Raw genomic sequence first — 72,089 nt, forward strand, 5'->3', positions numbered from 1 at the left:
TGGTTGTAAATATTTACTAGATTTTTAATTAGAATAAGAAGATGAACATAAAAGCTCAAGGAAGAATTCAGCTTCAGCATCTGTAAGTATAATGAAAGGATATTAATAAGATATCCTGAATAATCTTTTCTGCACACAAAACTACCCTCAATTGTACCAAAATGCTCAAATTTATCAGCAGTTGTTTACTTTGTGGTTTCCAGAACTCCATTTTCTTACTTTGTTCCTTTCACTGCCCTTTTTCCCACTCACACCTTCAGTTGCAGCATGTATTTTAATGAAATTACTATTAGGAAAAAAAAGAGATTTCATGTGGGATCCTGACAAATTCTGGGTGTGCCTGGGAGGGGGTGTGCTGCAGTATTCATGCTCTTTCCCTGCCATTTGGTGGGCTTTCCTTTGTTAATAATTGTTCTTCTGGAAAGCTGGAATGCAGCCCAGGCGAATTAATTTACAAGATTACAAGTTATGCACATCTTTTCTGGAGCAATTACTCTTCCATTATGCAAACTATTTCCTAAAATTTATCATTTTACAGCAAGAAATGTACCTCGTATGATAAAGAACAGTGTGCTCCAGCTTGTGTCAGGCTAATGAGATATGAATTAAAGGATAATATTTATTCACCTGAATTAATTGGATAACTATGTTGCTCCATTGCGGGGGGGAGGTGTTCTTAAATAGTCATGAAAATTACATTATAATCTATATCTTGAATTTCTGTTTTTGGTGCATTTTAAAGCAAAGCCACTGTTTGTGATGAATCATTCATTTTGTATACTTCTGGTTTCATAGCCTTTTTTGGGTCAAATTTCAGAGCTTTTAGGACCTGCCTTTAGGAATGGGAACAGATCCCTAGAGTTCTTTGTTTATACATATTTATTTCTCCCCAAATATATTAAGCAAGAAAAGAATTGTGAAAATCTAAAAAGATGGGCTTAAATATTGCTTGAAGATTTATAAATTTAATTTTTATGTTCACTCTATCCTCTCATATTTTGTACTCATTCCTTATACAATTCATCAGTTCATGATTTTTGACATGTTATAGATTTTACTACTTTTTTAGTTTGGTTGTGTGTGTGGTGGGGCGTTTTCCCTAACAGTAACACGTGTATTTTGCTAATATTTGTTGGGGAAGTTGTGGAGGTGGCAAGAAATGGAGAAATTGCTACCTTAATGCATGCCAGGGAAATAAAATTCAGGAGAACTGTATGTATAGTAATCCTCCAATACTGTCAAGAAATTGTGAGAGCGTTTTTTGAGAAAAAAAAAAGTTTGATAAAACTGAGTGCTCTTTGTAATTAAAGGCAAAGTGTTGGCCTTTTATAAGTTTTGATCTAGGCTTCTTCAGGAGGAGTTCCTGGCACCATCACCATTTTCACCTGGTGAAAGGGCATCTCTCCTACTCAGAGCCCTCCTAGTTCTGTCCCTGCTCCAGCCTCCCCCTCTCCCAGCTCACCAAGAGTTGTTCTCTCATGCTTCTATGGAAACTTGTGCCTGTATCTGTTAGGACACATCACAATATGTCAATATTGAAATATTATTTATATTTCTTCTTCATTAGACTGGAGGATCCCTAAAGACAAGATCTGTTTAAACATATAATAAAAACATTATCAACAAATGAAGCCTGCTGTGATGGGCTCTGTGCGCAATGGAGGAGAAGGCAATCAGGATGCCAGGATGGCAGGGACAGGGCAGCAGGAATTGGGAGGGAGTTCTACTGGGGCAAAGTGTGAGACAGTCCCAGAAGCTTTAGGGTGCCTGAATATAGCAAAGGACCAAGAAGTTAATGAAAATTGCCCTGGATTAGTGAAGAATTTTTGTGAGCAATGGAAAAAAAAGATCACAATTTCTATTGATTTAAATACAACACAAACCCAAGACTGGATCACCAAGGAATTATATCTTTGTATGCTTCAGAGAGAGATCTTTGTCCCTGTTGTGTGAGTTCTCAGAGCCTGGTACAATGCTTGGCTTACATAGCAGGTGTTCAATTAATGTTATTGATTGAATGTTGAATTGAACAGCTTTATCTATGCCATTCTCTTCTTCACATGGGCTTATTTTTGGTCCTTGGAATAGATGTTTATAAATGATCACTTCTTAATATTCTGTATATTCTGGTTCCATAATAAATACGGAGTGATGATCAACTATTATTAACCATCTGTTCAAGAAATTTGTACAAAAAATACTAAATTCTCTTAATAAATTTTTCACTTGATATCGAGGCACTTAAAGTTGATATCTGTGGGAAAAGAGGGGGTGGTGACAAGGGCACTACAAATGGAAATGACATAAAGGGAAGAGATTGCAGTGGGGGAGGGTGGCATTGACTGGGTTAGATGGGCTGGGAGGAGAAAGATGGAGAATAAACATGGCCGTCTAAGCCCTCAGCTCTATACTTACAAGAATGAGCCTCAGTGCAAATGGTCAACTCTCTATTTACCCACTAATGGCATTCTGCAATGACCTCAAAGCCTCACCTTCACACTCTCAAGCTATTCCCAGGCTACTGAGATTAGAATAGAGTCAGACTGATTATAGAGAATTTGTGTCAGAGGGTATCCCAAAGTCAAATGTGAGTGATTTTTTTTTTTTTTTTTTTTTTGCTTTGTTGAATTTGCCTCCTTTCCTTCTTTAGGTGTGGTTAATTAAATATTGGCTCCATATCCCTAAAGTAATATGTATATAATAATAGATACATATAAGTAAATGTTAGATAATGTGTTTATAATAGTGTCCTTACTATTCTGGTTTTGAATTCTCTAATTTACAAGTTCCCTAATACTTAAAGCTAATTCTTGCAAAAAGTTTCAAAAGACTTCTGGCTTATTTTCTTTCCCCAGCAACATCTGGAATAATTGCATTTGGTAGTCTATCTTGGACTTTCAAAGAATATTATATCATTAAAAAAATCTATTATGAGCTAGGTTTAGCATCTCTGACATTCACAATCTTGGATATCATGATGTTTTAATTTTTATTACAAGCTCTTTCACTAGACCTTACTTTAGACTCACCCTAAATTCTTTGGGGTTTGAAGCTGGCAGTAGGTTGTTAGTTTGGGGGATGAGTATATGAGCTCTTTAGAAAGTCATGTGAAATGTTGCAATGTATTTATGACACACACTATATCTGAACTGATAAACGGTCAATCAGTTAGGATCTTAGGTTCATTTAGATCTGGTTATTTTACAATGTGATCTGTAAAGCCAGGTGTCCAAGGAGACCTTGGTGAAGGGGGTGAGGGCAGAGTAAGGGAAGGACATTGGGCAGGGTTTGATGCCTGCCAACCAAGCCCACTCATACTATAACTCCTATTTTTATCTGTTTTCATATATTAGGCTTTCATATAAATTTCTTTTGAATAAAGTGCCTCATGGCTTAGAGAGTTGAAAGCCCCTAACATAAATGACTGGCGTTGCTTGAATAACAATGTATTGAATCTGTGTGTTTGAGGCATTCAATAATCTGTTGTCATGCTCAGGCATTCTAACAGCTAAAGTAATAAAATTGGATACACTTTGCTTTATGGGTTAGATTTTATTCTAAATGCCTGGGGACTGTGCTTTCTTTTACAAATGTTCATATAATTCAGGCATATAGGTTTACAATACATCACTTCAAAGAGCTTTTCTTCCTAGATCCTTTTGGCAATGATTTGAACCTACTACAAAAAGGTCATTATAAACATTTTAATAATTATATCTGTTGTGATGTTTTCAATCACCATGATAAAAAAAATTTTGAACCGTGACTGGTCTAAGGGATTTACTGATTCACATTCCTAAAGACAACAGAGGTAAAGCTGGTTTAGGTATAAGTTAGGGCCTCAAATGGATGTCAGTGTTTCATCTCTCAAGTCAGTTGGCCCTATTCTCAGGCAGGTTCATCTCTGACATTTGGAAGGTGGTTTTTAGAGATTCAGATCTCCATCCAGCCTTCCCAATAACTCTGGAAGAAAACAAAATTCCCCACCAGTTAGGAGAAAAGTCTCAATTCTGATTCTCATTGGCCCAGAACATGAATATTCTTGAAGCAGGAAGATTGACTATATCAAAAAAGATGAATTAATACCTTTTGCAACAATCTGGATGGAACTGAAGACCATTTCCTAAGTGAAGCATTGCAAGAATGGAAAAACAAACACCATATGAACTCATATTAAATTGGAACTAACTGATGAGCTCACAAGTGCACAGAGGAGAGTAAAACTCAGTGGAAAGCAACAGGGTGGGTGTGGGGGATGAAGGGAGGGGAACAAACCAACCTAATGGGTACTAGGAACACTGTTTGGGTGATGGTCACACCTATAGCCAGGACTTAAGCATTACAAAAATGATCCATGTAACCTAAAACATTTGTATCCTCTTAATATTTCAAAATACAAATTAGTTAATTTTTTTAGAAAAGATTGACTGTATCGAATTATGTGCCCAATCCCAGGAGCCTGGGATGTGGTGAGCCTCATCTAAACCACAGAGGCTGAGGGTGGATAAAGGGTGGTTTACTCAAGGGAACATTAGAACATTGTTGACAAAAGAGGAAAATAGATGCAAAATGGCAAATATAACAAATGTCCATTTCAGTTATGCATGACTTTTTGTTCCAAATAGTCATGTTTTCAATCAATATTAAAAGTCTAAGATATTACTAGTAATCTGTTTTGCTGTTCAAAGGTCTTAAAAAAACAAAGTAAAAATAAAATGCTACGTTGAAAGAGCTAAATCAAAACATTGAAAATTGAAGTAAGCTTTAAAGGAAATCAATTATAATTTGATATTCTTTCTCTCCCTCCCTCCCTCTCTCTCTCTCTCTCTCTCTCTCTCTCTCTCTCCCTTTCATTTTTCTTTCTGGTAAAACCTGAAAGGCACATATCTGATGGTTTGAGTGAGAAAGGCTGATTGGGGAATGAAGCATTCATGTCACATATGCCACAGAAACACCTTCTTTTCTCAGTCCTCTTGCTTGTTGAGACAAAGAAAGAGCATAGGAATCAACTTCAGTAGTGATAGTGCAAGCATTTCTTCCTCGGTGCTGACCTTCTGTCTCCCATTTCAGCTTCCTCTTTGCTGCCTCTATCGATCCTACCGAAGGCCTTGTCCAGGTTACCAGTGGGATAAAAAAATGGGGAAATCTTGCGCAGAGGTGATAAATGGCAAACGGGCGTCATAGGCTGAGGACAATCTACATCAATGTAGAGTGAAGGTGTTTTATGCCTGTTTGGGAAGAAATAAAAATCCCTCAAGAACAACAGAGAAATACTGCAATCTCATGATAGCCTGCTTGGGCTTTCCCATTATGTGTAATATAAATATTCATATAAATCCGACATTGGTATTTTTCAGCTATCTGCCATTGTTTCTTGATTTCATGCCCATGCTTGAGTGGCATCTTATTCTGAGTTTTTAATTTCAAGACTATATCTTTGTATTTGGGGATCTTTCCCCCAAATTATGAATGACTTTTTTCTTTGGGCCTGACCCAGAGTTGATTCTGTTAAGTGTCATGAGATGAAAATTTCTGGGTACTAAGAAAGAGAAATAAGTCAAATGGTTACACATTAAATTCCCTATTAATTCCCTATTAAAAATAATTCCTATATTATTATTATCTCTTTTCTGTCTGAAGATGGGAAACTAAAGTGTTGAAGCCGTACTGGGCTCTGAGCTGCTGTTTTGGTTCATGTTAGAGCACATGAACGAAAGGGCTGCCATAGCTTTCAGTTTAGTCTCTACAAGGAATTTCTGGTACATCTGCTTTAGTCACTGGAAGGGGGTCTTTTCCCTTTTCACACTCTATGCCAGAGCCCGGAGAACAAATGTTGTGGCTGATGAGGAAAACTACTAGGGCCTCTACAGGGATAATTTCATTAGCCCATTTATAGACAAGGGCATAGTTTTAGACACTTGAAAAAAGGGATATGCTTTTCTTTAAATAGCTTGGAAAGATATGGTTCTACAGGTAATGATAGAATCTCTAAAGAAAGGTACAGAATGTTCATATGTTACAAAACGGTGCTGTCCTGTAGACATATAATGTATAAAATTTAAAACCTTTTTAAAAAGTGAAAAGAAGCAGGAGAATTATGTTATTAATATATTTTAACTAATATGTAAAAATACATAATTTCAGCACGTAATCAATATAAAACTTATTAACGAGTTTTTTTCCCACTGAACTAAATCTTCAAAATCTGGTATGTATTTTGTACTTACAACCAGTCTCAATTTGGACTAGCCAACCTTGAAGGGCTCGATAGTCACATGTTAATAGTAGCAACAATTACAGTGGCTGGTATTGGACAGCAGAGTTATAGAGTCTGCTGAGAGCAAATACACAGATATTCTTACATCTCAAGATGTAGTAATCTGTAGCATGCTTTGCTTAGGAACAATGGTCAAAAATTATTAATCTGCTGTCAGAAAAAGTCATTCAATGTCAGATTGATAAAATGTTCAGGTTTCAGAGTTGGGTGGAGGGGTGTAGATTTTCCCGTAGATCTCCCATAACATCTCTCTAGACTTTGTCCGTACAGTTTTTGTTTTTGTTTTGTTTTATTTGGAGCTTTTAATGAGTTACCAATTTTCTTTCTTAAAACAAGACAGCCTGGCATAATTGATTTCAACTAATTTTTAAATACGGACTGTGTCTCTTTTAGACTTATGCTCTTGTTTTCTTAGGTATCATTAAAGAAACTATTATGGGAGACAAGAAGGAGCATAACTATTTCTATTCCAGAATAATTTTACTTTATAACCTCATGGTTGATAAGGTTATGATAATTAGTCAGAATGTGAGCTGTATAAAACCATATAATTACCTGTTCTTCAATCAGAAAATTGATTAGTTTTCTATCAGTCTGTTCATTTTTCTACTTCTTCTTACAACTTTCCTTCCTGGTAAATCTTTTTATTGTAGGTATTATAAAAATCAAACTTTAATTTTTATTGTAATAAGTTTATATATACATATATATATTTAGATAATGTATTATAGTACAAAAACTTGTTAAATAACTGTTTTTATTTCTAAATCTCAATTTATACCAAAGAGTATCCATTTAAACACCTAACACAGAAGTTCATAATAATTTTAAATGAAAATATAAATTACCTTTACTACAATTATTTTGCCTTTTGGAAATGCTCAAGATTATTAACAATTTACCATCCAACATTGACATATGATACCTCTGGGAGATACCAGTAGTTGGTAGCTGCCTGTGTTTTTTATATTTTGGCATAACAAATTACCACAAGCCTACTAGCTTAAAAGTAAGCTTATTATCTCACAGTTCTGTCGGTCGGAAGTCTAGGCAGGACATAACTGGGTTCTCTGTACAGGTCTTGCAAGGCTAAAATTAAGGTGTCAGCTGAGGCTGGAGTCTCATCTAGGGCTTAGGATCCTCTTCCAAGCTCATGTGGTCATTGACAGAATTCCTTGCCCTGTAGCTGTCAAACTCAAGGAGCTTGCGTTTTTAAGACCACCCTTTTGATTTAATAAACCTTTGAGTTAATACTCACAGTAAACTATTTTAGGGCCCTTAGTTACATTTTAAAAATCCCTTTTGGCATATAATTAATCATGGGTAAACCATGCTTACCAGGGAGTAGAGATCCTGGGGGCCATCTTAGAATTTTACCTACCAAATTTCCCACGTGCTCTGAACACCCTCTCTTCATCTGCTAGTTCTCCACGTTGCGAGCTCCATCTTCCAGGGGTAGTTTGCAAAGAAAACTGGATTCTCAGACTTCCTTGTGGCTAAACTGCGGGCATATAACTTTGGTTTGGTGAATCAGAGGCAGTAGTGGGACTTAACTTTGGGAATGTACTGTAGGAAAAAACAGATTAGGGATGGCTCATTCCTTTTGCTGAAGTGGGGGTGATAGTGGCCATGGTAACTTCCTGTTTGGGCCAGGTCTTTGGTGTGGTTCTAGGAATTATTCTTGGAGGGTTATCTTGATCCTGTTTCTCAGCCCACCTGGCAATTCTCTGAACTATATAATATCTTTCAATAAGTTCATTTTCTACCTAAACAAACTGCAGTAGACTGTGGTGCTTACAGAATAGCTCCAACTGATACAACTCCTAAAATTCCCTGTGTATACTTTATTACTCTGGATGAAATAATGTCTTTCTAATAAGATGACATTCAATTAAAGTTTTTTTCCTGCTGAGAAAAAATTGTGGTTTGCAGAGAAGCATTTGATGTCTATTATTTCTTTACTATTGAATTTTCTGGAACACGATTTGTTATAATGTACCTATAAGTTTATATAAAACCAACATAAAAATAATTATGCCTGAACTACATGCATGCCTTAAATATCATCTAAATATCCCCTCATTTCATATCACCATCCTTCCCTCAATCACACCACTACTGCTAAGAGATATATATATCATTCTGACATGATTTTTGTGGTATGTGCTATTGCTATTAGGCTTGAGATATTAAAAACATCATAGCTGACTATGTTTGCCTGAAGTGTTCCTCCCATTAAAGTATTTTCCTTTTTTACTTAGTGTTGACTGATGATAAGCTAGTTGTCTTTATTGAATTCTTTTCTATTCTTTTTTTATTTTGTACTAGCCACATTTCAATGTGCTGAATTCTTGAGTAAAACTCCTTTCTTTATAATTTTCAAAATTCTAGGCAAGTTACATTTTTACTACTATTGTTATTTTTTCCTTCAGGTTTATGTTATATGATTAATTACATTCTAAATTCCAGGAGAAAAGGTGTGAATAGCTGTAGGGCATCTTGTAAACAAACTTTGATTATACAATAATGTTATATTTTCTTTCATATGCTTTTTAAAGCATATGAAAAAGCTAATTGGATTTTACTGCTTTTATATCAACCATAGTAATATTTTTAATTGGTATCATATGCCCAAATTTCATTTTTATGGAAAATAACCTACCCCTAATGATAAGTAATCTTGTTTTTAGGTACACACTCACAAATACACACAATACACATTCATTATTAAATATTTTTCACCTGAAATAACTTCAGTTTGTGTCTCAATGCTTACTCAAATCATTTAATAAATGATACACATTTTTGTAGATTAGCCTGAATATAAGGCAAACAGTAATTTTCAGTAATCTTTTTGTTCGGCTAAGAGTCACTCTCTTCATAGCCCAAAACTCACACTTCTGTTCATACCTAGATTTGCATCCGAGTGCGGCTGCTAACTCTGTGAATGGTGGTGTCCACAGTGGTTACCGTTTTGGCTTTCAGTTTTCTCATCTCTAAAATGAGGCAGACAAATTCTATGATTCTAAAATGTATCTTTAAGTGGCCATTATTTATCTAAAGTAACAGTAGTAGTATTATTAAAGACATCATTCTTGTCATGATATCATGAAAGAGGATAGATCTGAAAGAAGAAAGTCCAGTTGGGAGGTTGCCACAGGACCTGGGGGAAATGATGATAGAATCTGGCGAAGCGCAGTGGCAGTGAGTGTGGAGAGTGGATGGGTTTCAGAAATTACACAGAGTCGAGTCTGCAGACTTGATCAGATGCCTCTGGCTTGGGCACCAATGTGAATGAATGGTGATGCCAATCATCAAGCTAGGAATATATGAAGAGAAGGAGGTAGGTGTAAGGAGAGAGAAGTGAGGAAATGATGTGTTTGTGGTTTTACTTCTTCATTATCATCATTGTCATCATCAATAACACAACAGCATGGTATCAGTTGAAATTACGTTATCATGTGTGTATCTGTTTATGTGATCACTATCAACAAACTTCACAGGGAGAAAGGGCATCATCTTATTTACCAGACATTGGGGAACCCTACACTCAGGTTCCTTAATGCAACAACTTTAAAAGTTGTCTTTTACACCCAAGCACAACCGAGACCTCTCTGAGAATTGCCTCATGGTTAGCTGGGGCAGGGAGACCCCATGACGCTCAGGAGGGGAAAGAAGACCTTCTGACACTCAGCAGGAAGAGGAAGGTCATGCTATGGTCACAACTTAGTAAACTTCAAAGACACCATTTGAAAAGGGTACTGATAGAATACATTTTTGAAGGATTACTGTATGTGTCCAGTAAAATGTGAAGGAGATGTTTTGTTGATTTCAACTTTTTTTTCTCAAACTGCTGAAAAGCAGCACTGTCTCATATGGAGAGGCTGAATTTTCTTATCAATCTCCAGTGCCTAGAACAATGCCGGGAACATGGTTGGTGCTCAAGTAATATTTGTTTACTTTTATATGTGCTGGACACTGTTCTAAGGACAAATTCTGACAACTTTGTTCAGAGATTTCAATTATCCTGATTTTAAGAATGAGAAAACAGGCTGAGATATCCCAATATTCAAACTCAGATGTGTCTGCCAGCAAAGCCCATTGTTTTAACCATTCCATTACTGTACTTATGGAGCAGCCAAATGATAATATCCAGTAAATAATTGAAAATCCAGGTCTAAAGTACCAAGAGGGAAATCTTGCCTATGGATGCACATTTCACCATCATTGGCATTTCAGTGGCGATCGACCTTAAGGAGGAAGAATGTTGTCACCTGGGCAGTGATCTTCAAACCTTTTGACTACAGTTAGGAATAGACTATTTTTACAGTGACTCACTACACACACACACATGTTGGTCTCCTGTAATAATACCCTTATTAAATGTGATATATTCTGTTGTTTTCAATTTTATTTTCTTCTATGCAATTCTATTTCATTTAACAATGTTACTTGCACCTCATTAGACTGATTACATGATCCAGCAATGAGTTGAAGTTTGAAAATCACTATCTTTAGTAATCTGTAGTGAAAAAGCTGCCAACTGGTGACCTACTGATCATTTCTGGCATGGAGATGTATTCTTTTTGGCAGGCTATTTGTGGCATGCAGACGTGTTATTCTTAAGCAAAATTTTCAATATCAGAGGTTTCAAATAATAGTCTGAAATTCCAGATTCTCTTGAGACATGGAAAAGTTTTGCTAATACTCATATTACCTACTGACTGACAGGAGCTGAGAAGCAGCTTCCCCATGGACTCAGATACTCCTTATCTCCTTGACACTGAGTATCAGCTGCCTTTTAAGATTGTCCATGTTTGTTTTTGTTGTTGTTTCTTTATAAGAGAAAAGATTTCTTTACTGTATTAAGGATGGAAAAACTGAAGAATAGAACCACATTGTTTTTCTCTCCCACCACCTGCTCCATTTATTTATGTTGTCTACAGATCCCTGAAATGGCTTGGGTTTGTGATCAACAGTACAGAGAGTTAGAAACAGACAGCCAAGGATGGAAGCCTGGCAATACCCACAATAAGAGAAAGAGGGAAAGGGGCCCTGGAAAGATACTGGAAAGGAATTACGAGAGGGTTTAGGAGCAAACCCATAAAAATAGGATGTTAAGGATTCAGGGTCAAGAGCATCCAATGTAGGCTACATGGTATTTTTAAAATCAAAGACATTCTTAGATCTAATTGGCAAAAACTGCCAAAGAAAATTCTGTTTAGGTGACTCATATCAGTGTCAAGAAGAAACATAAATAAAGGCTTTCAGAGATGGGGACCTGTAATAACATACAAGGATTTGGAGGATGAGGATACTGGATGCAATAGTCAAAGATTATTTTTGTGGTGGTGTTTTGGGGATTGAATGAGAAAGTGTCTCCTGTACATACACTGCAATTTGGAGCAGGGTTCCTGAGACAGAGGTGGTAATGGAAACCCCTATTTCAGTGCGGATTGGAACTGAACACTCTAGCATAACTTTAATCATCCACTGGAGTGTCTCAAATCAGCTCCCACTGGCAGGGCCAAGAGCCTGGCACTGTGACTGAGGTTAGAAGTGTGGCATGATAATACTCTTGGGATTGTGTCCATGGCACATCACTGAGGTGGTATGTCTTAGGTCTCTTTGAGCTTCTATAACAAAATAGCATAGATTAGGTGGTTTATAAACAATAGAACTTTATTTCTTGCCGTTCTTGGAAATCCAAGATGAAGAGGAAGGCATGGGCAGATTCAGTGCCTGGTGAGGAGCTGCTTTCTGGTTTATAGAAAGCATCTTCTCACTGTGTCTTCACACGATGGAAGGGACCAGGGGGTCTCTCTTGGGCCTCTTTTTTAAGAGTACCAATCCTATTCATGGGGGGGCCACTCTCATAATGTAATCACCCCCAAAGTCCCCAGCTTCTGATTCTATCCTCTTGTGAGTTAGAATTTCAACATATGAATTTTGGGGTATCTTAGTCCATTTTTGTGTTCCTATTAAGGAATACCTGAAGCTGGGCAATTTATTTAGAACAGAGGTTTATTTGGCTCACAGTTCTGCAGGCTGTACAAGAAGCATGGTGCCAACGTCTGCTTCTGGCAAGGGACTCAGCCTGTTTCCACTCATGGCAGAAGCAGAAGGGGAGCCAGGGTGTGCAAAGATCACAGTAAGAGGCAGGAAGCAAGAGAGAAAGTGGTGGTGTCAACTAGTTCTAGTGAAAACTTAGAGTGAGAATTCTCTCACTCTTCAAGAATGACACTAAGCCATTCATGAAGGATCCACCCCCATGACCCAAACACCTCCCACCAGACCCCACCTCAACACTGGGAGTCAAACTTCAACATGAGATTTGGTAGGGTCCAACAAACCATATCAAAACTATAGCATGGGGGCAGACACATTCAGACCATAGCAGTATATAAAATAAGTCGAAGTCCTAGCAATAAGGCTTTGAGAGAAGGATTTAGTTTGCGCAGGGAAGTCATTTACAATCAACATTAACTGAAAGTATTCCTTATCGTGCCTGGAATACTAAAACATTTAAGTAAATTGTTGGTCTTAAATTTTGATTACACCACAAAAAATCAAAAGTTGCTCAAGAATTAACAATTGAATATTGCATTAGATAATTTGAAGGAGGGAAACAAAATAAGTTCTGCTGTAATTTAAAAAAAATACTAAACTTTTAACACAAACTAAAAATGATTTTAAAAAGGATTTGCACCTTACCATTACTCTTCTTTGTTTAATAATCAAGGAGGAAGAGAAGGAATGAAAAGATAAGACAGACTATTCTTGCCTAAATGTCATTCTTGGAGGCAGAGCAGTGTTTACTTTTCTTTTGTTCTTTCAAATCCCAGGGAAGCAATACAAGCTGGAGCTTCTCTGCCTTTTCATCTGCCAGGAAATAGCACACAAAGGCAAAGCTCCTCTTAGCAGGGCAGAGACATTGTGTTTTCTTTTTTTTTATTCCCTGTTGAGCTGAGCCTTTAAAAAAAAAAAAAACTGCCCACTGTGCTTCTCTTGTATTGTAAGCACCATGACTTGTGTTTATTCTTTACATAACATGTTTTCCATATTTTACCGTGTTAAGTTAGAATGATGCATATTTGGAAGTGTTCACAAATGAAAAATTCTATAATTCTTTGATTACGAATAAAGGTTGAGCTGCTAAGCTATCACAAGTGCAAATTTGCCTAGAATTGATAGATGTAAAATACTCCATGTGTTAAATAGCCAGCCGTAGCATGAACTAATCAAACCTCCAAGACGGAAGATTTTGCAATGATTAAGATGACGCACATAGATAATATATGTTATAATGAGAATTTAATTTCTCTACAGAGGTTTGGTCAAGGAATAGGACAAAAAGGCCAACGTGATAGATAGGGCAAAAATGACGTTAGTACTTATTAGACTGAAGAGGGTCACTTTGCTACCCCAAACTCATCAATCAGATTAATCCCTCCACCCCTGTGAAGAAAGAACTGCTGGTTTAGCCAAAAATCTCTCCACACGAAGCATGAAGCCAAGAGGGAAGGAGAAAGCCCTTGAGAGGACCCAGAATATGAGAGATGCTTGTACTTAAGCACGTTGACAGGGGAAGACAGAGCGGGAGTGTGAGGGGCCGCGCATGTTTAGAGCACAGGACAAGAGAGAAACGAGAGCAGCTGCGGTTTGAATGCAGCGCCTCCGAAATTCAGGTGTTGAAACTTAATGGCCAATGTGATGGGCTTAAGAGGTGGGGGCCTTTAAGAGGTGATTATGTCATGAGGGCTCCACCCCTTGTGAATTAAGGCCCTTATAAAAGAGGCTTCACACAGCCTTTGGCACCCTTGGCCTTCTGCCATGTGAGTGTTTTTTCCCTTTTAAATATGCCACAACAAGGTGCCATTTTGGAAGCAAAGAGACCACCTCACCAAACAACCAAACTTGCCAGTACCTTGGTCTTGGACTTCCAAGCCACCAGAACTGTGAGGAAATAAATTTCTTTCTTTTTTTCTTTTTTTTTTGAGACAGGGTTTCACTCTGTCTCCCAGGCTGGAATGCAGGGTCATGATCATACAGCAGTCTCAAACTCCTGGATTCAAGTATCTTCCTGCTTCAACCTCCCAATAGATGGAACTATGGGCAAGCGCTGCTGCAGCTAGCTAATTTTTTTTTTTTTAGTTATAGACAGATTCTCTCTATGTTGCCCAGGCTGGTCTCGAACTCCTGGCCTCAAGCAATTCTCCAGCTTCAGCCTCCCAAAGTGCTGGAATTACAAATTTTTGTTCTTTAAAAACCACGTAGTCTCAGGTACTTTTGTTATAGCAACACAAAACTGACAAAGACAGTAGTAGCTCTTGCGATTAGAATAGATAAGTTCCAATAAGTAGTCTTGCTACTTATATAACAATAATATTGATACTTTACATACATTTTGTACACATGTATTATCCTATATGAACTTCAAAAAAACTTGGCGAGGAAGTAATAAAAAAGCTTTTATAATTTTATTATTCTCATTTTATAGGTAAAGAAACCAATGGAGACCTGCCAATAGTCACTCAGGGAGTGCAACACCTGGGTTGAGAGTCCAAATCTCTCTCTGCTGTGAATGTGTGCTCACAAAGGAGATCACATAATCATGACCTCTTGGCCTTGCAGTGGAGGTAAGTCTTTTCATCATCCTTGCAAAGCTACATAGAGATACCTGATATCGTTAGGATTTTACAGGACTCTTCATATTTTATGGGGCTAACTGTAGCCAATGTTGAGACTGTAGTCAAGTTTCTATAATCATTGACTCAGCAAATATTTATCATAGAGGAAATTAGAAGATATTCAATATTCAGTATGTGATCATTGAATAAATGAAAAGGTCTGTCATGAACTCAGCAAGATCAATGTATTTCTAGGCCATGGTTAATAATAAAATATAAAAAGCAATGATTTGCTTTTTACATTTTATAATTTTATGCTGACAAAACTCATTTTCTACTACAAAGTCTCACAGGCCTATTTTTTCATAACTTACCCTCAACTAGGGTTGTAGACATGTAGCCAAAATTGTTGCTGTAAGGAAACTTAAGCATGGAGAAAAGAAAATAAAGAAACGGGGACAGTGAGAGTTCACTGTGGTAGTGGGAACACCTGCAAACAGCATCCAGCAGAAGCTATGGTGGTGACAACAGTAGTAGGATGTCCGGTGGCCATGACTAGCAGGGCTAAAGGACCACCATTCTGGCCAGACTATTCCTTAGCCTCGTTTTAGTTGTGATTCTGGCCATTTTCCAAGCCTCTTTCTCCAACTATTCTGGCTATTCTATGAGCCACTTAATATCCTTCTGTTTTCATTAGAGTTCTCCAGAGAAACAACCAGTAAGATATGCATATATAAAGAGATTTATTATAGGGAAGTGGCTCACACAACTATGCAGGCTGACAAGTCCCAAGATCTGCAGGGTAGGTGGGCAAGATTGAGGAGATCCCATGGTGTATTTCTACTCTGAAGCCTGGCATGGTCAAGACCCGGGGGAAGCCAGTGTTTCAGTTCAAGTCTCAGAGAAGGAAAAAAACAACTCAATTCAAAGGCAGCCAGGCAGGAAGAATTTTCTCTTACTGGGGGTGGGGTCAGCCTTTTTGTGCTATTCACACCTTCAACTGATTAGGCGGGGCCCACCTACACTGGGGCGGGCAAACGGTTTCACTCAGTCTGTCCATTTGAATGTTAACCTCACCCAAAAACACTCTTAAAGAAACACCCAGAATAATGTTCAGCCACATATCTGGACAACCTGTGACCCAGTCAAGTTGACACATAAAATTAACCATCATATTTTTCAATAAATACTTTTGTGCTTCAATTAGCAGGAGTTTGTTTCTGTTGCTTGGAAATAAAAAATTGTGATTAGCACAGATGAATCCATTTGTTCATGTAAAAATACTTATCAACTGAATACTATGCGTTAGTCACTGTCCTTGAGGTTAAGGATACAGAGGTGAATATGATTGACAAGATATTTGTCTTTATGGAAATGAACTTTTAGTGAGGAGTAGAAAGACAATAAACAATAAAATAAACACATGAATAAAGGAGTATCAGCTAATAAGTGGCATGGAAACAATGACAGGCCTGTTCTACCTTAGATTAGAAAGTTAGAAGAAGGTCTCTCTGAGAAGATGATAGTTGAGCAGAGACCTGAATGCAAAAAAGGCGGCAGCTGTGGGAAAGTCTAGGGACAAGATGTTCCTGGTAGACAGAATACAGCAGGAGCCAGGGTCCTCTCATGGTAATGAAGTTGGTGTGTTTGAATAGTAGTAAAACAATGTAGTTAGAGGCCATGAGGAAAGGGATAGTAGTGTGAGAAGTCAGACCAGGCCCAATCTCACAGGGTCTTGTAGGTCATGGAAAGGGTTCAGATTTTATTCTAAGCACACCTGGCCACCATTTGAGGACTTTAGCTAAGGAAGGGAGAGGAATTGATTTGCATTTTAAAAAGTTGGCTCTGGTGCTTGTGGAGATGGAGCATAAAACAACAAGGGTGGAAGCTAATGGACCTGTTGGTGCCTGTTGCAGGAGTCCAGGTGAGATAGGACAGACACAAAGGGTTTTTCCTTCAGGACCTCTAAGTGGTGCTAGTTGGAGAAATTTAGCAGAAATGAAGTGGAGGAGAAAGCACATGCCTTGGGCTGCTTATCTTACACCTCTGGAAAAACAATTTATATGAATCAAGGGCACCGTGAGCCAGGGCCACCATATAAATGCCTGAATAAACACTTCCATTTCCAAGCAATTGAGAAGGTCCCGGCAGTGTCTTTGTTCAATTTTGTATAATTTTCCATTCCATTCAGCTGAGAAGAACAAGCAGGGAAACATCATTGCTCAATTTTTCAGCTTTGTGATAGAAATAAAATATAATGCCCCAAAAAGAAAAATTCGTTTTCCTCACACTGAGATATTTTCTTGGTTAATTCAAGGTTTCAGGACAAAGAATGTTTGCTTGAGACGATAAAAATATAGGCCAGTATAAAGTCATTGTATAAACAGTTGTGTTAATCTAGAATATCTATGTACAAATGTATAGTACTGTTTTGTGTATATTTAAACAAGACAGATATTTTGGAAACATAGTGCCTGGTGTTTTCAAGTTCTTTGTAATCAACTCAGCAAAATCAACAAAAAATTATCAACAGCAAATATTGGTGACATATCACTATTTATTGATTCTATTAATACCTCTGGAACTATTTCTAATCTTAAATAAAATAACATGTCAGAGAAATTTAAAAATAGTTCAGTGAGAAAAGTTCTTATTTTGCCCTTCACAACAATATGGAATTTTCTGTCCTTTTAAAAATTCCTGATAGAGAAGAAAATGGATAATTAGGGTATTATCTCATTAATAAATTGACTCACTTTAATGATCTCCATGTACAACTGGTTTGACATCTAAATGAAATGATTCATGAGATCAAATAATTGTAAATTCAGTTAACATTTTTTCAGTCCTCTTTGAATTATTTCCTCCTTTTATTAATTATGCTTGAAGGAGATACACTTTCATATTCAGCTGTGTCAAATGTCATTTTAAATTCACCTTACATGGATAGGGCCTTATGGAATCAGTGAAAGACAGGAATTGATAGTAGGAGAATGTACTTTGTTGTTTTTATGAATACATTCTTTTTGATTCTAACTAATGTCATTTGTTTCTGTAACCGTGCTTGCTTTTAGTTGTTAGTCAAATATAGTTAATCAGAATGAAAAACAGAGAAGGAGTAACTCCATGACAGGCTGAACTTCCTAGAGTAGGCCTAAGTTTCAGTCCCCCCCTCCCAAACCGAAACTCGGACCAAAACTGGTGCCGGCGCAAAAATTGAAAATCCCGAGGCTTGGGGCCAACCAATCAAGAGTCAAAACAATCAGCCACTTTCAAAGGAACCAATGGACTAAGGGGGAAGGAGGGATGGTGTGCCCAGCGTGTCGTGTAAAACCTGCGTGTCGTGTGCCACCGGTGTGTCGTGTTCAAAAGAAAGTATAAAAGCTTCACTTTTACCCCAGGGCGGAGTCCTGGTTCATAGGGAGGCCACTGCGTTGGTGCTCTGGGACTTGGACCCTAGCTCGAGCTAGCCAATAAACTCCTTTGCCATTTGCAGCCTCGGTGACTCTGCCTCTCTGTTCCTGGGGCCGAGGGGAACTGGCTCTAACATCAGGTTTTAATTGGCCATAGTGGAAATACTGGCAGCATCAACTTGATCTTAGGCAAAAGCTCAAAACTGAGAGATCAAATGATAAGATTCAGGTATTAAAAAGGGGACAGGATCTAACTTTTATGGAAAGCCTACTCTCCATCAGACACAGTGAAAGGCCAATTAATTATGTAAGCTCATCAATTTCAGACAGGAGTCTTGCAAGGAAGGACCTTTAGCCTATAGATAAGGAAGCTCCAAATATGACATACCTAATAAGTGGCTGAACCAAGATTAAAATCTATGTCTATTCCAAATAGTTTGTGCTTTCTATAATACATATTCTTTTTAATTCTCCTTCAGTGTTTCCTAAAACAACAAGTCAAAGTTTTTCCATCAATTCTACTATACCCCAATCTAATTATAATCCTTCACCCATAGAAAAGTTCATCTGATCACTTAAAAATACTATTTACATTGTTTTTTTTCTAGTTATAAAGTGATGTATACTTGCAGAAAACTTGGGAAAAACAAAGGAATAAAAAAATAAATATCACAAATGTTCTTAGAAACATAAAAATAACCTCTATAAATGTTTTGATAATATCTTACTCTTCAGTGTTTTTTGTACAAAGTCAGGCTATGTTCCATCTCTAGTTTTGTATTCTCCTGTGTATTTATAATATTGTGTCATTATCTTTTTTGTATGTCACTAAATATTTTTCAAATTATTTTCATCCTCTGCATTATTTATATGGTGCAGACCACTTTTTTGAGTGTATAAGAATATATTTAATCACTTTCCCATATAAAAATATTATAATTTTAATCAACTATTCTTATTCTTATATTAAGTATTCCTGTTTTCCCACATTTCTGATTATTTGCTAAAAATACATTCCTATAAATAGAAGAACTATATTCAAAATATACATTTTTTATGGCTTTTGATATATCTTGCCAATTTCTCTAGTTGTTCTCCATAAAAGTTGTACAATCTGTTCTCTTACCAGTCTTCAATGCCCTACACCCACAAAATAACTGTAAACTTAAGAAGCAAAAATGACATCTAATTATGGTTTTAATTTGAGCTTTTAGCTACTAGTGCAGTTGGATCTTTTTTAATATGTTCATTTGTATTTTGCATTTCTTCTATAGTTTGGCCCACATGTCCTTTGTTTTTTTCCTGTGAGTTTGAGTTTTTGAGTTTGAGTGTGGACAGTGTGATTTTGAGTGTGATTTTTGTTTCCTCTTTATTCAGTTTTTTGAAGGGTTTTAATAAAATTGGGATAATCTGGTGTTTGAATGTTAGGTAGAACTCACCTATAAATCCATTTCAGCTCATATATTCTCTTTGTCGATTTTAAAATGCATATTAAACTTGCTCAACAGTTATAATACAAGGTATTTTTTGATGAGTCAGTTTTGGTAGTTTATATTTTTCTAAGAATATATCAATTTCACCTAAGGTTTACATTTTATTGACATCAAGTTGAGTTTTAAGATTTCTTTAAAGATTTAAATAATTTTCCTATGTGGCTTTTAGTTTTGCTTAGAATTTTTTACAATGGATTTTTTTTTGTGTGTGGTTGCTTTGTTTTAAGTAGTTAGGCTTATCAATCTTGTTTTTTATTGTGCTTGTTGTTTGGTTTTTCAATTACCTGAAAAAAAAAGAATGTTCTAATCAAGTTTATCTTTTTTTTTTTTTTCCATAATATCACACAGTTTACACATACCATGGTATTTGAGGGAAGAGCTTGTCCCGTATTTTGCTAAAGGGTACACGGAGGTGGATAGCTCCCCATCTTTGAGGGAGCTGATTCTAGAACTAATGGATTATTATCCTGAAACTCTCCCACAAAAAGCTGAGGAATCCTCCAAGAGAGATTAGAAACTTGGGCCTTAAAAGTAAATGCAAAAAAGCACGTTTTCAACATTATTACTTATATTAATCAAAGCCTCTATCTCATTTATTTTTACCACTCCATCTAAAATGGACTGATAATGGAATGATGTATTTTACTACAATTATCTGCCAATTTCTGTATGAATTTCTAAAAATCCTCATTATTTCTAATAGTATGATTTTATATTAATAGGTTCATAAAAGTGTGTAATGGGGGCCTAATTTCAGTTTAGATGTAACAGAAATGTGTTGGAAGTTCAAGAACTTACCATTAGTCCAATAATGATACAATTAAAAGAAATTCCCTCTGAACTTTGATTCATGATCTCCATTATCTTTACTTTTCACTGCCCTTGTCAGCTTTTAAACTTTTGTTGTACTTTTTTCCATAGGAATGTTAACAGGTAGCTTGTAGGCATTGTCAGACATGCCTGCTCTACTTCTTTGTTTAGCCACAAATCCCCTTTATCTGATACCTACAAAGTAAGTGATAGATGCCATCTGAAAATACACTGATGACTTTTTCTACCTTGCCACCTCCATCTCTGTATCACCTGTAAAGTTTTTATTTTTATTTTAACTATTCTCCGCCTTTTCCCCTGACTCAGAGGGTTATTAAGACTAAACCCTCCACCTACATTCTTTTTGCCTTTCTGGCCCTGCTCCCAGGGCACTAGTCTCCAATGTAGGGTTTAGGCTCCCTAAGAGGCGCTAGTAAACATTCTTTTGAGGAGCAGGGGAAAAAAGCTGGAACTACTAGTTATGTTTATTTTTTTTATCTCACCTTAAACTGTTTTTTGTTTATACTCTATAGTGTTTATAATATAATTACAGTAGTACAGGTATAATTTACCAATAAATAAGCACATGAGTTTATTGAGTGAGCTGAATTCACTGGGGCATGCCACAGATCCAGTGATTTGCATGCAGGAAGTTTATTGCGCAATGCTCTCAGGAGCAACACCTGGGGGAGTGAAGGGGCCAGGATTGAATCATGGTTCTCACCTGGGGAGGATTTTACACACCAGAATATATTTAGTAATATCTGGAGACATACAGGCAGCTGGTGAGTAGAGGCCAAGGACGCTGCTAAATACCCTGTAATACACAGGGTGGCTACCACAACAAAGAATTATCCAGCTCAAAATATCAATAGTGCTGAGTTTAAGAAACCCTGGGGTAAAAGGAGAAGCTGAGTGGCAAACATAGCCAAGGCCTCTCGTCATCTATGGGGAGCTATGGAGTTGGGAGGGCCCTGAACGATATCCTACATGGACCAGTCATTGGATTCAGGCTGCCTTCAGGGAGGAGGCATGACCTCAGAAGGGTGGCTATCTTTGGCAGAAGGCAATCCTAAGAAAGCTAAGAGCAATCAGCTGCAAACACCTGACAAATGGGCAAATGAGGGCTTCAGCATCACTATGGGGGAAATCACTAACTAGCTTTATTTCTCTATCATCATTGTCTTTAGGGTTTTTTAAACATTTTATTTCTAATTGATAAATAATAATTGTATATGTTTATGGGGTACAATGTAATTTTTGCTGTATGTTTACATTGTGGATTGATCGAATCAATCTAATTAACATCCATATTTACCATTTTTTGGTGGTGAAAACATTTAAAATCTACCTTGTAGCAAATTTTGAAATATGTAATGCATTATTATTTATTATAGTCACCATTCTGTACAAGAAATCACCAAAGCTTATTCCCCTTGTCTAATTGCCTTTAAGTTTTATTGAGTCTTTACCTCAATGGATCTCTTTGCTTCTGAGGGCAATTTTAGGTATAAACAAAACATTCCATTTTCAAGCCTTCAAAACTTTGGTATGATTTATTTCAGATGTTAATCCCTCATTCAGTGTAAAACTATTCCTCTTTCTCTTCACTCTGGGCTAGTCTTGGCTGGGAAAACCTTGACGGAAAATAGAGAATGTGAGATGTGTTTGTTCTTCCTCCTCTTATTTCTACGTCCTTCCCCACATGCTTTGCTAAATGCTGGGCAAAGGACAGGAAGAGATGTAAAAAGGTGAAAAAGGTTGGAGGCCACAATATAGAAGGTGTTGATCCAATAATTATCACCCTTCCAGTCATACTTTTTACGGTTTCCCTTATCTATGTATCATTTCCCTTTGTCCACAAATATATTCTCAAATCCTCTCACTCCAGACACTTACCAAGAAATAAAATTAAAAAAAAAAAATACCATCATCGTGCCTTTTTCTTTCTTTCCCTCCAAAGAGGAATAGGTGGGACTTATTGCCTCTGCTTCCTGTTATCTGCTTATTTTTAACTCTTGACTCCTGGCTGTTTGACTTCTTGTGCCTCTTACTTCCCTGAAACTGTTCTTCCAAAGACCACATATGACCTGCAACTATTAAATGTTAAAGCTTTTCCTCCTTCATTCCATTTGATCTTTTTGTAGCACTTTAACGTGAATTGACAGACTCACTCAACTTCTTTTCCTTTTTAAACCTTTTTTCCATTGTGAAATGACACAGAGGGAAAGTGGACAAAATAAAAAATACAGCTCAATGATTACAAAGAAAACTCATGTAATCATAGCTTAGGGTAAGAATGTGTGCATTTCCTATACCCTAGGAGCCCCCTCCTGCAGCTTTCCAATCACTACCAGCTCAAAAATAGTCACTGTGCTAACTACTATGCTAATTATTCCTTTGATTTTCTTTATAATTGTGTATAAGAATACATTTCTAAACACTGTAGTTTGATTATGTCTATTTTTAAAAGCTATATATGTCTACAGTATATATTCTTCTGTACGTAGCTTCTTTTGCTCAACATTATGTTTGTGAGATTTGTTACTGTTGCGTGTAGCTGGATTGATTCCTTTTTACTGCTGTATACTATTCCATGACATGAATCTATCACATTTATTCCTTCCATTGTAGATGAACATTTGAGGTGTTTCTAATTTTTGCCTATGACAAGTAATATTGCTGTGAATTTTCTTGTATACATCTTTGTCTGCATATGTATATATATTTATATTGGGTATATAGGAGTAGGAGTAGTTAGTTATTTGTTTTGCATATTTTCAAATTTAGTGGATAATGGCAAACAGTCTTCCAAAGTGGTTGTACCAATTTCCACTCTTACCAGCAGTGTATTGGAGTTCCCATTGTTCTATGTCCTTGAAAACACCTGGTATTATCAATTTCTTAATATTCCCATTTGGGTGGGTTCATAATGGTATCACAATGTGATATTAATTGCATTTCCCTTATTACTAATGAGGTTGAACCCTTCTTTCTATGTTTATGGGCCATTTGGATATCATATTTTACGAAATGCCTATTTAAGTCTCTTGCCCACTTTTCTATTGTGTTGACTGTTCTTTTTCTCATTGATTTCAAAAGTTTTTTCAAAATATATATTGGAGTCAACATTTTTATTAGTTCTGTGTTTTGCAAATATCTCCAATTTTCAAATTCTTAGTGTCTTTTGATGAAAAGAAGTTCTCAGTGTATTTTGATTTGCTAATATTTTTCTTAAGGAATTAAAGGCTATATTTATTAGAGATATGCATAATTTTAAAAATAAAATCTTTGTCAGGTTATGGATTAGAATTATGCTGTTTCATAAAGTGAATTGAAAGGGTTCCCTGCTTTGTATTTTCTGAAATAATGTGTTTAAGAATGTTATTTCTCTCTTAAATATTTCATAGAATTCATCAGTGAAAACATGTGGGCCTAGAATATTCTCTAAAGAAAGATTTTGGTAATGATTTTAATTTTCTTAATAGGTATGAGACTTTTCAGATTTTTATTTTGTGTCAGTTTTAATAAGTTATATTGTTCAAGAAATTTGTCCATTTCATCTAAATTGGTCAATTTTTTGGCATAAAGTTGTTAATAGTATTCTCTTATTATACTGTTAATGTGTGTACTATCTTAGTGGTAACCACTCTTTTATTCTCAATAGTAATAATTTGTTATCTCAACTTTTTCTTAATTTAGTCTAGCTAGTGTTTATAAATCTTTTTGAACTTTTCAAAGAACTGACTTTTGACTTCTTCTATTTTTCTGTTTTCTCTTTCATTGATTTCTGCTATTAACTTTATTATTTCCTTTCTTCTGTATACCTTGCTTATGCTTTGTTCTTTTTAAAGTTTCTCAAGGGAGATCTTCAGTCATCGATTTTAGATGTTTCTTTTATTATAATAGAAGCACTTAAAGCCATAAATTTACCTCTAAGCACTGTTTTAATTGTACTGTACAGCTTTTGATATTTTGTATTTTTAGTTGTTATTCAATTAAAAGTATTTTCAAATTCTTCTTGTCTTTTGGCTTATATAGCATCATTTGTTTAATTTGCATATTTTAAGGAGGTTTCTAGATACATTATTTTGTAATTCATTTTCCACTATGGTCAGAGAACATCCTCTGTATAATTTTAATCCTTTTGAAGTTTACTAGATTTGTTTTATAGCCCAGAATATAGTTCCTTTATTCTATAAATGGCAATTAGGATAAGATAGTCCTGGCACAGTGGCTGACGCCTGTAATCCTAGCACTTTGGGAGGCTGAGGCAGCAGGATTGTTTGAGGCCAGGAGTTCGAGACCAGCCTGAGCAAGATCAGGACCCCATCTCTACAAAAAATAGAAAAATTAGCTGGGTATGGTGGCACATGCCTATAGTTCCAACTATTTGGGAGGCTGAGGATTGTTTGAGCCCGGGAATTTGAGGTTATAATGAGCTATGATGATGCCATTGTACTCTAGCCTGGGTGATAGAACAAGACCTTGTCTCAAAAAAATAAAAAAAGATAATAATTTTGTTCATCTCTCCTATATGTTTGCTGGTTGTCTGTCTAGTTGTTCTATTACTTGCTGAGAGCAGGATTTGATGTCTCCAACTATGTTTGTGGAGTTATTTCTCCTTTAAATTTTGCCAATGTTTGTTTCATGTATTTTGTTACCCTGTTATTAAACACACAAACATTTATGATCGTTATATCTTCCCAGTGTATTGACTGGGAAGATATAAATAGGAAAATTCCTTATTTATCTCTATGATAACACTTTTTGTCTTGAAGATATTAAACAGCCACTTCACCCTTTCTGTTTGCATGCCATCTCATTTTCCATCTATTTAATTTTAACCTACCTACATCTTCATATTTAAATTGCATCTCATATGTATAGAAGATAATTGGGTCTTTGTTTTTAATCTTGTAATCTCTGTCTTTTAATTGGAGGGTATGGATTTTTAACATTTAATGTAATTATTGATAGGGTTAGATTAGGTCTATCATTTTATTCTTTGTTTTCTGTGTGTCTTCTCTGTTTTTCTTTCCTCTATTCCTTCTTTCCTTTTTTCTTTTAGCGTATTTGAATACTTTTTAGAATTATATTTTAATTTACCCATTGACTTTTTAGCTGTACCTCCCTGCCTTAAATTTTAGTGGTTGCTGTAGGAATTAAAATATATATCCTTAACTTTTCACAGCATGAAGTAAATATTTTACTACTTCACAGTAATGTAACAATGGAGGAGATTTTCATTTATCCTTATCCCACTCCATCCTTTATGCTGTAATTTTCATATGTATTACATATATCTGTATCTATGTAACTATAGTAAACCCCATAAGACAGTGTTTTAATTTTTGCTTTAAACATTTGTATGTATTTTTTAAAAATTAAAGGAAAAACTGGCTTTTAAATTTATTTACATATTTGCCTATACGAACAGTGAGTTGCTAAGTTCTTTTAAGTCTTCCTTTTAAAATGTATTTTGTGCCATTATTTTTCTCTTTATTCCTGTTCTCTTGTTTGTCTCTATAATAACCTCACGACTAGACCATGCTTCTTAACTAAGAACTTTTCCTTCGGACTTTCTGTTATCAAATCCTCTCTCCCAGACATTGTGATGAGTGAAGGGCAGGGGAAAGGACGTGCAGTGAGGAGTCCCTGAGTTCTTCTTCAAGACAGAGATTGAGTCAACACATATAACTTATCTCAGTAAATTGCCAGAAAATAGAGCTTATCTTAGACAGTTTTATATTCTATGCATTGTCCTGCACTGGGCCTTTCGCAAAGAAGGCACTCAATGAATATTTATTAGATTGTTGGATGAACAAAGAGACATTTTTTTTCTTACTCCCAATGAGGGAGAACCTGCATTGCTGAGACAAAGTTATCCCTCAAAACTGATAATGACAACTAACAAGGGATGCAGTTAATGACGCATTATTGCTTGTCAGTGAAAACAAACAAACAGACAAACAAATCTCTTTCACTTCGTGCATAAAATAAAGAATGATTATAGCCAGTTAAGAGAATCCTATTAGAAAGGGGATGAAAAATTATGAATCTTCCAGAAATGTGTTTATCATATCATGCCATACCAATCACAAGGCAGTTTAATTTCAGAATGAAGAGAACTAAAAATTAATCTATATTTAGGATGTTAAATTCCTAGTATTATTGCCTCAAGCATGGTGTCAACCTATGAATGTCTCCAAGTACTAGTTTGACTTTCTAGCAGATGTAAACCGAGATGCTACCTTGTATTTCTTTTCTTTTCTTTTGCTTTTTCCTTTCGTGCTTTTTGTTTCCTTTTTGAGGAAGCAAGTATATTTTATGTTCATTTAGCTAAATTGCTGAACTTGTAAACTGACAGGAAATTCCTTAAAATGACAGATAGGAAGGGGTCTCAGATTAAATTAACAGCTAGATTTCTACAATAAGTATGACCTGCTGGGGAAAATAAGCTATGTGACACTAAAGAGAAAAGGAGCACAGTTTAATTAAAACTGGCTCAGGATGGAAACCTTAATGAATTGCAGTCCCAGAGCAGAGCAGATCTCAAGACCCAAAATTCCTAAGGGAACTGTCAATAATAAAGATGCAATTATCCGAACCGATTGCTCATGAGAGCAAACTTGTTTTCGATGATGCCTTGTGCTGTTTCCCAGGGCATAATGATTTGGCAGAGAAATAACCTGGTAGAGTATGCTGAAAATAGCTGCCTTATAATTACCTTGCTACTTTCTATAAATTTGATAATGCGGTAATATCTGATCTGCAAAAATTAATTATGCATTCAGAAAGCTCTATATCAAATGTCAGTGGAATGAAATTTCCACTCAGTAGATACAAAAACCAGTCACAACAACCTCTGGATAGCTGAGTTCAAAAGCTAATTTTGGATGAAAGAAACTAGATTTGCCCTTAAGTCTACATTGCTATTCTCATTAAATTAGAAAGGAAAATTTTAATCTGCTGAAAGGGCATGGCTCCATGCTGCCCCTGCAGTGTTCTAAACAGATCTGAGAGGTGACTAGAGGTTGTGTGATTCTTTGGGAACTCTTGCAGGAATCCAATTGTGTTTATACTGTTGTTAATTGGAGCCCCTATGTTAGTTTCCTACTGCTGCTGTAACAAATTACCACACACTTAGTCGTATAACAATACAAGTTTATTATTTTATAATTATGAAGGTCAGAAGTCTACAATAGCTCCACAGGGCTGTATTTTTTTTCTGGAAGTGCTAGAGAAAAATCCATTTTCTTACCTTTTCCAGTTTTTAGAGGCTGCTTACATTCCTTGGCTCATGGCCTCTTCTTCCATTTTCCAAGTCAGCAATGTAGCATCCTCTTTCCTCTCTGAACTCGGCTTCCATCTTCATATCTCTTATCCATGTCTCTGACCCTTCTGCCTCGCTCTTATAAGGACCCTGTGATGACTGACATTGGGCCCACCTGGGTAATCCAGGATTCTCTCCCCATCTCAGATCCTTAACCACATCTGCAAGGCCCTCTTAACCATGTGAGGCAACATAATCACAGGTTCTGGGGATTCGAATGTTGACATCTTTGGCAGGGCTACTAGCCTACCATACCTCCCAAACAGAGTCCTCTAGAGGATGAGAATTTTATATGTATACATTTCGTATATATACAGAGAGAGAGAGACAGAGAAATTTATTATAAGGATTTGGTTCATGTGATTATGGAGGCTGAGAAGTCCCCAGATCCGCAGTCAGTAAGCTGGGGACCCAGGAGAGTTGATAGTGTAGTTCTAGTTGGAGTCCAGAGGTCTGAAAACCAGGAGAACCAATGGTGTAAGTTACAGTCTTAAAGCTGGCAGGATTGAGACCCAGAAGTCAATTTTTTCTTTCAAATCCAAAGGCAGGAAAAGACCAATGTCTAAACTCATGTAGTCAGGCAGGTGGAGTTCCCTCTTATTCAGCCTTTTTTGTTTTATTCAGGTCTTTGATTGGATGAGGGAAAGCAATTTTCTGTCCTGAGTCTATGGATTCACATGTTCACCTCATCCAGAAACACCCTCCCAGATAAAGGAAACCAAAATAATTTCTCCCCAAAATATTGAGGATTGTTAAATTAAAGACATTGAAAACGCAGGTGAACACTCTGCCTCAGGCTCTGTCTGCCTGAAGGCAGGACATAAATCCTTCCTGACTGGAGACAGCACTTGTTTATATGCCCAGCGAAGGCACCAGCAGACACCAGAAGAATCTGGGAACAGATTTTACTATCTTCCTACATTTTCCTGCCTTTTAAAAGATTGGACCTACTCTCTCCTTTGTCTTGTCACTAAATGGGATTTATGGCTCTCTGCTGAAATGCCGTTTAAGCAGGGCCCCATAGCCACTGCCTTGAAAGAGAAATACTTTTACACTGAATTCCTTCTGAGTGATAAGGTGTAGCACACGTTAATAAACTTCTGCTTGTTTTTCTTTTGTTAATTTGACTTTTGTTTTCAGGAGCGTCTCAACGAAGAACCTAAAAGAGGGAAAGAAAATAAATTATGTTTCTCCCCTATGCAGATACACTCAGAATTATGTTTGATCAAATGCCTGGGCATCCTTGTGGCCACTCAAGTTGACACATAAAATTAACAAACACAAAGGCAAAAAGATTTGCACTGAAAATTGCCTACCTTTAGGTTCCGTAATATTTGCCACTTTCCTGATGTTGGAATAAGTATTAATATATCCAGTGGGTTGTGTTCAGCCATGTCTCATAAAAACCCTACAGAGTGGCTTCTATGAGTTAAGGAATTTATCTGCTTCATACAAGAGGAATCCAAGCACAAGCAGCCCACAGTTTCTTGTTTTCTACTCTTTTCCTGCTCTGCCATCCTTAAGGGTGGCTGATGCATGTCAGGTGTCCCGGGATTTCAGGCAGGAAGAAGAGCAGAAGAGGCACCAGAACTGAGTAATGGGGCCACATGGGGTTTCCAGGGAGGCAGGGAAGATGAGTTTTCACTTACTGGTTTCTGCAGTGGAGGGGTTGAGTCAGGAACTCAAGGATCTTCTACAACAACCAAGAAGAATTCTAAGCCTTAAACTTCCCCCCTTATCAGCAATGATTAAATAACACCAGCTGTCTTGTGTTTTTAAAAATGTGTCCCCACACTCACCCAATTTTCCACCAGACTTTCCAACAGGAAACTAAACTTTTAAACAGACTCAAATAATAGCTACGGTTGTAGTTTTCTTCTAAGCAAATTTTGTTTTTTTAATTTAAAGTGACCGAATTCTCTCATGACTCTGTAGGACAGCCTCTGGGAGCACGCACGCCACTTTCCCATCATAATGGCCAGAGATTCAGAGCAGTCATTTTATCTCCTATGTCCACAGCTCCTGTCCACAGTTGAGAGATTAGGTCAAAAATCCCGGTCTCCTCTCTGGACCCACTCTTTGGACAGAGTTGATTCATCTAAGAATGGAGAGCTGATGAAAAACTATGCCAATCTTTTGCCTAGGAATTTTAAAATTAGAACTGAGAGTTTTTTAGTTTCTTCCTCAATGGCCAAATTCTAACACATAGAACCAGGAAGCTCTCGATCTCCATGTTTTATACATTGACTTGGAGCAGAGAAAGCTAGTCCTCAAAGAAAGAAAACAATAAAGCAGAAGGGCAGAAAGGAGCACAGACACTGCCTGGATCATTCTAGATCATTCTTGGAGCCCAGCCACATTCCTGTGCTTGGTTTGGTTGCTGACCTTTAGTTATTATGAGAATACTGGGGTTAGTGCAATATGTTCTGTTATTTATAACCAGATATAACTCTATAAAATGTAGGATTATTACCTATGCATAAAAATTATGTCTATAAAAGGATTACTTTGGTTATAAAAGAGGAAATTACTTTGATTAATCCAAAGACATAATTATAACTTCTAGGCTGTAATTAATCAAACCGTAGTCATATTTCTTCACTAATGTCTAATGCATCATACAGTATAGCAAAATATGATAAAGTGTTTGAAATAGCAATGACAAAATTCAGGATGGAGATATCTATCTATCTGGGGGAGTGCCATACATTAAGAAAGGAATTTGAATTATTTTACAGAAATGAAATGAAATTTTAGGCTTTATTTCAAACCTATGGGATAGAGAGGACTTCAGTATGATACAGAGAGATTTATTACTGTAAAAAGGTTTGGTTTGAGATTTGCTAAATTTGAAAAGATAGTGCCATATTTCCACTTCTTATAGGAAACCATCTTTTAATATTGATGTAAAAAAAATATTTTAATAGTTAATTTCAAGATGCTGAAAACTGATAATTCTGACCCCAACTGCATCTCATTTGAAACATAGCTATTCTATAAATCCTAGGCGTGCGGTGGTGAGATATTGTCCTATATAACATATTCCACTGCTAATTCACAAAGGTTCTTCACAAAACTGAAAACAGGGCCATCTCAAACATCTTGTTGATGATCCTTATTCTGCCTCCTCTGGGAATGCAGATGGGGTTTGCTGCTAGCCCTTCTGGAGGCAAATAAGGCAACAGAACTGACTAGGTTATAAATCCAGATGAAACACTAGTGTGAAAAGATTGTCATTGTGCCATCTGTTCAGGCTGCGCTAGAGATGAAATATAAGATGTCACTGGCACGATCTCTAGAGGATTGTCACCAAATGATCCTCTTTCGAATTTGCCTTCAACTTATCACAAGCTGATTTAATTCCTTTCTGGTGTTCACCATAATGTCATCGGCCTTTGATTTCCCCTTGGTCTTTAAACAAATCACTGACATGGCTGACCAGCCCTTTCCTTGAAATGTGCTCTGTGCCATGGAACTCTGTTGACACATTTTCAGAACTTTGTGTCTTTTCAGATGCCTGTTTTCTCTCCCCTACCTGCTAGATGGGAAAATTTTTGAAACTTTTATCCTTGACCATCTACAGAAGCTTAATCTCTGTATTTTCTCCCTTGAAGAACACATCAACTCCTTTGATTTCCAATGATATCTCTGTGAAAATTCCCTAATCTTCTTTCGAGTTTTCTTTCTTTTCTTCCACAAACCACTGGACACTTCCAACTTACCTGGCCCTTCAAATTCAATAAACCGCAAACCTCACACATCTTTGCAGCCCAAAATGTTTATCCTTCTGACTTTCCTTGCTATTAATGGCAATGCTGTATTCACAGTCTCGTAGGTTTCAAAAGGAAATGATTTTGGATTTTCCCTTCTCTTTCTCTTCTCCTTTTGAAAATGGACAAGTTCTAGCTAGTCTTTGCAATGTTGCCCCCATTTATTTCTTCCTTTTCATTCTGGTTTTCACCGCCGTCATTTTGGCCTTCGTTACCTTACACTTGGACGGTGGTGATGCTACTGTGTTCCATGATCCTGTTCACTGCTGCCGCTGAGGCTGAGGCTTGTTGTACCTTGGTTGCCACGGCACTCTGCTCCACAACCCAGCCACTGAAGATGCACTACAAGGTTTTTCAAGTCCAAAAAATGAATCCCAGGAGCTTTCATCTTGACAAAAACCCCATGCTTGCTTTTCCATAACACTTCAGAGGCCAGATTCAAATGGGAGAAAAATAACAGAGAGGACTTCTTGGTGTTGCTAGGCTTTGCAAGGCAGAGGATCTGGTGCCTTCTTGTAACTTGGCCATGAATCAGGATAAATGTTTTTCAATGTATAGGGGGTGCTTCTAATGAAATGAAGACACAAGTTACTTAATCGTCTTCAGAGATGTTCCATTACTTTGAGCTTTCCTGTCTACCTAGTCTTCAAATAACACTTACCAGAGAGCTTTGGTGGGTAGATAATGATTATTCATAAGATGAATGGCCCAGAATAAGGAAACTTGTACACTTCTTTTTGCTTCAGTTTTTTTTTTTTTTGGAGACAGGTCTAGCTATGCTGCTCAGGCTGGTCTTGAACTCCTGGCCTCAAGTACTCAAGTAATCCTTCTGCTTTGGCCTCCTAAAGTACTAGGATTACAGATTTGATTCATCTCATCTGGCCTGCTTCTATTCTTTGTACTCTCTGAATAGAATAATTCATCAGATAGTTCTTAACCTACCAAATAAAATAGGTATTAGCACATCTCATGGATAGAAACAGCCTATTTTGGAATAGATTCTAAACACACCCTTCTAAAATCAAACAGAGCTAAACAATTTCTGATATTAACTTTGTTTACTGACTTAATCCTATAGCTTTCTGTCTGATAAACCTGCTTCTGTATCTTCTAACTAATTCTATGGTTTGTCTGGGAAAAGGAAGTTAAGCCTTAATTATAGAATTAGCTTATACTTTTTTTATTTAGGAAAAAAGCACATTTACTAAAAGATGCTAATTATTTATGTATACTAGCATGTGTGATATAAATAGAAGTTCCATTAACTTGGAAATTTTACTATTCCTTTCATGTAATAGTAAAATTTATTGTTTTTTTAAAAATTTCATGTAAGACACAATTCCCCATTCAAATGAATCTGACTAATCATTGTAATATTATTGAAAAGTATGTTACATTGCTACTGATTTGCAATGTAAAACTTGGGCTTAAAATCTTATTTCTAAGAATCGCTTTTTTTCATTGTAAAGTACCTTTTGTTGTTTTGAAAATCTTGATATATTTTATAATCAATGTCAAATGAAATTTGCCAGCCACGAAGGAGAAAGTAAAGTTGATAAATAGTTGTCAGTGACTAAACACACACAAATTTAACATGTGTAAAAACTATTGATCCAATTGTCACCTCAATTAGGAGCTTTGCATTAGTAACATCACACTCTGATAAATTTTTAAACACATATCCTTGTCACTTAAAATTTCTTCTAAAATTGCTATTATGATACAGTTTTAAAATCAAGTTCTTTCATATCCAAATTATCTGTTTTACCTCAGGTAATATATTGAAAGACAGTAGAAAGCGTCAAATTTGGAAGAATTGGTAGAGAATCTCCTAAGATAGCAGAGGCTGGTATAGCCAATATGAGCATCATGAAAGTCTAGCACCACATCTGTTGAAAGGTCCCAGCTGGATTAAAAGACAAGCTATTCAACTCCCAGTGGTGCATCGTTTAATTACCAGAAGCAAAACTACAAATTTAGCTAAATAGAGTATAAATGAATCCTTGGTACTCTTTAGAATATCTTGAGATCATGATCAAGCCTAAGAATAGCAGTGTGTAATGATTCTTGATGGTGTCGAAGGACCAGCAATGATTTAGAAAAATCTTTCAATCCTAAATGTGGAGAAGGCTTAGACCAATCTTTTTCAATGTATGTTGGTGGACTAGTTGCATCGGAATAACTGAGATGCTTGTCTAGAATTGAGTGCATCCCTGGGGGCCACTGCTAACCCTCAAAGTCATAATAAAGAGCGTAGGGCCAGAATTAAGCATTTTAATAAGCTCCCAAGATGGTTCTGATGTACCTTCAAATTTGAAGATCATCCATAGACTCAATTTGTGAGTAATTCTTAGGAATAAAGTGGAATGCAAATATATTTACCATTTGTGGTTTATTAAGCTAAAAAGAATACCTGTGAACATTTAATATAATGTTTTTAAGTTTAAAAAAAATCCATTGTGGGCCGGGTGTGGTGGCTCATGCCTGTAAGCCTAGCACTCTGGGAGGCCGAGGCGGGCGGATTGTTTGAGCTCAGGAGTTCGAAACCAGCCTGAGCAAGAGCAAGACCCCGTCTCTACTAAAATTAGAAAGAAATTAATTGGACAACTAAAAATATATAGAAAAAATTAGCCAGGCATGGTGGCACATGCCTGTAGTCCCAGCTACTTGGGAGGCTGAGGCAGAAGGATTGCTTGAGCCCAGGAATTTGAGGTTGCTGTGAGCTAGGCTGATGCCACGGCACTCTAGCCGGGGCAAAAGAGTGAGACTCTGTCTCAAAAAAAAAAAAAAAAAAATCCATTGTGAATCCTACAATCCATGATATTTTACAATTAAAGAGCTACGATATTTTAACAATAGTGAGCTTACAAGTCATGTATGAAAAGCATACATTTAAGTTGCTTTATGAGTACTAGTGAATAGAACTATATGGCTGTGGCCCATATACATGCTTTAGGTTAAGTCCCCCTAGTCAACAATATCATGAGGTCCAAGATGCAGCCTATGGGTTAGGAACTAGAAAAACTTTGTTCGTTTGTTCTAGGAAGTGATCAGAGTCACCTAAGTTGGGGCAAAATATTTAAATACTGTTTAGAAAAAAAGCCTCATAGCACAGAGGAGGATAGAAGGAAATCATCTAGCTAAGTGCCTGGAAGAGTAAACTTGGGTAAAATGCTGTCAACTAGGATGATTGTAACTCCCGGGAGACATTTTTGGTTGTCACATCAGTGTGGGGCCCTGGGAAGACACTGGCAGCCATCAATGCTGCTGAACATCTTCCAGTGCATAGATAGCCCCAACAAAAATTTACCTAGCCCAAGATGGCAATAGTGCTGAGGTTGAAAAATTGTTCTAGAGAATAACAGTCTGTAACCTCCAGTTTTTAGGCTGATTCTGGACTTAGAAATAGAAAAGAAAACCAGTAATACATCTATTTTCCTTCAATAGCAAAACAAAACCATCAATTAAAAATAATGGCAGAGATGAGCCAAAATCCTGAAAATTATGCCTGAAACATTCTTTTGCTTTATGAACTGAAAGAAATTCTCAGATTGGCCGGTGGTATTTATGAAAGGCCAACATGTAAGCCTGAAAATTAAGATTCATTAAAGAAATGTGGCAAGAAACAGAAAAGGAAATAAAGAAAAAAAATGATGAAATGTCAAGAAGGGAGAATAAAAACCCATGATGGAAATAGCAGCAATTAGAATTAGAAAAAAGGCATAAATAACTACTACACTTATCAGGAGAACTTGTACCCTAAGAGTTCAAACTAGAAGTGAAACAACATAAGTAACAGCTACTTCATATTCTATATTATCTAATTAAATCCTGACAATTACACTATGAGATGGATACCAATGTGCCCATTTTCAAGATGTGAAAACTAAGGTGTAGGCATGTGACTTAGACTTGGCCAAGTGGAATCCTTGGTTTCTGCCAAGGAATCTGAATCTGGAGGGAGGGTTATAAAGACAAAAGGATATTGAGAGATTATTCTTGGAAGCAGTGATGGTGGAGTGAGTCAGGAATTCAGCGTCTTGGCAGCCGGTGGCCACAACGGCAGTGTCAGTAGTGTGTATCAGTAGCAGTAGTGCCCCGCTCTGTGTCCTATGCACGTATTCCTGTCGGGGCCATAGCTATGTTCTCCGCTGGCTAGGCCACCAATTTCCTTTTAGTTTTGTAAGCTTGATTCTCCAGCATTTTCCTCCCGTCAATTAAAAAATTCACCTATTTTTCAAATAATTTATCTTCATCTTAAATTAGAGTCAGTTTCAGTGGTTTGCAAGCAAGAAGGCTGACTGCTTCAGGGCTAGAAAGGGAAACTAGGAGAATGTGTCTGAGTTATTTAAATAGGAAATGGGGAATGGAATTGGAAATAAAAAGAACTCTATCTCATCGCCCGCATTTCAGGGACTTGCTGCTCTGACCATGAGGTGTAACTTTCAAGCTGGACGAGCAGTGATTCCATGGGGGGGGAAGGGAGGGCATGGGAGGGGGAAACCGTGGAAACCTACATTATACTTATTTATCACTGCATTCAATGGATTTCCATTTCCTTAAAGTAAAATATTTGAATTTTGTCTTTTAAAACTTTATATTATGTGACCCCCATGTATTCTTCCCCAAATTCTTTTCATGCCTGCTTCCTTCTTGTCATCTTTGTCTCAGCTGAAACGCACCTTCCTCAAAGATGCTCACTCTGACCACCTAAAGTAGGTTCTCTCATGTTTCTGTCTCTTACAACAATCCTCATCTTTTCTTTTCTTTTTTTGAAACAGTCTCTCTCTCTGTCGCCTCTGCTAGAGTGCAGTGGCATCATCACAGCTCTCTACAACCTCAGACTCCTGGACTCAAACAATCCTCCTGCCTCAGCCTCCTGAGTACCTGGGACTAAAGGCGCATGCCACCATGCCTAGCTAGTTTTTCTATTTTTAGTAGAGGCGAGGTTTTGCTCTTGTTCAGGCTGGTCTTGAACTCCTAGCCTCAAACGATCCTCCCACCTCGGCCTCACAAATTAGCAGGATTATAGGTGTGAGCAGCGACGCCTGGTAGCACAATCCCCACTTTATTTTCTCAGTAGCACTTATCACCCCCAGATCTTTTTGATAATTTGTTTACATACTTATCTCCCCCTGCCTCGTATTCTATCTTGTTTCCAACTGTATCCCCCAATGCCCAGAAAAGTCCTGGCATGAAGTTAATATATTTTGGATGCACAGATCAGTGGATGAAATCCAAACTCCTTAGCCTTTCGTATACTCTCTGTACTTTCAAAATAACTCATGTGTTTTTATATTCTTGCCCATATGGAGATTAATGGGGGCAGGGGAGTGTGGATTATTTATTTAGCTGGGCAATAATCCCAAAAAGTTCTAAAAGCAGAATTTTAAAAATTAAAAGGATAGATAATCTTACTATCTACAATTTAGTGCCTTTTTATTAAAATCAAGGCACTATCAAGACACTTTTGAAAGAAGTTGAACTGAACAAAAAATTTAGTATATGATACAGGTCCCTCTTTTTCACAAACATAGTTTAAGTTTATGTAAAAAAAAATCTTCATGTAAGCAACACAAAACTTGTTTACTGAGCACATGCTAGGTTTCATGCCCTATGTTAGTTGCTGGAGAATTAGTTGTGAGCAAGGTAAACACAGCCTTTGCCCTTGGGAGGCCTAAGATTTTGTAGGGGATCCAGATAATGAAACTGTTCAAAACACATTTGGACAGTGATGGGTGATATGACAGATCACTCCAGAGTGCCACGGGAATACATAGGAGTGGCACTTACCCCAGGCTGGAATGGAAGCTGGGTGGTGGGCAGTGAGGCCTAAGCTGAGCTCTTTGGGTGAGTTTGCTGAGAAAAACAGGAGGGGTAGGAGGGAGCATGCGAGGGAATCAGCAGGTATCAAAAGGAGTCCCACGAAGAAGTCGGCATGTGCTGACCACATCACACAGGACCAAGCCTCGTTCATGGGTTCTGGGCCGTGGTATCAGAAGCAGCCTGTTTCTTCTAGCTTAATTCCTTCTACTGTCATTCCAATCCTTATGTGTGTAAATTTTTTCAACCAATGCAGAGCCTAGACAGTTCTTCCAGGAAACATTTCCTGATCTTCCAGATGGAAGAAACTTCTCTCTCCTTTGAACTCCTATTGTTCATCACTTTATTTAGAGGGTGTCCCAGATGGCCAAGCGGGTTGTGCACTGCACAACCTTCCCAAGCATATGTGGCATCTAGCTCTATTTATATACAGGTACTTATGAACATACCTTATCTTTCTCCCTAGTCTTTAATCAACTTGAGGGCACACAGTTCCCATTGGCATTTCTGTATTTCTTTTTGTGCCAAAAACATTTCACTGAATTAGAAATCCAGTTGTCTGTGTCAGTATGAATTTGAAATGTCAATGATATATTAGTTCAGTGAGAAACATTAAGAAAACCTATATATATTTTACAAAATGAGTGTGAACTTGTTAAAGGCGTGTTCTTACTAGTATTTGGACATGGTGGGAGTGAGAGGCTGACCTTGCCCTGCCATGAAGTTCAGTTCATTCAACTGTTCTTTTTTTAAATTTTGAAATTCACTTTATGTTGTCTCATGACTATTTCATGACTACAAAGGATTCACAAGAACTCAGTCTGTTATTTTGGGTAATTCCTCAACTGTACTGTGTCTTCCTGTTAAGAAGTTGTGCCAGTAATGCATATTTTTGAAACATTAAATTATATCAGTACTACTTTCATTGAGAGATCCTATGTCACAGGACCTATCAGTGTTTTTTCTTTTTTCTTTTCTCTTCTTTTCTTTTTTCTCACAGCATAACAGTCATTCGAACTGTACATCTGTTAACCAGAAGGCCAACCTGACTTCAGCTCTTAACTGCTTTCCTGATGGCCGTATTGAAAAACTCCCGCATCTCACTGCCATCTGGTACCATTAACCTCTGAAATCGTTTCAGGCAATTTGTGCTATAGGTTGTGTGCGTGTGTATGTGTGTGTTGAAAGACATATTCAAGGGAATTTTTTTTTTTAAATTGCTTTTAGTAACTGAGAAAAAGTTTAATTTGTATCCTTATCCTTATTCTATTAAATTTCAGTTAGAGCGTCAAGGTTATGAACTGTTTTGGACAGTGTCCATACTCCATAGAATTCTCTTTTTCTCCTGTGGCTTTTTCACACACATACAGTTTGTCCTTTCAAAAATAAAACCTCTTCCAACTCCCTCCACCTATCTTGGTGGATCTGAGAGTCTCCAGCATATGCCCCCATCCCAAGTGATACCATTTTAGAGCTGGGAATTCCCACTTCTAGTTAATCTTTGAGGTTACAACCCTGAAGGCAACTGTGAAAACACAAATGTAATCTAGGACAGCATCAAGTTAAACCCTGAGAGCTTCAATTACTTCATTAAGGGGGCACATGACTGAGGAAATGGAAAACAGCACAATTTATTACTGATGGAAAGGAGGCAAAGGAAGAGAGTGTCGCCAGATGGTCTCAGTGAAGGCTCTGGACATACAATAAAAATGTGTAGAAAATATATACACAACCTTGGAACCTTGATAATAATCTACATTATATTTTATGGGTTGCTATAGGTTATATAACATTTATCAACCTAAAACGTTTCTCTTTTTTTCCAAGTAGGCAAATTCTTAAAAATCATCAAAGTTTCTTTCTTATTGACTCAAAACTAAATCTGCTACATTCATAGAGAGATGGTCTACTCAGGACACGATAAATCTTTTCTACTTTAGCACTGTCCCAAAATGGAAACAGAAAATATAATCAATTTTACCAAATTTGGAGAGGTAATATCTATGCTAGGGGAAAAACTTATGATAAATGAGATATTATCAAGATGTGCTCTTATCTTAAGGGTAGGGAATATCTTATCCAAGGAAACAAATGTCTAACAAAGGAAAAAATCACTCTGATTTGGATTTGGATTCCTTGAGAGTTTATTCATATACACAAATATAGAGACTCTGCTTGACTACATTTGAAGTAAGATTTCATGGTGAGAAGAGCTGTTGTATTCTCTGTGTCTTGCCAAGAGTAGTGATTCATTGGATTTCTCAGAACTATCCCAAATCTGAGCATTCCAAGTGAATTTTCAACAGGAGAATAGTCTGGATATTTGCAGGCTCTATGCATACTTTCAGCATTTCAGAGTAAATGTTTCATTTGTTAAACTGTTAAGTAGTCCTTCCATGATGAAGAAATAATTTTTATAGTGACAACCTTACTATCAATTCCTTTTCTCAAAATATTTTGAAAAGAAATTATTAATATTTATTCAACAAATCTTTTTTTAAGTGCCTATACACTATAATGTGCCAGACACTGTTCTAGGTGCTAGATAAGCCACCTGAATATAGCATATATATATATATATATATATATATATATATGTAGTCAGAAAGATTATGCAAATAAGAAACAAAGGTAATGAATTAGAATTTAAAAACTAAACATATTTAAATCTTTTTTCATAAAGCTACCCAACTGCTTTATATTTTCTGAGAATCAAGAAAGATCATACTGGCCGGGCGCGGTGGCTCACGCCTGTAATCCTAGCTCTCTGGGAGGCCGAGGCCGATGGATTGTTTGAGCTCGGGGGTTCGAGACCAGCCTGAGCAAGAGCGAGACCCCGTCTCTACTAAAAATAGAAAGAAATTAATTGGACAACTAAAAATATAGAAAAAATTACCCGGGCATGGTGGCGCATGCCTGTAGTCCCAGCTACTCGGGAGGCTGAGGTAGGAGGATCGCTTGAGCCCAGGAGTTTGAGGTTGCTGTGAGCTAGGATGACACCACGGCACTCTAGCCCAGGCAACACAGACTCTGTCTCAAAAAAAAAAAAAGAAAGATCATACTGACTTAAATTATGTGTTGATAAAAGAGAAATATTTAGCTCCACTGTGCATTTCTACCCCACCTGACTGGTGACCACACTGACATGAGTTGGGAGCCATGTCTTGTGTATACAGAGGTCCCTGTATTGAGATGCCAGTAGGACTAACATCCAAACAGCAAATTGGTCTACGAACATGTGGGGCTGGCCCAGAGAGTTAGTAAAAAAGACCTTTCCCTGTGAAAAAAAAAAGGTCTATTTCTAAGGCATGTCAGATAGTGGTAATAATATAATTTACTTAGAAGATTGAAATTTCATTAAAATTTTTTTTTTCTGGGCGGAAACCTCTGATACCAACTCTCCAGAATATTATGAGGCCCTTGGCCAACCTAAGTGATATATAGATAAAAGTATGTACCAGCCACCTAGTTGTCTGTTCCCTTGACCAGCTAGAGGATGAATAAATTTACAGGGCCTCAAAAAAGGCAGTGACACCTCTTGGTGGGCAAGAAAAAAGAAAAGAGGTTTAAATAGAGAACCTAAAGACAAATGTGACCAACTTCATACTTTCAGCAGTGGTTGGCCCTGAATTCATTTATTCATTCAATCATTGGGCAGTTCTGGGAAACACTGAGTACGTAGAAAGAACAACTGTCAAATTTGGCTGGAAACACGGGATTGTGAAAATAGTATAGTGGCTGGAAAATATAATTTGGTATCTGAACAGAATGGCCAGTCAATGAATATTTATTCAGTATCCACGATGTGTCAGGAGCTGTTCTAGGCAATGGGGACTCAGTGATAAACAAGACAGAAGTGAGTGGAGAGAAAAATATCAAGAAAACCAACAAGAAAACATCAGGTGGTGGTAAGTGCTATGAAGAACAAACAATGGACAGCAATCGAGATGACAGTGGAGATAGGGCTATTAGGTGGTCAAGGAAGACTATCTAAGAGGGTGACATTTAGGCTGAGGCTGGAATGATGAGAAGGAGGCATCCATGAGAAGGTCTTGGGGAAAATGGTCCAGGAGAGGGAACGGGTGCTAAGGTGGGAATTGGTTGTATGACTGCAGAATAATGATCATAGGGAAGGGCGGTCTGGATGATGAGGTCATGTGATGTGGGCAATGGGTCAGCTCATAGACGGTCATCCGGCCATGGGAATGGGTTTGTGTATTTCCCTAAATGCAGTGGAAGGTAAGGGAAGCTTTTAATCAGGGATGTGGTGAGATATGATTGGCTTTTTCTTTTTTTGAGACAGAGTCTCGTTCTGTTACCCAGGCTAGAGTGCCGTGGTGTCAGCCTAGCTCACAGCAACCTCAGACTCCTGGGCTCAAGTGATCCTCCTGCCTCAGCCTCCCCACTAGCTGGGACTACAGGCATGTGCCACCATGCCCAGCTAATTTTTTCTATATATATTTGTAGTTGTCCAGCTAATTTCTTTCTATATTTTTAGTAGAGACAGGGTCTCGCTCTTGCTCAGACTGCTGTTGAACTCCTGAACTCAAATGATCCACCCGCCTCAGCCTCCCAGAGTGCTAGGATTATAGGCGCAAGCCACCACGCCCGGCCAGCAGGTTTTCTTTAAAGTCCATTGTATTTACTCTATGTGAAAAGAAAAAGATTTGAGATGGGCAAGGCTAGAAAGAGAGAGACCAGTTTGGGTAATTACCAAGAAGCCTATTTTGATAGTTGAGTGAGGGGTGCTGGTACCTCGGGTTGGGAAGATACCAGGAAGTAGAGCAAGTAGACAAATTTTGGATATATTTTGAAGGCACATCTGATAGGACTTGCTCAGAAAGTTTACAAGGGAAGGAAATTAAGAATGACTCCCAGATTTTTGGTTTATGAAATGGGATGAAAATGAAGGAAACTGGGGGTAAGCAGATTTGATGGGGAGTCCCGGGTTACCCAGGTGATGGGGAGCCATTTAGGTTTTATTTATTTGTCTTTAGAGCCAGAAAATGGCACTAAAGATTAAAGTTTTCCTTTGAGGAGACAACAGGTGAGATTGTGTGGAGGGAGGAAGGGGGAGGGATCAGGGATGTGGTTCTAGTCTTAGTTCTAACACTAGTTAACCATGTGGCAGTAAAGTAGCTTAAATTCTCTTTGGCTTCCTATCACTCATGATTGTTAAAGCTTTGTGAGTGCCAGAAACTAGGCTCGGAGCTGTGGGAAGCACGGTGGATGAGATGTTCCCTAGTGGAGGAGCTTGCACTGCACCTGTAGTCATTAGCAAGAGCACATCTAACTCTATCACTGAGTTTTATTATTCGCAGTTGTCTTCCTGATGTAAGACCAAAGCACTATGGAAATTCCAAAATTGGGATGATTATTTTTGCCTTGGATGGTTGTGAGTGAGCTGGGGAAGTTGTTTGGTGAAGTTCTCAGGTTTTACAGCATTGGTAGGAGAGGAGGGATCTGGTCAGTGTACATAAAGTTGTTCCAAAGTCTTTCTCTAGTTAGATGAAGCCAGTATGCTCCCCTCCATTCTCTGGACATTTTAATTTTCCTCATCTTCTTCTTCATGGGGACTGATTGTTTTTTTTTTAAGGTCTTCAGCTATTACTAGGGGGAGATATTACTGCACAAATTATCAACAGATGTCAAACTCTCATGCATTGGAATGTTAACCCACTTTGTGGGCAGAGGACATATCTGAATAAGGCCAAAGGGCACAGTGGGAAACAGAGCATCTGAAGTAGAAACTACTCAGGGAAAGCCAACTTCATTTCTTTCTGTGACTCACCAGTTTGCATTTTAAAAGGCCAAGGCTTTGCTACCAAAGATCCTAAATCCCTAGTCTCTACTTCAGAGCCTAGCAGGGTCAAGAATGGGGACTCAAAAAAGGGGTTGGCAAATCCTGTTTTGGGGTTGGCAAATCCTGTTTTGCTGTGGTTGTGGTTGTCGTTTAATCATGGCTCTAAAACTAAGACAACCTGATAGAAAGCAAAAAATTGGAGAGGGCGGATGGAGAAATCCAATCGATCTTTGACTTTTCTTGTCCTGAGAAAAACTGTTGAGTTGTTTACTTCAAATAGTCACACTCTTTGACACAACAGATTCCCCAGGGACTAGAAAGCTGGCAGACGTCTACTCCTCTTTGGATAGATGAGAAAGAGCAACCAGGAAAACTGCAGGAGCACATTCCAGGCCGAAGGGCTGCTATCAGCAAAAGCAAAAAAAGTGCCTGCGGGTCCTGTCCCATGTCGCCCAGTGGAAGACACTGCTTTTAGTGGGATTATTCCCACCTAGTCTAGATGGAAAGCTACTTGTTATTATTCATTATCCAGCTCCATTTTCCATTTATCATATTCATTTTTCCCCCTAGAAAACCTTTATTTTCTGCCTAAATAAGAGTCATTAGAGAAGAAGGCAGCAGCCAAGACAGACAAATCTGACAAGATAGTATCAAGATGACAGTGAATGACAAAGTGCAATATACTTCAGTTTTTCCAGTAATTTTTAGAAAAAAAAGTAAAACACCTTTTTTTTGTTTTTTCTCTTGATGTTTTTAGGGAGTTTAGTGTACATAAATGGCACTATTCTGTGAAACCTACAACAAAATTCTGACCTGAGAGAGCATCAGGGCACACTGCCAAGGCGTCTATTAGCCAGGGATCCCAATGCCTCTCAGATTTGACCCACGGTGCTGTCAATGGAGGAACGGTCTTATAGGGAAAAGGAAAAAGGAAAGATGGAGGCGATGGGTCCCCACAGGACTACTGACGTTTCCATTTCTTCCCTCTGTGAGGTGGAGCAGAGACCACACCAAGAGCCAAAAAACCCAACGCTAAACCGGCCTCGCATCTCATACGTGAGCCGAGCGTGGAGCTGCTCACCTGCGGGAAAGCGTCCTGGAAGCAGCAACTGTGCTATCACATTATCTTGCTTGGTCATCACGTCCTTGCTTTTATAAGTGACTCTGTACTCTTACCTTTTTCCCTCCATTCCTTAAGTTAGCACACTGAAAGAAGCATAATTTGTTTTTTTCCTTTCTTATCAGTTTTCAAAAGAAAGCACATTTTTAAAAACTCTTCGAATGTTTGTAAGTATAAGGATTTCTTGTTCAATGAGGAAAAACTAGAAAATACAAAGAGATAAATGTAATCGCTTATAATTTTACTTCTCAAAAATAACTACTATGAGTATATCACACACAATTTCTGTCTTTTCCAACATGTTCATACACATAGAGGTATGAAATGTTACATGCTCATCTATCTATAAACTGCTCTTCTCTCTCACCAATGTATCAGTTAATGTTTTTAAGGGTAATTATAAAATCTCAAAACAAATTTATGAATGTGAAACTTGAGATTTTCCCAAATAGTTTTGAGAGTTTCCTGGGCATCTCGTGTGAACTCTAAAAATGATCTTCTCGGCCATTTTCCTGTATCTTCTTTATTGCTTTTCCTTATTCCTATGAACAAGGCAAGTGTGGCTATGTTCTCTTCCCCTCCCCCTTTCCAGTGACAGCATCTTTGCTGCTCGTGGTGGCATCTGATGTCTGGAAGAATATTCCCGATGCTTGGTGCCTGAGATACAATAGTTCCATCTTATCTGTGGGGGATACATTCCAAGACCCCCAGTGGGTACCTAAAACCTTAGATAGTACAGGATGCAATTCCCATCCATCAGAACACATTCAGTTCATGTCTTCCACCCACAACTGAATGCCTTTTACATCTTAACTAAGTACTTATCATACACTTTGATAAACTTTTGCAGTTTGAGGTGCAACAGAAAAACTAGCACAAATGTCTTTTTCCTTCTTCACAATTTCATGGATAGGAAGATTCATTCGTACCATAGATCTTAGCAACCTCAGCATACGATGTTTTTTCTTTCCTTATTAAGTCAAGAACTTTCACCTTTTCACTTAAAGGAAGCACTTTATGGTTCTTTTTGGTATATCCGAATTGCCGGCATCACTGCTCTTGTGCTTTGGGGCCATTTTTAAATAAAATAAGGGTCCCTTGAACATGAGCACTGGCATACCACAACATCTGATAACCAAGACAGCTACTTAAGTGACTAATGGGCAGGTGTGTGCAGCATGGATACCCTGAACAAAGCGACAATTCACATCCTGGAAGGGATGGATCAGGATGGCATGAGACTTCATTACACTACTCAGAACTCTGTGCAATTTAAAATTTGTGAGTTTATTTCTGGAATTTTCTGTTTAATATTTTCGAACTGCAGTTGACCGTGGACAGCTGAAACCACAGAAAATGAAACAAGTGTAAGAGGGGATTACTGTGTGGATATCTGCACTAAGCGTGCCATGCCCTACCCTTATTAATGTAATTGAAACTAGTGGAGATGTTGATTTTTGCTTCAATGTACCTGATTTTTTGTCCTTTATTCTATCTTTTTATTGAAGCTGCCCTTCCCCCTAGAACTCATGCATTCATCTGCTCATTCGTTCAACAAATGCATGAACTAGGTAATAGGGAGAAGGTAGAGAATGAAACAGACATGCTGCCTGGCCTCATGGAGCCTATGGCCAAGTAGAAGAAATAGCCATTAGCTGGTAAAATATCAACAAATGTGCAATTTTGCTAGGACCAGGAAGACTTCAGATGCTGTGTGGGAGAATAATAGCAATAACACAGTTTAAGTTGTGGAGTCAAGGAGGCTGCTCTCAGGAACTGAGACTGTGAGTGCTGGGAAAACAGTAACCAAGTATCAAGTACCATCTTGTCCCAGAATCATTCCTACTCGGTGCTCTAGCCTATTTTCTTTTTTTTTTTATTTTTTATTTTTTTGAGATAGAGTCTGCCTATGTTGCCCAGGCTAGAGTGCCTTGGTGTCATCCTAGCTCACAGCAACCTCAAACTCCTGGGCTCAAGCAATCCTTCTGCCTCAGCCTCCCGAGTAGCTGGGACTACAGGCATGCGCCACCATGCCCGGCTAATTTTTTCTATGTATTTTTAGTTGTCCGATTAATTTCTTTCTATTTTTAGTAGAGACAGGGTCTTGCTCTTGCTCGGGCTGGTTTCTAACTCCTGAGCTCAAACAATTCACCCGCCTCGGCCTCCCAGAGAGCTAGGATTACAGGCGTGAGCCACCGCGCCCGGACTCTAGCCTATTTTCTTAGAAGTCACCTTCTGGACCCAACCTCTCCTCACAGAATGAGCTCTTCCTTCAAGACTCCTCTGTCTTTAGATAAAAGAGTTCTGCCAGGCTGTCCCCCGGAATCTAAATTTTCAGAATCCTGAAATAAACTCAGTTTGTAAACACAGTTTCAAATCTATCCATTTTTATATACCTTCATGGACAATGATGGATAGAAACAGCTTCTCAATAAATAAAATCTAATTATCCAGTCTCGAAGAAATTTATAATCATAGCAACTGCTTGATGAAATCTCTATTAGAGTGCCTATGCTACTCAGTGGTATTATGTGGTATCAGGATCATATGATAGGTTTCATAATTGTGGAATAATAACAGGTTATGAGGAAAATAACTTTTATTATTTTTCCACAAACAAGTGTACTTTTGTCCTTTGAGTAACAGTTTTCACATGAGGGAGAGAGGAAGACAGAGATGGAGAAGAGACGGGAGAGAGGAGGGCGGGAGAGAGAGAGAGAACGTGCTAAATGGTTATATTTTAAGTACCAAGGTTCTTAGTGCTCCTCAGCTTTCCCTGGCTTAATGACCTAATATGAATGAGATACAGTTATACTCCAGTACCTCTAATGTATAGAGTTAGTCAAATGTCTCTTGCTCCATTTTTTCCAGCAATTTTATTTTTCTCTAATGACATTTCTCTATGCTCTCCTCTATGCACATACCAGGTGACGGGGGCTGATAATGGGTAATGAGTTGCTTCATAATAGAAGTTTATGATAACCTAACCCTCATAAAGACTTTCCCCATGCATAGGAGCCACTTAGGAAAATATATGAAGAAATTATAGATCTGCTATGTCTTAGGAGAATGGCAGCCGGTTGCCTGGCATTTTAAAACAGCTCGTGGGCTTCTGAGCATGACTTCTGTGCAGAAATGAAAAAGATATGCATACACAGCTCAGTGAGCTGTCAGTGGCTTGTTGGGAATGAGAGCAGAGCTCAAGAGGATCACTAAAATCAGAGGCTGTTCTCTACTCATTACTAAATCTAGGATTGTTTTATACCCTGGCACTTTATGGTATTAAGTCATCACTCTACCTCCATAAAAATCTTATAAAACTATTTTTTCTCAAACTACTTAAGATAGAATTTTCTGTTTCTTGGGAACGATTTCTTATATTTTCAGTTACCTCGCAAGTCACCTTATGTGATTGGATTGTGCTGCACTGTTGAATTTTTCATGTGCTCTCCCAGACTTAATCCTGCAGTGGTCACTGGAGTGAGAAACCAGGAAGGAGGGGGGCAGATGATGTAAATGCATACGCTGACCTTGAGGCAGCCCCTTCGGTTGTAGACGTTGTCAGGTGGAGATGCTGTCAGTGTTCATAGCCCTTCAGCGGGACAAGATGTTGAAGTTCCGCTTGCTTCAAGAGCATGCCTATGTCCTTGCCAGAATGTCTCGCTCTTTTCCCTGTTACTCTGAAAGTAAAACTGTCTATATTTAAGGCAATAATTATGTTGGCTGTTAGTCTTTCATCAACAAGAGAGATGATATTGAGACTCATTGTGGTAATATCATTATCCCAGCATACATAAAACCTTGTTTAAAAAGACTATTTACTGCTCAAGTGAAATTTTGCCTTTCACACACAAAAAAATTCCTCTGATTGTTCAATCAGTTGGTATTGTAGAAACCTGGAACCTCTTCATGAAATGCAGTATTCCTGAAGTGGATTTAAAATTGACCATTTTGCTGATACAATTGCAAGTATTTTTCATCAGAAATAACAATAGCTATAACATGCATTGATCATTTATTCTCTGCCACACAATACACTCAGTGCCTTCTGTGTGATCTTACTTAATTCTTACAATAACCTTTTGAGTAAGGAAGCTGTTACTGTTCTTGTATTACAGATGGAGAAGCAGAGGTTATAAAGATGAGGTAACATGTTCAATTTCATGTGCCTAGAAAGTGGTAGAGCTGGGCTAGGATCCCAGTTCTGTCCGATCAGAAAGCCTGTGCCCTAATCACTAACTTCAACCTCACAGAATCAACATTAAATGACAGAGTCTGGAAATAATTGGTTGTCTCTAAAAGGAAGATGTTTCTTGAAGTAAGAATATTGTAGAATTTTTTTTCTGAAGCTTAAAAGGAAAGTATTCATAACTTGCTACAGTCTGAATATTTGTGTCTGCCCAAAATATATATGTTGGAATCTAATCTCCAATGCGATGGTATTTGAAGGTGAGGCCTTTGGAGGTAATCAGCTCATGAGGGGGAAGCCTTATTGAATGGGATTAATGCCCTTATAAAAGAGACATCAAAGAGCTCCTTCACCCCTTCTACCATGTGAGGATGCAGAAGACAGCTATCTATGAACCAGGAAGTGGCCCCCACCAGATCCCCAATCTGCTGGTGCCTTGATCTTAGACTTCCCAGCCTCCAGTACTATGAGAAATAAATGTTTATTGTTTAAGCCACCCAATCTATGATATTTTTGTTACAGCAGCCCGAACAGACTAAAGCAATGCTCATTAATTTTCTGCCTGATAAGCATAACCTTATTAAGAAAAGTATAATGTGTAGTTCATATTTTGCCAGTTTTTTAACAAGCAAATATTGCACAATTCTCAACCTGGAAAAATAAACTGGCTTGGGATGAGCAAGAATCCAAGTCATCTTTGAAATGCCTCAGTGCTTTTTAGCTCTTTTTAAGTTATTTTTGTACAAATATAATGTGTAAGCACAATGTGTTCAATAGCCATATGAGCTAAAAAACCTCACAGCCCTTCTAGGAGAAACCTTCCATTATCACTACTATTTTGTGCACTAAAGGACAGGCATATTGAAATATTTCAGTACTGATTATAAAATAATGGTAAACATGTATCAAGCGCTTTAATATGCACCAGGCACTTATTTAATCCTTGCAATAACTCTGTGAAGTAGATGCCCCCACGTTACAGATGACAAAGCTGAGACAGAAAGTGATATAACTTTCCCAAGCTCATACAGAGTATCAGAGTCATGATGAAAGCCAGGCATTCGTCTCTAGTGTCTGCACTCCTGATCACTCTGTGGCGTGGCCTCTCCTTCTATATGTGCTCCTGTGTATTTACATATTAAACATACCATATGTTGCTATTATGTTTAAATTATATGTTTGTTTTCTGAAGTCACTTTCCATGGTGACTAAAATTCATAACCTTGGCTCAAATTTCTTTATCTGATCTGTTCAGTAGCATCTTTGATTTTTATTTCTTTTTTTTTTTTTGCAGGTCTTAAATATATGATTTATTACAATGCTCTCTTGATTTGGAAATGTTCATTTGTCTTGGAGGTAAACCAATTTTTGTATATTTTTAAAATTAAGGGTATTGAGAGGTTTTTATTTCTTTCAGCACAGAATAATCACGATGTTATACTTTTTCAATTCATTCATTAATTTATTCACGCAGTCAGTGCATATTTATTAAGTGTATATTGCACATGCTATTTGTAAGGTACTCTGCTAGGCATTTGGGGGACTTACAAAGGCTCTGTTACTCCTTGCAACAATCTACAATTAAGGGAGGGGGCAGTATAATGGAGTAGGTAAGGCACAGCCGACTGGGCTGCAGTACAGGATAAGGTATGGCAGTACAATAGGTGAGAATTGAGCACTGTCAGAGTTCAAAGAAGGGATTGATTTTTTTCAGGAAAGACTTGTGAAGGAGATGGCACTGACGATGCTATCAGAGATGTTACATTTGCAAAGGACCTTAGAGATGCTGTACCTAATTCTCTCCTCTTAAATGAGAAAACACTGAGAAGTGGAAAGGTTAAGTGACTTCCCAAGGTCACCTTCTCCCATCTGTAACCCCCGCTTCAATCCCAAACCTGAACGCTTGCTTAGTGCTTATTTTCAAATAGTTTTGATAGATCGACCTGATTTCAGTATTCGTCACCTCGCTCACATCATAAAGACACTCTCAAGAGGCAAATAAAATAAAACAGAATGTTAGTAAAAATCATTAAGGAAAAGTAATGCTGACTAGACAACTCTGATGTAGAGTCTGACAGATTTAGCGCCAAGTCAGCCTTGGAAGAGAAGGGGAAGCAGCAGATGGAGTTTTATGCTAGTAATGACAGCAGGTGGGAAACAGGTAATAGCGAACAGATGGGCCCCATAAAATAGAAAGACCACCAGCATCACATTTTCTAGTGCTTTGTTCCCAAATAGTAATACGATTCGATTCAGCTTATTGTAAAAATCTTGTCAAGCACAGACTGCTTATAAGGAATAATGCGTATGAGGTATAATGCCAGATATGCTAGAGGGAAAGATCAAAATAAGGCTGTTTCTGTACTGAAGCTTAAGAAAAGTATGAAATAGAAGACAAGTATGAAAACACAGCAATATAATACAAAAGAGTACAAATAAATGCTGTTAATACAAGAGAAACACAAAGTGTTCATGGAAAAGTTGGCATTTAAGATAAGTTAGGTCTGTGAGGGGGAAGGACCCAGAAAGCAAAATGAAATGTTCAAGACAAACAAAGGCTCATGGGCAGGTAAATGCAAATGCAAGAGAGGATTTGTTTAACTATGTATGGTACAATACCGTTAGCAACGAGCAAACATGTGCCATGGAGAAGCTGTGTAATAAGGCAATAGAGACCCCTGTACTGTGTAGCTAGGAACAAGTACTTTAAACTCTCTCAACTTCCTTTCTTCATTTCTAAAATGAGCTAATTTCTATTATACAATCCCTTCCAGGTTTAGGATTTAGTAATCTCTAATCTAGAATCTTCTTAAATTTCTCAGACTCATATTTCCCAAAGTATGGGATGTGTGCTACCAGTGAAATACAGATTTTAAGTGGTACATATGTAATAGTTGTTATTAATTTCATAATTCAGTAGTGTTGCCTTCTATTTAAACCAAGTGATAGTGATTTTCATTTTTTCAGTGTTAGAAGATTTCTTTAAAAATCTTAAGTGAAAAATGTACACCAAGTTGTAGAAAAAAATTAAGTATTTTCATTGATGTGTGACATTTTCAATTCATACAAGTTTTTTTTTTTTAATTCAGGATATTATCGGGGTACAAACATTTTGGTTACATGAAATGCATTGGCCTCACTCAAGCCAGGGCTACAAGCTTGTCCTTCCCCCATACACTGTGCCCCATTTCCATTAGCTGTGGTTTCCCCCTCACCCCCCTGCACCCAGTGAGTATTACTACCATATGAGCACCTTAGTGTTGATCAATTAGTACCAGTTTGATGGCGAGTACATGTGGTGCATGTTTTTCCATCCTTGTACAAGTTTTACAATTCATACCATTACATGGATGTACTTGTTTTGCTATTAAAATCATTCATCGCTTCATTCATTTATTGAACAAATATTTATATGTATAGAGTGCCAACTGTGTGTCCTGTTCTAGGCAGTGGTGTAATCTGGTAAACAAAATGAACAAAATTCTTTGTCCTGTGAAGCTGACATTCTTGTGAAGTGAGACTGACGACAACAAAAAACATGATAAATAGGTAAATTATATAAGGTCTTAGTAGGTGATAAGTGCTAGAGAAAAAAATAGAGCAGGACAAGAGGACTGGGAGGGCTGAGAGGTATGTGATAGATGAGATGGTTAAGTAGTCCCATTAGGAAGGTGACATTTTATCAAAAATTTCAAAGAGGTGAGGGAATGAGCCATGCGTGTATCTTAGGGAAGGAATAATATTACACTTTACTTACTGCTGAGTAAAATTGATGTTCCTGCACCCTGGACTTACACATGCCCTCCCCCAGTAGGGGAGGAACACATTAGATAAAACCTTAGATTTCATGGTGACATCACCAATACTAGGGCACACAGAAATAAGAGTATCTTTTTTGTGAGAAAGGGTAGGAGGGAGAATATGTGTTCTATTTGGGTCACAATTTGAAATGCTGGAGGAACAGCTTATGGAGAAACCCAACAAGCCAATGGAAATATGGAGGTGATTTTGGGTTTGAAGTAGATTTTGGAATCATTTTTGTAACTTTAAGACTGTGACATTGCCAAAAAAGAAAAAAAAAAGGGAAAAGTAAACAGAACCTTAGCAAGGCCTTACTAAGGGAAAGGAGGGTGGGCAGAGATGGAGAGAACTTGTATTATGTTCCAGACCCCAAGGTGGCAAGGCAGTTTGTATACACTAGACATTGATTATAAAGGAGGTAGGCAATATGTAATAAACACATTTATTTATCTTTCAAGGAGTTTTCTATGCGAGGCAATAGAAGATAGTCGGGGTTAAATCTCTAAAGTGAGAGAGACCTGGGTCCAGATATCCATAGGCATGAATTTAGGTGATTTAATTCTCTGGACTGACTTCTTGCTCTAGAGCACAAGGCCAGTGACAGTATCTGCACCACTGGGTTGTTGTGATGCTTCAACTAGACAATGTACATCAGAGTACCTCCTATATAGTAAGCCCTCGGTAAATGTTGGCTATGCTTACTTAAAGAGAAAACATGGTAGGTAAAATAGTGAATGAACTGGTTTTTACGTCTGTGTTGTTTAAAAAATACGGGAGATTGGAGCATTTTTATTTTTGTATAGCAATGGAGGGAAAAAAATCAGCTAAATAAGAACCTCTAGGATTAAGCAGGTTTTTCTTATTTTTTGCAATTATTACAGAATTTGGGATCAGTTACTTTTCTTTTTTTTTTTTTTAGTTTAGTGGGTCTTACTCTTTCTTTTTTTCTTAAATTACAAATCCCTATAATGTAGACTTTGGCTGTCCTCTGCAGAAAAATACACCAACAAAAATTCAAAATTTGGAAATGAAGCAAAAGGACATCTGTTGGCATTTCAAAGATTTACTAGAGCAGTATCTAACAATCTGCCTAAGGCTCATCCAATTCTTGCGGATGTACCTTTGTCTGACTTACTATTTGGTTTTGGTTATGGCCCAGACTATAAAATTAAATCTTAATTTTTAGAAAGTTGATAAGCTGCCAGTTATTTTTGTCCAGGTGAGATGCAAATGATTCTCTCCAAAAGGAAGACCATCCCAAAGGTTATGATTTAATTGTCGTGTACTACACTAACCAGTTTTGAATCTAATTTAGCAACCAAATTCAGCATTCTTTCTTTTATTTTAGTTTATAAGTCTCTTGAATCTCTCCCTGAACTATCTTTGGCATCTTGCTTGTTTCCTTATTAATAAGTAAATCTTTTCCATGCTGTGCTCACTATGTATTTGTATGACAGTTACATTTGTCACTTTTTCAAAATTATGCTTTAACATACAATGTGTCAGTTAAGATTCAAGCTAAAGCCATATCCACACCACTTTATATGTTTACTAACAGTATGTATTATTCATAATATGTAAAATATAATATTTATAATATATAATAATAAACATTAATAAACATATAAAGTAATACATGTATATTTTATATACATATATGTATATGCCCATATAATATACAAGTATTTATTTTTTTTTATTTTTAACTGTAGGGATTTGAGCTTACAATACTACAGGAGCTGGTTAAGAGGTCTGAGTAAAGATGTAAAGCTGTGGTTTCTGTGCCTGGCACTGGGACCTGAAATCCACAGACAGGCAGAGAAGATGGATGGGAAGCAGAGGAAGCAAAGACACGCAGAATGAAGGAGAAACTGGTTCCTTCCAGCATGGAGCTAAGTATGCCTCTGGTCCAGGATACAGGGAAACAGACCCAGCAGGAGGATCTGGCAGGAGCCCAGCTGCTGCCTGACACCAACAAGGTGAGCCCACAGATGTGACAGCATGCACGAGTTCCAATAGTGCCAGTGCCCTGCATGCATCTTGAAGCATGAAAAAGCAAGAGGGCTACTGCTCCACTTCCACTTTCTAAATCTCATGCAAAATGTCTGTAGAGAAAGAAATCCTGGAAGACAGAGTTCCAACTTAGCCAAGTTGATACAATACAAACCTATCACACTATCGTAAGATTTGGTGAAGGATGGTGGGGGTGGTTCACAGACCCCCTTGAGAGATAGCCTAGGGATTTATAAACCCTGGCTTATTAAAAATCTCTTTTCTAGTTGTCCATGATAATAGGAATGGTATTTGTTACTCAGTTAAAAAAACACTGCTCTCTAAAGTTAGGCTTATCAGTGTCAATGAGTTTTAACAGCTGGAAAATGTTGTGTGATTTTTGTTGCCTTTTTCGTTTTCTCTTTACCCCAGAGTGAGTGTTCTGAGAAGTCTGTCCATCTTCTCTAGGTACTAAGGAGTCACATTCTTTACACTGCTTTCTTTTTTAATGTAAGTTTTGTTTTCTAATTTTTCAATCAAATGCACATATTATTAAAAATTTATTTTATATGCTACCGATTTTAGTCACAATTAATTACAAAAATAAATGGCTGTTCTTTTCTTTGAAATCAAATGTTTCAGATAATTTTAAGCCATAGAATTGGACTAAAGTAATTTGTATTTATTTTGGATTTTTAAACTTAATGAATACTGGGTGTCTCTTCATTCCTACCCTAGCTTTTCAGTTTTGCCTTTATGACTCCTTTAAGTTAATAGAAAACCTTTTAATCTTGATCTTTTGATCAATCTTCAAACTCCATAGAAAAGAGATAGCCCCTGCCCATCTGCTGACTGACACAGTGGAAAACCATTATTTAGTTACAATGCTAGGTAATAACAGCTGAGATATTAGAGGATTTTATGCAGTGCTACTTTATTGCTATGGGAACCTGGATAACTCTCCTTTCTGAAAATTATTTTCAGAAAAAAATTGCTTCATGGGATTTCAATGAAAATTTATTTTTCTGCTGTCAGATGGTTCTTAAAATCTTACATCTTATAATGAAATGTGATAACACAAGTTCCCATGAACAAAAACAAAAGGAAGTTTTTGTCTTTTTTACTCATTTTTGAATTTTTACCTGAGATACTTTCTGATATTATAAAAAACATTATCACGGAGGCAAAAAATAGCAATTGATGGAAATATGACACCAGGGCAAAAGTTATTTTAGTTTTTTAAAAATGTATTCATTCAAAAACTATGTCCATTGAGAAAATAATTTTTGTAACATAGATATTCAGTCAGAAAGTAAATAAAAGTTCTTAGGTTCTATCCTTATGATCTAAATAGGAACTTTTATTCATGTATCTTATCTGTAAAATTATATTGTAATTTCTAATTTTCATAAAAGATGACCTGATTTTAATTATTAGCCTTTTGGACTTATGCATAACAGTGCCCAACAATAGGCAATACTCAGTAAACACTTGCTGCATGAGAAAGGATGGAACGAATGAATGAATAAATTCACGGTGCCATATTTGTGTGTTTAACAGCCCTCTAGTTTCTAACATCAGCTAGTGCATCTACTCCTAAAGCACCTTCTCCAAACTGAGGCATAGCCTCGTTTCTACCTCAATGCAGCACACACTGGTGGTACTGAGAGATGCAGTGCCACCAGGTCCCTGTGGCCAATCTACAGGATTCCACAAATGATCTGAAGTCCAGAAGTTCTAGTTCATGCTCAGGAGACTTCTCTAACTATGGAAAACCAAAATCATGGTATAGCCATAATTGATGATTCCACCTGCACCTGAAGGTGGCTCTTCATTATCTCACCCTGAAGAAGAATAAACTTTTATCTTGAGCAACAACCAGGCACCTCATCTTAAAAACCCATTGAGTTTCTACTAACCCACTCTTCCGTGTTTCCATGCTAAAAGAATTTATCATAACATACTCAAGCATCAGTTTCTACTTTCCCTCACTCTGAAATATCATCATGCATTTTGCTAATCTCAGGACTTCTATACAGGTTTATCTAGGAGAATGAGACAGAACTAGCCCTACAAAAAGTGGAAACAAGGTAATGTTTGCCTTGTACATGTTTCCCTTCCTCCATTTCATTTTCCACTACACCTTCCTTTCAAGCTATAAAAACTCACTCTTAATTAGATGTATATAGATATATTTTATATATACATATACCTGGTAATGCTCCCCGCTACACACACACACACACACACACACACACACACACACACACACACACTCTCTCTCTCTCTCTCTCTCTCTCTCTCTCTCTCTCTCTCTCTCTCTCTCTGTCTTAAGATGAAGGCCAAGTCCTAGCCCAGCCCCCATACCCCTGCATGCTCTCCTCCCAGCCTAATGTCTCTCCCATCTCCCTGTTGTCTCTGCCATCCCCCACACTGCCATCTTTCAGTTCCTGGAAGTAGCCATGCTTACTCCTGCCAGGAGGGCCTTTGAACATATGGCTTTATTTTTCAATTGTGATACAATACACATAACCTATAATTCACCATTTTAACCATGTTAAAGTGGACAACTCAATGGCATTTTAGTACATTCACAATGTTGTGTAATCATCCCCACCATTGAGTTTCACAACATTTTCATCGTCCCAAAGGAAATCCATACCTATTAAATGGTCACTCCTCATTCCCTTGTATCCTCAGTCCCTGGCAACCACTAATCTGATTTCTGTCTCTATGGATTTGCCGATTATGAATGCTTCACATAAATGGAATCATACAGCCAGGTGTGGTGGTTCACACCTGTAATCCCAACCAATACTTTGGGAGGCTGAAGTGGGAGGATTGCTTGAGGCCAAGTCTGGGCAACATAGTGAGATCATGTCTCTACAAAAAATTAAAAAAAAATTATTAAAACTGGACATGGTGGTGCGTGCCTGTGGTCCTAGCTGCTCAGGAGGCTAAGGCAGAAGGAAGCCTTGAGCCTAGGAGTTCCAGGCTGTAGTGAGCTATGATCATGCCAGCCTAAGCAACAGAGCAAGGCCCTGCCTCAAAAAAAAAAAAAGAAAAAGAAAGAAAAAAATGGATTCATATAATATGTAACCTTTTGTGTCTGACTTCTTTCACTTAGCATAATGTTTTTAAGGTTTATCCATGTTGTAGCATTTATCAGTACTTCATTCCTTTTTGTAGCTAAATAATATTCCATTTTATGGATATTGAGCATACTGTATTTTGCTTAGTATGATATTCCATCTTCTCTTCACCTAGTTGTCTCCTGTTCATCCTTTAATAGCTCAACTGTCACTTCCTCATTGAACTTTCCTGAGCCCCCAGCCTAGATGAAGTCAAATGCTTTTTTAGGCCCAGCTTTCTTCTCTGTCCAGCTCTTAATTTCATTGTATAATTAAACACTCATTTAGGAATTGATTAATGGCCATCTCCCCAACTAGTATCTAAGGTCCATGAAACAGGATTCATGTCTATATTAGTTCCATATTGTATCCTCAATGGCTATCACCAGGCCTGGTACATAAATGCACTTTTGTCAAATAAATTTTGTTAAAATTCTTTCCTACTAAGAAGTAAATAATTGCCAGAAGCTTAATGTTCTTTCATTCCCAATGGCATTTTGATTTTAAATATTAATAGAAATATTGCTATTGTAGATAAATTTCATGGAGGAATTTCCCTGGCAGAGATTAAAGACAGGGTTGTTTTGGGAGAGGGACTTCTTCCTGTTCCTGGCTTGCAGCACCCAGTGGCTATTTCACCTGTAAGTTCAGTTCTCTGAGTCACCATTCTATTCACTCTAAATTGTCCTGCTTCCATTTCATCTGAACTGAAAAACAGGCATATTTTGGTTCAATTAACATCCTTATTTCATCACTAGAAAAGTAGTGATCTGCTATAAGTAATTATCTCTGATCCATCTTTACTCTCCAATATTTATAACATAAGCCTGATTGAAATTTGGTGGGTTTCTGCAACTAAAGGATACTTTTCTCCGTAAATGGGATTGTAATTATGTGTTGGAATGTAACCTTCATTAACTCAAGGGCGCTGTCTTTCCCCAAAGTTTTCCTGATATTTGTAAAATGGGTTTAAAAGCAGTATTTCCTCTTTCACGTCCTTACTTTACCTCATACATAAAGCATATCGTTTGTGCAAGTGTTTGCAGTCTACACAATGGTGTTCTGTCTTCGAGTAATTATATCTGGAAAACTGCCCGTCATTATCTTCTTAAAGTGATGGCAAATTCTTCTCTGGGTATTTACAGACAGATGACAATTAAATTGAGGCCCTGATACAATAAGAGCACAATTTAACAAATTTACTTGGTGGCAGCATTTTTATTTAAATTTTGTATAATTACTCATGAGAAAAATTTTCTCCAGAATGATAGTTTTATGCTACAAATGAGCTGCTTGAAATTTTTCTCAATGAGGCATCAGATTGAGGGACAGTTGTGCCAAATAAACTGTATCATTTGCATGTGGAATCACTATTATTTTAGTTTTTGTTTATTATCTAATTCATTATGTCAATCCAATAAAAACTGGATTTTTTGTTGTCCCAGGTATAGCTAATATCCTCAAATGGTTCTTTTCTCCCCTAGGTGGGGGTGGGGGACTAGATTTGGATAAAGTTAGTGGCTATTTTCTGAAGGCTGAGCTGTGAACACCTAATGGCTAAACGCAAATGTATTTCAAGAAACCTAAAAAAAAAAAAATCAAAAGAAGTTCCTGGCCTCAAGGATTGGCAATAGCCTAATTAATTGTGCTAATGTAGTAAATTAAAGAGGAATTATTTAGCCAAAGAATCATTGGAAAATGGAGCATGAGAAGCAAAAATTGGCAATTTAGATCTCAGTATTTACAACTAACTCAGGTCTTGGTTAGTCAGTTTAGTAATCAATTCCCAATTGTGTGGATAGCTATTGGACTGGTTGCAGTATATGGTTTTAAATAATATATAAAATCTTATTCTGATCATAATTTGGCATCTCATGAAGTTTATGTGGATGGGAAGAGAATGTGCTGATCAGATTAACACTATAGCCAATTCAACTCAGGTATTATATAATATTTCTCATTTTATAAATTTAAACATTACCCTGGTTTTATACACATCTTTGTGATGCTTGAGAGAAAGGGAAAGATATGCTCTAGCTGAATTGACTGTGGAGTTTAGACCAGTTTAAAATTTTGAGCTTGCAAGATTGAGAACCAGGACCTAAGCAGAGATGAATTCATCAAGACCAAAGCCATAGATAGGCACCTCTGCTCCTGACGCAGCCAGATTGCTCTGCCAGCACAGCACCCGGCTGTGTTCTTCTCTGTAGTTCTCTGAATTTATTTATTGTCTTCCTTTTCTTGTTTGTCTAAGGAGATGGAGAGATTTAATAAGAAAACACACACACGCACACACACAATTAAAGGTCTTTAGAATTAAAGGATCCCAAGTTGGAATGAATATTCCTCCTGTCAATGATAGACAAACAACATTTTTCTTAATTTCAATTTCCTTATATTTTTAAATTGGAAAGGCTACCTATCTTGTGGTTTGTTCTGAATATCAAATTAAAACTGTTTTTAAGGTGCCAGCCTAATGTGGGACTGCCATATGGTAGCCCTCAATAACTAGATGCCTGGGTTTCATCTAGTTCTCTGGTTTGCAAAGGTATGATTATAGAATTATATTCATAGAATCCAACTGATTTTTTTTCTTTGAAAAAACTACAAATGGACACACATATTTGGTCACTGGATATCCCCTCATGTCTAGACTTAGTAAATTAGGGGGTTTTTGGTGTCTGTGGCATTGCTGCCTAGACAAGTATAGAAACAGTCTCAGAATTGGGGAATGTGCCAGGAATCTCCTGACACTGAGCTTACAGGAAAAAAATACAGAAAAACAAAGATAATCACATATCCACATCCAATTCTGGAATATGGCTTTTGGATAAGCATATGCCATCTATAGTATGTTTTGGTCTCTTCTTTTAACATCCAATTTCCTAGTTCTGATCCTTTAGTAATCAATTAACAGATCCACATCCTTATAAGATGTCTGTCTTTCCGGCTTTGGCCAGCAGACTATGGTTTCTAAGCCCACTCTTAACATATGACCCAGGAACATATGCCCAGGAAAGAATCACTCACTTCCATTTAGTGTAATAGGATAACCCGTGAAAAGACCTATTTAAAGCTGCACATAAGAAAAGAAACTTTCATTTACTCAAAGTGGCCTTTCATTTGGGCATATTTTTTTTTCTTGAAGGTGGGATGTTCTTCAATATTGATGTTGGAAGACTCCACAAGTGAGGTCTGTGGCTTTTATAATTATGAAAGGTTTTAGTATAGACCAGTGGGCAGATCCTAGATAAATCTGCCTCACAGAAAACTGTCTCCAGCCAAAGCACCAACTTAAAGGTCAGTGTAAATGCTAACATTATTAAGCAACAGCAGTTGAAGAAAGACATTCAGCTATCGTGGAAGGACTGTCAGAGTGTGAAAAAAAATGTTGTTTATGTACTATTCCTCTACTTCTTCCCAGAAAGCGTTCCTTGGGCTTCCTCCTCTTTCGCACTGGGGTTTTATTGTCTCACATTGTATGGGGAGGAAAAAAAAATTGGGTTTTTCAATGTCAACACATCCTCTAAATTTGGGGTTTTAAATTCCCTAATTGGGGCTCTAGGGAACTTGCAAGAAGAACACCAGATTGCCTTATTATCTTAATGGCTTCCCTGAGCTTCTGGGCATGGGCCTCATTATAGCTTGGGGTCTCTCTGGGGATTGTGCAGGTGCTCTTTGAAGTTCAGGTGGACAGTGAGGAACTAATGTCTAGAGCACACTCCAAGGAAGAGCATCGACTGCTCCACTGAGCTCCCCATGCACACATACAGAGTTATTTCCCCTGAGAAAAGCAGAGTAGCACATGTACCAAATCAAACCATTGACTATATCTGCTGAATGTCAGGGAACATGCCATTTTTACATAAATAATGATGATCCTTAGTTAATCAAGAATACACTGTCATTCCTCTAGATCCCCACACCTGCTCTAGAGGTCTCTAGGACCTCACCCTCATTTGGTATTGCTTCTATTTTGATCTTTAGTTTCAGCACTTTTCCATCTCTGTGTGGAGTGACTCTGTGTGGCATCTGTGTGCGTGTATGTGTGCATGCATGCTCTTGAGCATGTATGTGTTTTATATCTATTATCTCTTTATGTTTTCAGTAGAGATTCCAAAGCAATCATCTTATGGGCATATTCTCCTGGAACTCCCAGACTGAAATCGACATCATTCCCTCTCACATATTCCTTTCTTCTTATGTTCCGGGTCTCTATGTAGGAAACTGTCATTCACTCATCATGTATGCCTCATTCTCTGTTCACTCGCCAAATCCCATTCCTAACCAACTCATCTGCTCCCCAAGGAAATATCATATCGCCCAGTTCATTTCCTTTGGAGCATTTATCACTGATTTATGTGATTGATCTCATTTCTTATTTATTTGGTTTTGTCTGTCTCTTTCCACTAGAATATAAACCCCAAGAAGGCAGGGAGGGCTCCTCTCTGTGTTACTCCCTGCTGTGAATCTAGCACAATGCCTGGAAGACGATAGCCACTCAATACAAGTTTATTAAATAAATGAATCAACAACTATCCCATTGATTCTATCATCCTAAGGTCTTGCAGACCATCTTTTTAAATCCCTGCTGCTGCCACCCTAGTCAGAGCCAGTATATTTCTCATGTCCGTAACTGCAGTAGCCTCCTAGCAGCTCTTCTCATTTCCACTCGTGTATCTGCCTTGCAGCCTGACGTCTTTTTAAACTGCAAATTGGCTTCTCTCATTGGTCTGCTTAAAACCCTTAATAGCTCCCGGTTACAATCTGCTTTGCAAACTTTTCAACAGGGTTCTCTCCTAATGGCCCAGCAGAGAGCAGGTTTGGAGATGCAACCTGAAGTTACCCATCGTAGCACAAAATGCCTTAGGAACTTCATGATTTATCTCACAAATGTATGCAGATTTTGCACTCTACTTCTTTAGTAACAAATATTTTAAATTATTTACCACTTAGCCAAATCAATGCTGCAGGAAGACCTTTCTTGTTTATCCTACGGCTTGGGCACATGGCCACACCAGGATATCAAAGTCTGAGAAATGCAAAAGCAGATCAAGTTCAGAAAAATTAATTTGGTGTCCAAGGCCCTTCAAAATCTGATGCCTAATTCTCTCTCCCTCCTCACTTCTTGCCACTTTCTCACATACCTCCCCTAGCCCAGCTCATCTCAATGTCTCCTCCAAGACTGCATTAGGTCTCCCTTCTCTGTTCCACCTTAGACCCTGATGTGCATTATCAGTCCTTATTATCTCTGTGTCTGTAGCACTAACCTGTAAACCCTTGAGGAAAAGAGATGCGCTTTGTTCATTATAACCCAAACCTGACCTAGTGTCTTGTATATTTCAAGCACCCAGTAATAGATCTTGGGTGACATTGTCCTTCCTGATCTAGAAGGCACCTAGGAATCAAATGCAATCTGCAAAGGCTTCACAGCCCATATTTAAGAAGACATCCAACCTGGCTGTTTCATTGTCATAGAGAATCATAATTCTCATCTACCCACCTACCTATCTCTTCTATTTCTTACATTCACTATGAAATGTTGTCACTAGGGTTGTAAATTCTGATCAGCTGGGCTTTATTTGAATTATCTTATGAGCTAATTTTAGAGTTCAATGTTTTATTTTTTTAAAGAGCGACACTTTGCCAGTGGAGTACAACTAGTAAGGCCCCTATAACTTCAAAGTCTCTTAGAATTATTTTGGCTAAAGCCAAACATCCTCTGCATTTTATGGAGTTTTTGGTCCTGTATGACAGATGCTCAACAGGAAAGTTCTGCAGATGGAATCTTTTTACTGAGGGAAGTAGTTTAGTCTTATTAAAAAGTCTGAATGAAGACCAGAGGGAGAAAGAGGAGGAAAAGGAAGTAACAGAAAGGGCTCTGGTTCCAAGGCCATCCCTATGCATCTGACAACATACAGCAATTGGCAGAGGACTGAAGTTAAGCAACTGTGAGTCCCATCCTCTGGGAGCTTAGGGTCCCCAACCAACTGACTCACATACGTGATTAAATACCACTTGGCCAACTATACAAATATTAAACAACAACCAAAATAGGTTACTTTACAGATTTAAATTAAAATGCAAGAAAATTAAAATGCAAGCAAGGAAGTAAAGCACTCCTCTGGGGGAGTATGGAATATAAATCAAATACCTTCTTTACAAATGGCTAACAATGAATTTTTCCCAAACTAGTCCACCCCTGCACTGGCTTGGAAGGTGTTCCTTTTTATTTATGGGCTAGGATTTGGGGAATATGTAACATAGGATTTATTATTTAGAGTGTTTGCTAATTTTGTTACAGTGTTTCCAGTCAGTACAGCTCAAAAAGTGGGGTTGCATATTTTATTAATTAATCATAATGAATTCTTTATTTCTGGTGTTGGCAAAGGCTGAAGCAGCCTGTTTGGTTATTGTTACACGGCTGGTTTGCAAGCATTTCCTCTTGAGCCTGCCAGGAGCAGCTGCCAGGGGTCGCAGCCCTTCCTTCAGCCACCACTGCCCCTGTCCCAAACACACATCTCTTCTTCCAGCCCACAAGGGGGGACCCAGCAGAGCCAGCCTGGGTGTGGGCTGCACCCCAGATAGAGCCAGAACACCTTTGTTCTTGTGTTGTACTGTCAGATGAGATTTTATTAAAAGTGTCCTACAGTTGAAGAGGTTTTGGAGAACTACTCTTGGTAAATAGAAAGATGGGTAGGTAGATAGGTAGGTAGGTAGGTAGATGGACTGATAGGCAGACAGTATGTATAGAACATTGTATTCTGTAAAAACTGCAGCTTCCAGGCATAAGTCTTCATGAATTTAAACTCCTTTTCCTTCATCAACATCCAAATATATTCAAAATATTCTTTCCTACTGAAAAAAAAAAAAAGAAGAAGAAAAAGAAATAGCCTCCAAATATCTAGTGTCTATGTGTTCCTCTAAATTTGGAGTTGTGATTTAATATATTCAATTTATATGTATATTTCAGATGAACTAGGCTGAAAACCTTTGTTTTTATCAATATATATAAGTGACTTTCACTAATTTATTTTGTGAGGGAAATTAAAACCTGTGACCATGACATGTAAATTCATAGAAATTAAATGCAAATGAATCCAGCCTCTTTGTGGTCTTTGTTTCAAGACCAAGGTTATTAACTGCCACCCAATATTGAGAATCCATTTCCCAAACATTTTGATTGACAGGCAAGACAATAAGACAGCAGAGAGCTGGCTGCCCATTTAATAACCACACTCCAAACACAGGCTAAGCGGATAGAAACAACTGCTCCACTTTTCAGCTTTCTGGAGAGAAGATAATCCCCTGTCTTCTATTTGCAGGATATTTATATTAAGTACCTGTGAAATGAAGTTCTCACAACCTAAGATGCCTGAAAACTCCAATTACTGCCAGGGTTATACAGAAATGAAAGTCAGGCCTCTGGAGGAGACTCTGAGGTCACCTCTCCCTGATACCCCTGCTGGCCCCAGCCACCCACAATCCTGCCAGGACCATCCAGGAGGTGAGGTGATCTTTTTTATTAGTAAAACTTCTAGCAAAGGTAGACAACAATTTATTCTTTTAATCTTAAATGGCAATATGCATATATACTTACTTGTACACTTACTGTTCATTATTGCCTTTCTTTTAAAACATGTGAATACTTTCCAGGAACCATTTCAATGTAAAAACTGAAATCCTTTATGAATATAGATTTCATATTCATTTCCTAAGATTTCTTTTACCCTGAAGTTTTTCCTTCTCACTATTTCTTTTTCTTGTTAGCTAAACCATCAAATGACTCTCCTGCTATTTTACATTTTACTGATAAGCAGTTCCTGTAATTAAGAACCTTATCTTTCTATGTATGAGAAAAACAAATTTAATGCATTTTAATAAGGGGGTTAGAAGGACAAGGAGACATTTTATTGCCATATTGATTTTGATAAGACTAGAAACAACCTGTTTGACAGATGACTGTATATAATAGTATTTGTACACATATTTTTTGTTACTTTTGATATTTCTACTTTGATATTTCTTATAAATATATGTCTGAATAGTTATACAATGTAGTATTCTTTAACAAGCAAATTTCATTGAATAATGTGATGGTTTTAAAGTCACTTTATCTTTATATCTGATTTTAATCTTTTGTTTATAGTTCTCAGTTGACCAACCTACAGGGCTGAGAATCAGAGATATGGTTTTAGGACAAGCTCTTTCAAAAATTTGCTGTTAACTCAAGGAAAACATCCCGATTGCTATTTTCTTATCTATACCTGGGGTGAGGGGCATGAGGGGAAGCACATAAAAGATTTTCAAAATCTCCTTCTGATCTTTTAACTACAATTGTAGCTATTTCAATTGGAAAAAGAAAATAGTCCCTGTTTAAAAAAATTTTGCTTTAAGGCTTTTAAAATTGAAGAGCCTTTGGAATGTGAATAATCAGGTCTCCATTTATCTGGGGCTAGATTTTTGTACATTCAAAAGAAAGGCTGAATAAGACCTATTCCTTTGAAATTTATGAAGTCCATGAGATCATGATGGGTCCATAAACAAAGAGCTCTGTGAGGGGCATCTTCTACCCTTATTTTCTGTTCATCCATATATTGATTTTGTGATGTAGGGATATCTGTAATTTCATTCTGCAAAGAGGAAAACTGTTGCACAGAGTGGGTAGTTGTCCTGGGCAGGGCCATACAGGGTCACAGAGCTAGGGAGGGCCGGACAAAAACCTCCATCTTTCAGACTATGGTGATTTTTGTTAGAAATCTTGTTTTCAGGGTTCCCAGGACTGTTCCTTCAAGTTAAGGGCAGAAAATGAATGAGAGTGAATTTGCAATACTCACATAGAGCTGTCCTCCTGTTAGGTCAATGGATGGGTAACTGGGTGTCCACGTATCTTCTCCACCAGACTGTAAGCTTTTAGTGGAAAGAGGTCCTGTTTCACTGAATTGAAGTGGGAGCAATACCCTCCATCTCCCCATCCTCACACTGACCTCTTTCCACCTTCACTGCATCCCTCATCTTCCATTTGCATTGTTGAATGCATTCATCTATCTTTCAGGGCAGGAGAAAGATTTACAATTTTTGTAACCTTCTACGGTACCCAGCACTGTGCTACACGCTCCAATATTTTCCAAATCTGTGACTCTGTGGGCACTCAATAATTACTTGCTGATTGGGCTGACTCCAGGAAAAATGAGAAGTTTTGAATGTGGTGCCCTTTGTCAAATTCCTTTAGTCTCTCCCTTGTATTCCTTTTCTCCCCAAGCTCCCAACAGCCCCCTTTTTTTTTTCTTTTTCTTTTATTTCAGCATATCATGGGGGTATAGATGTTTAGGTTACATGTGTTGCCCTTGGTTCCCCCCCACCCCCGCAAGTCCGTGTTTCAAATATGCCCATCCTTCGGGTGGTGCGCATTGCACTCCTTGTGTATACAAATACCCGTCCCCTCCTCCCTTCTCCCCCCTCCCCCCGCCCGCCTCCCCCCTGCCCAACATCCAATAGATGTTATTCTTATATGTGCATTTATGTGTTGATTAGTTAATACCAATTTGATGGTGAGTACAAATGGATCCCTTTTTTCTGCTCTTGTGATGCCCCACTTTGGATAATGGGCTTAAGTTTAATCCAGGAAAGTATAAGAGGTGCTAGATCACTGTCGTTTCTTATGATTGAGTAATATTCCATTGTAAACATATACCAAATTTTGATAATCCCGTCAAACAACCCCATCAACAAATGGGCAAGGGAAATGAACAGAAACTTTTCAAAAGAAGACAGAATAATGGCCAGCAAACATATAAAAAAATGCTCCACCGGCCCCTTTTAAAAAGTATGAATGCTCAACTAATCCCTCAGGGTCCCAGTTGTCCTTGTTAAAGCAAAGGTCAAGACCTGGGTATTGTGGGCTTTAATTATGGTTTAAGGAAACAATGCCTCCACTTTGACAGTCTATCTAATTAGCGATGCTCTTGCTGGAAGATTCAAGCAGGTAACCAAAAAGGGGTTCTGCAGTCTTTAAATCCATTTTCAAACGCTGTTAACCACTCCCCCTCCAGCACTTACCCCTCTTCAAAGGGCAAAGCTTAACCATCACATAACATTGTATATATTTTGAACTTATATTTTGTACCATACCACATGTGTGACTATGATACTTGTGAAGGAAAACAAGATGTTTATTGAAATGATTTGTTCACCACTATAAATTCTAATGATGATCAAACCAGAACAACAGAGACTATTTTTCTGAGCAAGCATTTAGTCACAGCTTCAGTAAATATCCCAAGAGTTTATTGTATACGGATTTCACCTACGTTTATAAGGATGTCTTCTTTCATCTATTCTTTGGAAATGTTGAATATTAAAGTTTACTGGCATTTCTCTCTCTCTGTGCTCAGCAAGTTAAGACAGCATTGTCATTGATTCCTGCCTCATGTTAGAGCAAACATATTTATTTCTCTTTTTTCTGCCAAAGAAATAAAATCTTTATGTGTTCTGCACGTGGGTTAGGAAAAGTAACAATGGGGTAATTGTTCCAGTCCTTGGTACTGCCTAACCTCGGAGGTAAGGACTGTTATTCTTTCAACCACTCCCCTCTAGTGGGCAAAATAAATATTAGCGCTTTTTGAACAAGCGCTGCTGTTCAAGTACTAGCGCTTCCTAAGTGAGTTCTACTAACCCATTCAGTGCTTTTCCAGAGGAGGTACTGACCCATTTAACCACGTGAGTTAAAGTAACTCTTAGTGAGAAAATTCCTGACAGCGCATGAACCTTTACCTAACAGTGTTAGGTCATCAGAAACCACTGAATAGATGAAAGAAACTAGATCCCGTGAGCATAATGGTAAAAATGCAAAACAAACCAAAAAAAGGGGAGAGGGGCACATTGCCTGTATTTTTAGAAATCAGTATTTCAAAGAGAGTGCTATCATTTTGACAGATTGCCTATTCTGAAATTAATTGCTCTGTGGAGTAAGCATGTAAATTTCTTTGAATCTATGTGCAACTCAAGTCTGGCTATTTAATGAGAAAGTTCTGACTTCATATCTTCCAGATTATTATTTCTTGGCTTTATTTAGTATAATACTTCGAAATCACAAGTGAATATTCAACAAGGCCTATCAATTAAGATTTGGGGACACTAGATTCAGACAGACCCAAGTTAAGCATTTATTGGTTAGTTGGCCTTTCTAAACCTCAGTGTCCTTTATTGTGAAATGAGGATCGTAATAGTACTTTCCTCAAAGAATTCAATCATGAACCTATGAGATGATGCTTGAAAAATACTCAACACAGTGTCTGGCTCTTCACAAACACTAAAACATGTTAGGTATTCTTTCTATATTTTTTGAAATTTTTTTGACATGGCCTCTAGAAAGTTCTCTATCCCCCAACCAAGCCCCAAATGCCAATCTTCCAATAAAGCATATGGGAGACTGTTTTAAACTCATTACAGAGTTTACTTTTATCAGTTCCTTTTACTACATATAAATAAATATTCAATAAGTCTTTGCTTAGCGTACGTGCTCAGCTGGACTCATGCTTCCTAGACCCCCTTAAATTTTTGTGTTTGACACCTCCTTAGGGGACAGTTCCATATCAGGTGTCATTTCACAGTAAGAAGCCAAATTTTGTGGCTGCTTATATACACTCAAGAGCATGAACGCAGCCAAACTGACTGTTACTGTTGTCAGTTCCAAAAATAGTGATCAACTTCCATGTCCAAAGGAGCATAAACCACTGACTAGTAAAAGGGGTACTTCTGGAAGTCAAGGTTGGGAGGTAATCTGCAAAACATTCATACTTTTCATTGCTTCATAGCTTATGTCTCAAGTCCTTCAAGGTTATCAAATAGTTCATAGTGCATCTATGGTAAATCGTTCCATGCTTCCATAAACCAGGCCAGTTGCACAGCTGGGAATGTTTTTGCAAAGCACCAATGGCTGATGGGAGCTTCCACATAGGCAAGCCCTTGATACAATCTTCATCTTTGCTTTTCTCTGAAAGGTGCCCTTGAGTCTTCATTCTTGCTCAGTGTCCTGTGAAAGGAGCTGAAGCTGCTGTCACCTGATCCCAGTGTTTCATTACTACCTGTTTCTGACCTGTCAGTTGCCTCTTCCCTGCTCCCTCCCTTAAAAACAAAGCTCAGATCCCCCTTGGGCTAGAGAAGGGATGATGGTTGAGGTTAGAACAGGAGTCAAAAATCAACAGAATAATCCAATTATTTTTTGCAGGAGCAAACTCAGCACAAATTCTCCAAAGTTAGGTTAATGGATCTGTGCACAAGGTGGGGAAAATCCTGAGTGGAAATCAAAAGGAAAGACAAAGTGAGGCCAACAGCTTCCAAATATGTTTCTTATAACTAACATCCTGGCACAATTTAGAGAAATGTGAAAGTTTATTATTGCACTTATTTGAGCTAGTGAGCTCCAAAGGAAAATGGAGAAACAAACCAAAATGCCTTCCTAATATTGTATCAATGTTTATGAAAAAACTAGGGACTTCATGTCTTTTGGCCAGCATACAGCACGTACATGGAAACTGAACTCATACTACAATGTATGTTTTTTATGTTTAAAAACAAAATGAGAATAGGCTATGACCTCAGGCTTTCCTCAAGCAAATTGTTGGACTAGTTTAGACTGCTCTTGAGAGTGTAATTTTCTCTTCCTTGGTCATTGTAGGCAGGACTATGTGGCACAAAAATCCACTTTGAATCATGTAGTTGGTTTTGTTTTCCATAGAGTAAAAGTAGTTATGAAGATTGGCAAAGGACTAGTTTTAAAGAATTAGGATGACTCTTTCATTAAAAATCTCTAAAAAGGAGGAAGAATAATAGTAATTCTGATAATATTTTTTTGGAGAGTAACAATAATTTTTGACAAGATAGTGAATTTTTTCCTAGTTATTTGGATTAGCATTAGCATTGTTTTCCTCACACCAACAGCTTATAATTGTGCAGACAAGTATTTTCTCAAAGGCATATTGAGTGCTAAAAGAAAAAGCAAGATGTTTTTGTTAGAGTGGATCAATAGGAGGAAAAATTCTCCTTTGAAAAAAATCTCTTGAAGACGGATGGAGGAATGATGGGTCATGTTGAATTATTTAAGTATGGAATTCACCCAAATGTCATTTAATGCTTCTGGTCTATTGACAGATGCTGGATGTGAAAGATAGTAAAATAGCTCTGAGTACATACATAAAGCCCAAAGTTCAACAAGTTACACTTCTCTGCCTCGTGAACGTCTGTCATTTCTCTGAGGACAAATGCAGAGAGGAGACAATAAACTGCAAATTTTATGACTACCTTTTGGTGCTTAGCGCAACCTCCTTATCAGATCACATCCTGCCTGAGAAATGGCGTGAGGGATTCAGGCACAGAGTCACGCAGCAGGTGAACCCAGGTACAATGTAACATGACTCTCCATTTATAGCTGAGAGTTCAGGTCATTTTGCTGGTATCCTCTTAAATTGACCTTTGTGAATATTATAACAAAGTGAGCGTAGGATTTCACCACATTTAGAAGGCTGCTGTGATTCATTTCTTTGACTTCTGAGGCTGCATGAAACTTTTGCTGCAAGACACTTTTAGTGGCCATCAGGTTTCAGAGAACCATTAAAATGTACAGCTAAAAACGCATCTTTCAGAAGTGAATTTAGGACACACAATTCAGGAGTCAGATCCTCATACACTTACATTATTCACTCAGCCAGCAAATATTTATTGAATACCTACTATGTGCCGATCATTGCTCTAAGTTCTAGAGATACTACGATGACTAAAACAAAAACAAATTTCCCTGCCCTTATAGACTCATGTTGTAATACTGTTGTTTAACTAAAATAATTCCTCACATACACACCCTTTTGGTTAATTTCCACACTGTGGTGGCAAACTGTGTGTTAGATTGGAATGCATTTGGCTACAAGTAAGAGAAAATTGGACCAACCCATGGTTTAAAAAATACGGTTCGCTCTTTTTTTTTTTTCCACTTGGCACAAAGTCTGTATGTAGATAGTCTGAAGGCTTATGCAGCAGCTCAACTATATCATGGGGAATTTAGTTTCTCTCTGTCTTAACACTTTGCCATGCTCAGCATGCTGCTTGTTTTTCATAGCTGTAGGATGTTTGCTGCAGCTTCAGGCATTATGTCTGTGCTTGCAGCAAGGAGAAAGGGAGACAAGTGTGAAGCCAGGTGTGTCTATTTTTTATTTGAAGAGGAAAACAAAATTTCACAAAAACTGCACTAGCATACTTCAAATTATGTGTCATTGACCAGAACTTGCCACATGACTACCCACATGTGCAAGGGAGGCTGAGAAAGTGAGTATTGAGTATTTACAGCCATGATGGTGAAGGTAATCAAGAAAGAACAGGGTTAGGAATGGGTGTTAAGTTAGCTAATCTGTAATGTAAATTATATTGATGTCAAAAACAAAACAAAGCAAAACAGAGAATCCAGTGTCATTTAAACATAAGACTGGTTGATTTTTACATCTGTTAAT

Source organism: Propithecus coquereli, unplaced genomic scaffold, assembly GCF_000956105.1.
Source record: "Propithecus coquereli isolate 6110/MARCELLA unplaced genomic scaffold, Pcoq_1.0 Scaffold282, whole genome shotgun sequence".
Lineage (NCBI taxonomy): Eukaryota > Metazoa > Chordata > Mammalia > Primates > Indriidae > Propithecus > Propithecus coquereli.